The sequence below is a fragment of the Hyperolius riggenbachi genome, chromosome 1 (assembly GCF_040937935.1).
Source record: "Hyperolius riggenbachi isolate aHypRig1 chromosome 1, aHypRig1.pri, whole genome shotgun sequence".
NCBI lineage: Eukaryota > Metazoa > Chordata > Amphibia > Anura > Hyperoliidae > Hyperolius > Hyperolius riggenbachi.
Genome location: NC_090646.1, coordinates 215370515 through 215442603, shown reverse-complemented (window position 1 = coordinate 215442603; position 72089 = coordinate 215370515). Strand labels below are relative to the sequence as shown.

Sequence of the window (72089 nt, the reverse complement as noted above, 5' to 3'; positions counted from 1 at the left end):
AAGCCCATCCGAATTCGTGATCACGACTATTACCTGAATTCAATTACCGATCACGACTCGAATTCGAATCGAATTCTATGGTCATGATCACGGCCGAATCCGAATTTGACCTGGACCCGAATTCAAATGTACTCGAATCGAATTTGGGTACATTCAAGCACGACTGGTGAGAATATGCACTGCACCAGCACCACCATTAAACAGCCAGCAAAGGGGCTGGAGGGTACCACACCCTGAGCACTGAGCATTTTTGAAGCCCAGCCCACCACTGAACACCAATCATGACTGTGGGAAGACTGACTGCACTGTCACTTTGACTTTGAGGGAGTTGCTAGGGTTAATGGCAAAATCAGGGAAACCAGAAAGGCTGGGATCATCTATGAGAGTCCTCAAATGGTGACCAATTAGATCCAAGGGGCTCAATGTGTACAGACAACACTGAAGTGTACTGAAAATTCATGCAGAGGTGAAAGTTTGGCACTAAAGATGCAATTACATCAATGCATAAACTTGTATTCAAGCATGTCAATGCTAAGGTAGCAAAAAAAAGTGGATGATACTTATCCTCCTAGATCAGTTGGTGACAGTGGGCTCCAGGGAGTGCAAGGCCTGAAATGTCTCATATGGCCTCATATGAAACTTAGCTTCCTCTTGAGGCTGGTGTCCACTTTTTTTTTTTTTTTTTTACTACTTTAGCATTGACATGCTATGGGTAATGAGATGGAACTGTATAACACAAACACTGAAACCACGTGGTCTTTACTCTTGCTTGGGGGGGGGGGGGGGGGGGGAGCATGCTTGGAGTGGGGGGGAGCATGTTTGGGGTGGGGAGGGGGCTAACAATGTTTCCTTCAGGCAGCGAAAAGTCCAGAACTGGCCCTGATAAGAATTTCTCCTCCAGTGTTGCAATGCTATCTGCATTCTGCTACACGTGCAGGAAGTCTGCAGTTCTGGGATGTCTGCAGATGGTTCTGTATTTTTACACACAGCATTAAAAATTACAGCTTTTGATGCCTGAAATATATTAATATTTGAGCATCTGGGCTCTTTCAAGACACGCACAGCAGGATACAAACAGAAATGGAAAGCAACACCCCTGATACATGAAATAAATATGGTCACCAATACTCACTCTTCCTGTCTCTTCAAAGTCTTCATACACATTTACTGATTTAACACAAACAAAAAAAATGACAGAGATAATTTTCCCATTTTGTCTTGTGTCTATTTGCTCACTGCACACTTTAATAAGAGTTGCAAATATTTGCAAACATTTGAGCTGACAGCAATGTTGAAAATTTTACAACCTGAACAATGGCTGATTATAGTTTCAGTGAGAAAGAATTGAATCTGCTACAGCATCCATTACCCTGAATATTTACTTGTAATTTACAGTCAATTACACGACTCAAAGGCGCTCAACAATTCTGTGTGCCATAGAGTCAGTGTACATAATTGTGAGCCTGAGAAAGTACTTATGATTCCAAATGAGCTGGTCGGGGTACTCTGTATTCCTTTCTTATGCTGGGAATACATGGTACGTTTTTGAGCCATTAAGATGGCTCGATTGATAATTTCTGATCTCCCGCCCGATCGATTCCGCGCTCGATTTCGCATAGGGAACAATGGGAAAAGATAAGGCAAAAGAATGGAAGATAAGAGAATCGGGCACGAAATCGAGCGGTGAATCGATCAGGCGGCAGAATCGAGCCGCAAAAACGCACCGTGTAGTCCCAGCATTACAGGTTGAAATACTTTATTTTTTTTTAGCCCAGTTAAAGGGTATCTCCAGTCTCAAAAACAGGCAGGTTTTGCTTTCCATGTGACCTTGCTGAATTCCAATGCAGTATTATTACTAAAAATTGTCTTCGATATCCTCAAACTGCTGTATGAGTGTAGTATGTTGTCTGACTCCTTTTACTGCCTTTGAAAAACTCAGGGTTTGAGAGTGCTAACTTCCCCTATTTGTGTTTTTTCTTGTCTAATCACCCTTCTCTGACTTTAATCACCCTTCTCTAGTGTAATGTGTACCTCCCACGCTCACCAATCCACTGGTGCCTCTCCTCTAGAGTCTCAAGTCTTCTCTACATCTCTGCCAGGTACATGTACCACGTGACATTATGACATGTAGGAGAACACACGTGGCACCGAGTCATGGGCCACAGGCGCACCTGGCAACAATAGAGAGAATATTTGGGACACTGGAGAAGGTGTGCCAGCACATAAGGGAGCCTGGGGGGTATACTTTACATTACCGTGGGTACACATTACATGGAGGAGACCTGGTGGTCCAGCACGTGGTGGTGGCGGACCTATCATGGATGATTTCCTGCTGAAATCTACTAAAGAAAGTAGGCCGGCACCATCCAATTGCTCGTTTACAAGTTTATTCATAGACTGCCATAATAATCAAGCGATGTTTCGGAGCAGACACATGCTCCTTTTTTAAGCTATGACAGTCTAATGATACATCACAACAAGACAAGTTTATATAGTACACCAACAATTCAAATGCACCAATGGCAGTTAATGTTACATATGCCAACCGCGGACGTAATGACGCGTATAGTGCGTGCGGATGCGACCAATCGATACGGCTGGAAGGAAACATGTGATCAAGCGTACGTATTGACGCGTATGACGCGGACGAAAGCAGCCAATCAGTGCTAAGAAAAAGGATATAAGAACCCTGGTAATGAGTCCAACCCCCGTGCCCCTGATGAGTCACGAGGGAGTGACGAAATCGATCGGGCGGGAGGTTGGACATACCAGGAAGTGAACGGCCGGTGGAGGCGGTGGTGTCTGCAAGCTGGGTGGAGGGGGAGCTGAAGGACCCAATACAAGCAGTGCCCTGCCAGGCAACGGGGGAGAGCCCGTAAAACTCTATGTGTGCAATACCTTTTGGAGCATGTGAGTGCAATTTTATAATTAAAGTTTTAAGTGTTATACGGAGTTACGCTATGCAGGCTATTTCTTTGAGGTACTATGCATGGATAATGTGGAGAATGATGGTGGTCTAAAAGGACAGCATCAAAGTGGCACCAGGATCCTGAAGTACTGAGGCTCCTGGATTTGTGCATAGTTGGCCAGTCTAGCAGTGGCCAATACATCTGGTGAGTCTGTCTACTGTTGGGTGTCCATGGTGATGGTGGCACAAGAGACCAAGAAACTGCATATGAGGATTCCTAAGTGATTTTTATGTGGACTTTTATATGAATTAGGATGTGCGCTTAAACGATTGTGTACAAGTTTTTTAGGTCCTGCCTGACCTTGTGGTAGCACACTCCGACTAGACTTTTAATTTCGTGTTAGCTATAGGGCTTTCATACATTTTATATAAATGTTACATATGTGCCAATTACCTTCCGCTGTGAACAAGCGGACTTGATGGGGAACTTGTTCAGGCAAGTGGGAACCAATGAGAATGAACAACTCACTGTAACGGTCGGATGACCGTGACGTCACACTGACGCTACTAACTGCCCTAAGATGCAGGGGTAAGGCCGTAAGCACTTGCTTCTAATGTTTAGGGATGGTCGCTGGATTCCGCGGAATTAAGAATTCCGTGATTCTGGCCGGAATTTGGTGATGTCGTTACATTATTATTATTATTATTTCGTATTTATATAGCGCCGACATATTACGCAGCGCTGTACAGTATATACATATCTTGTCACTAACTGTCCCTCAAAGGAGCTCACAATCTAATCCCTACCATTGCCATATGTCTATTATGTAGTGTAAGTACTGTAGTCTAGGGCCAATTTTTTTAGAGGCAGCCAATTAACTTATCTGTATGTTTTTGGAATGTGGGAGGAAACCGGAGTGCCCGGAGGAAACCCACGCAGACACAGAGAGAACATACAAACTCTTTGCAGATAGTGCCCTGGCTGGGATTCGAACCAGGGACCCAGCGCTGCAAGGTGAGAGAGCTAACCACTACGCCACCGTGCTGCCCACAATTCCATTCTACAGTTACTGTTACATTGTGACGGAATGGAATTGCTATATCACTATGGCGGTATTTCCGCGGAAAAATATGAAATTCCGGTGGTATAATGGTTAGGATAGCAGCCTACAGAGCGGTAGGCCTGGGTTCGATTCCTGGCCAATGTATGTGAGTTGGCTTTTGACATCCTACAAATCCCTAAGCAAGCTCATTTTTCTCTTGGATATATCACAATGGTACATGCTAGGCTGGCTTCAGCATGTAGCATTGTAGTGTGTTGTGTTGGTGGTATAATGGTTAGGATAGCAGCCTACAGAGCGGTAGGCCTGAGTTCGATTCCTGACCAATGTATGTGAATTGGCTTTTGACATCCTACAAATCCCTAAGCAAGCTCATTTTTCTCTTGGATATCTCATAATGGTACATGCTAGGCTGGCTTCAACATGTAGTGTTGGTGATGGTATAGTGGTGAGGAGAGCTGCCTACCAAGCACTAGACCTGGGTTCGATTCCTGGCCAATGTATGTAAGCTGGCTTTTGAAATCCTACACTTCCCTGGAAGACAAGACCAGGGAGGAAGGAGAAAAAGGACTAAGGGAAGAGTTAATAGGTTCTATGGGCTATCATTTAGCATAAATAAGGTTCCATTTGCGATTATTTAAATTTTTCCGCCGGAATCCGGAATTCCGCAGAATTTCGCAAAAATCCTGCTGAATTTTCATAGCGACGGAATTAAGCGGTGGCGGAATCCGCAAATTCCGGCGGAACGGAATTTGCTCTTTCCGATCATCCCTTTGTAACGATTGGTGTCAGTACACAGAGAGAATCTGATTATTGATGATCTGCAGAATCATCAACAATACAGATGTATACTTGATTATGGATGATCTGCAGAATCACCAATAATACAAGTATGACTAACCTCTGGACACCTAATGAAGTATAAGTTTTAATTGTAACTGTAGGCTATCTCCCGAGAGTCGGGAGATACGGGCAGCTCGGCCAGGAACCACCTGAGGGGCAGGTGGCCCTGGGCTGTGCAGGGACTATCTCCTTGAGAGAGGAGATAGAGGTAATCTGGCAGCCAGTGATTCCCTGGTAAACTGGAAATCAAACTGTACTGCAGCCAGGGGACTCCAATGGGATAGAGGCCACTGGCTGTGTTGCAGGAAGGACCCTCTGATGAGCAAGAGGTCCTTGCAGCTAACTGACACTTGGTGGAATAGTGTCACGGGTAGTACAGACAGACTGAACACTCGAGGGATGAGTGACAGCCAGAAGGGTCGGGCAGGCAAGGTCGGCAACACCCGAGCAGATGGTCATAACAGATATAAATCACAATCCTAGTCTAGGGTGTGAGGACCTTGGTCTAGACACCCAGGAACTAGTCTAAAGAATAACACAGTATCCTATGCTTGGGTGTGAGGTCCTTGGTCTCCACACTCTGGAACTGGTCTAAAGTATAACACAGTAATGACACAGTAATCCTAAGCTTGGGTGTGAGGTCCTTGGTCACAACACCCTGGAACTGGTCTAAAGTATAACACATTAATGACACAGTAATCCTAAACTTGGGTGTGAGGTCCTTGGTCACAACACCCTGGAACTGGTCTAAAGTATAACACAGTAATGACACAGTAATCCTACTAAGTGTAAATTCCCAGGTCCACCTGGTTCTAACACACTGTAGGATCTGACTGAGGTCTGAGTGCTCACACGTAAGTATTCGCAACGGCAGACAACCAGCAACTGACAAGCAAGATCTATATATACTTGCAGTGCTGTGCAGCTCCGCGCGAGCCACTCAGCCAATCCAGAGTCATGCTGGGATCAGCTAATCGGCCTGATCAGCTGATTCCCCTTCTGCTGGTATAAATGTCCTGTCGCCTGGCGCGCGCACGCGTAGCTCTCCATCTGTGTGAACTAGAAGGTCCAGCCAAGCCAGACGCGTGTCGCTGCGCGGAAACCGCCGGTCTGAACGCGGAGATAGCCGCCCTGTCACTAGACCATGCGGCGGCATCTCCGCTGTTCATTACACCCTTCTAATGTTATCACAAAGATACAGAGAGATATTAAGAATTCACGCCAGGTAATCAATTACAGGTTAATGGGATAAAGCAGACGGATATCTAAGTTCAAGCCAGGTCATACACAGGTAATCAATACAGGTTTGTGGGGTAAGGCAGACGGATTGTCTAAGTTCAAGCCAGGTCATACACAGGTAATCAATACAGGTTTGTGGGGTAAGGCAGACGGATTGTCTAAGTTCAAGCCAGGTCATACACAGGTAATCAATACAGGTAACAATATAACAGTAATACTGCGAAGAGCAATCTCACTGACAGCCTAGTTGCTGATACACACGCTATAACAGGCGTGCAGCCGCGTACCGGAAGTGTTTATATACCCACTGGCCGCGTCACTTCCGGTACGCCTGCCGCTTGGTCGCATAGGGGGGACGCGTACTCTGATGCGTTCATCCCGTGCGCCCCTTGGACCGCACGCGCCTGCTCAGTGCTGTAGGAGGAGACGTCGTGGGACGCAAGCCAGAAGCGCCCAGATCGTCGCAGGCGTGCAGACCAGGTAATATCATTACACTCACCTGCAGTGTCTACCAGTATAACGGAGTCTCCCCACCCAAGAACCAGGACAGCCCCAGTAACAACATCAGAAAAGATGGAACACACACACACGCCACACGGACCTTGTGGGGAACTGAGCTGCGTTACCAAGCAGCGATACATGTCACAAGGGCGTCATCCTGGAAGCGGTGTGGAAGCGGCAGAGATGCGAAGATCCGCTCGCTTCAGGGAGGCAGGGCACAACCTCCAAACAGCACCTTGTGTGGAAGGAGTTTCCACCAATCAGCGGAACGGCCGGACCGAGACGTGGTGACGAGATGCCTGGATACATTGCATCACCGTGGAGATGGATAGGCGCAGATGGTGCGGAGCTGTGTGGAGAAACTCACAGCACTTCCACTTGATGACCCACCCTTTACCCCCCCTTAAGGACCAGCGCTGTTTTTACTGATCTGTGCTGGGTGGGCTCTGCAGCCCCCAGCACAGATCAGGTAGCAGGCAGAGAGATCAGATTGCCCCCCTTTTTTCCCCCCTATGGGGATGATGTGCTGGGGGGGTCTGATCTCTTCTGCCTGCTGGGTGTTGCGGGGGGGCACCTCAAAGCCCCCCTCCGCGGCGAAATTCCCCCCCTCCCTCTCCTACCTGCTGCCCCCCCGGCGATCGAGGCTGCACAGGACGCTATCCGTCCTGTGCAGCCAGTGACAGGACGTCCCCTGTCACATGGAGGCGATCCCCGGCCGCTGATTGGCCGGGGATCGCCGATCTGCCTTACGGCGCTGCTGCGCAGCAGCGCCATACAAATGTAAACAAAGCGGATTATTTCCGCTTGTGTTTACATTTAGCCTGCGAGCCGCCATCGGCGGCCCGCAGGCTATTCACGGAGCCCCCCGCCGTGAATTGACAGGAAGCAGCCGCTCGCGCGAGCGGCTGCTTCCTGATTAATTAGCCTGCAGCTGGCGACGCCGCTGGTCCTGCAGCTGCCACTTTGCCGACGCACGGTATAAGCGTGCGGTCGGCAAGTGGTTAAACAACCAATATGGACAAGCACCACCCAAAAGTAATAATAAATTATTTAATTTGAGAGGAATGTGCTAATTGGGCAATTAGACCATACATATACCACAAGAGATAACTAGAGCACCAAACCACTCCAAAATAGATTCAAAAAATCATACAAAACTTTATTGATAATAGTAAACAATATTAAAAACAATATTAAAAATCACCAAAGGTGATAGCAGCGTTGTAACAAATAATTATCATTATAACATGTAATACAAAAATATTTAAGAACTCACCAAACCTCAGTAAAGTGCTACAAGTATTACAGACTCAATGTACAAAAATACTATGCCAAGAGTAATGCATAACAATAATTAATAAAAATGACAGTGCATAATAATAATTAATCAATTGACAATTGTGCCATAAAGTGCATAATCATTGATAATCCAAAGAATTTCCTAGGACAAATTTCCATAAGGGTGAAGGAAGAACTCCAATAACCATTGTCCAATAGGACAGTATACATATATATATATATATATATATATATATATATACATATATATATATATACATACATACATACATACATACATACATACATACATACATATATATATATATATATATATATATATATATATGTAACAGGCGCCAGAGAAACAGGAGAATTCTCTAGGAATAAATAGAGGGCTGACCAATAGATCACTGAAGGAAAATATACCATGGGCACAAGGTGAATAGATGAAGAGTGAATAGAGTCCAAGACTTACATGAGGATGGCTGAGGGACCGTTACAGCTGCTGCTCGCCTTAATGCATCACGCGGGCACGACCCGCTTCAGAGAGAGGCAAAATACTAGTGGCGTAGGAAACTCACAGCAACAGGATAACTGCTATGCGGAACAGATGGAACCAACGAATTGCAGGATACGAATACCACAATACATTCTATAAACAATATACAGTATGACAACAAGGTATAATTAGAATATAATTAAAGGGCACTATAGCGAAACATGAAAATATTCAGTTAAATGGCTGCAAGTTGTACTCCCGTTTCATACCGCGGGGTTCCATAGTATCAAGTGTATGTATCCAGTGGGTTTCACGGTACAACAGTAGCTTATGACGATCTCCCCCACAAGAGAGTAATTGACGATCCATCACACACCATACAATTATTGATTAAGTTGGTCTAAAATTTCCAACATGTCCAATCTCCAAAAGTCGGGAAAAAAACGGGAAATTCAATTGGATTTATCGATCAAAAACAAACAAAAGCTCTCGATTTTTTGGGACAACCGATCAAAATTATCGAATTGGTGAAAAATCAGATCTTTTAATTGTATGGTGTGTGGCCACCTTTAGAGTTCCTTCCCACTTATCCCTGCAATTGTTCGTATTTGCAGTAGGCCTGAACGATTTTAGGAAAAAATTGAATTGAGCGATTTCTGTCCAAAGTTACGATTTCGATTTGATTCACGATTTCCTTGAAAATCAAGCTTTGTTCCACCCCTTTGTGCCTGTCTGTTCCCCCTCTGTCCCCGTCTCTCATTGTGCCCCCTTTGCCTCTTCATGCCTTCTCTGGGTCTCTCTCTTGCCTCCTTTGTGTCTCTGTGCCCACTCTGTTTCGCTCTGTGCCCCCTCTGTGTCTCCTGTGTCTCTCTCTGTGCCCACGCTGTCTCTCTCTGTGCCTCCTCTGTCCCCCAAGTTGCATCAGTTGTGGACATAGCTTCAAGCACGAGTCCAGCGATGCCATCTATCCACTTTGCCTCCTGCAGGCTCTAATGCACGGCATACTTCCTGTATATCATGTGACATGCAGGAAACCGAAGTTTTGCCAAGCACAAGAGGCGGCAGAGGGCGATAGAGGATGGAAGGTATGTCCAATGCTGTGGGCACTGGGACTTTGGGAAAGTTTGAAGGCGCTTCTTCAAACTTCCTCTTGTGGAAATGACGTGATCGCGATATCGCCGCTTTGACGATTCTGAAATTGTGATCTTGGTGATCGCTTTTTTGTTCCGATTTTAAGCCTAAGTTTCCACTTGTGCGTTTTTCTGTGATTTTTTTGCAAAAAAAATTTGCATTATAAAGCATACAAATGATTGTGACTGGGCTAGTTCCATTGAATGCGATTTTTTTGCAAGCGATGGTATGTAGGGAAATAACAAACTGACAGCCTGCTGCATTTTTTCCCATTGCGATGGAAATTGCAAGTGTTTCGCATATAATGATTCTCAATGGATCCGCACAAGCAATTATTACATGCAAACATTTTCATAAAAATTCTTAAAAAACACTATGTGTGTTTTTCCCTCGAAATATTTGCATACGATTTTCCTTACGAATAAAATAAAGTAGTTGAAATGTAGCTTAATGTGATATTTCGCACTGTAATTTTCCCATGCATACACTGAAATTAAATGACATGAAGCTGTATGTAATTAAATCCACATCTGCATGTGAAATGCGAAACTTTGCATTACCATCAACTTGCACTGTAAACAATTCACGTCCATTGTGGGAAAAAAGCATACAGAACATCTGAATGCGAAAATCCACACAATGCATTCCAAATGCCATGCTATTGATTTGCATCAGACAGAGCCGGGACAAGGTCCTCCAGCACCCAAGGCTGAGACACCAAAGTGCGCCCCTCCATCCCTGCCACCCAGCCATCACACACTGATTGCTATTAGACTAAGAGGCGCCACAGGGCCCACAACCTCCCCAACACCTTAATATCTAGTTATCTGGCTTACAGTCACTGCCATGTATCCTCTTTTCTTATTTCTTTCTGCTTCAAACACAATTAGGAATGACAGCTGAATGAATTCAGCGCCCCCTCCTACACTGCGCCCTGAGGCTGGAGCCTCTCAGCCTATGCCTCGGCCCGGCCCTGGCATCAGATGTGCGGCGAATGCAACTTCACAAAAACGCAATTCACACTCAAATTCTGTTATGTATGAAGGTGCCTTACACAGCTAAGGGAGGGATCACACTTGTGTCAGCAAGATCCACAGAGCCGGCAGTACGCGGGGCCTGGGGGCGAGTGTCATATGTGGGGCCTAGAGGCATAAGTGAAGGCCATGTACTGTACCACCACAGTCACGGCTTGTCCACCTCTAAGGCCCTTTTCCACTGCACAGCTGAATCACAAAATCTTAAGCTGGCCACTAACGGTCCAATTTCTATCGAAAAATCGTTCGAGCGATCAGAAATTCTGATCGGATTGGTTGTAAATAATCTCCATTGGTGGACACAATCGATTATGAACGAGGTGAAAAAAATGTCGCCCGAATGAATTTTCGTCGAACGAAAATTTGGATTTCTTGGTGGTCGTGATAGATGGAAGCAAAGATTGGTTAGTTGATGGTGTAGTGAACGATTTTTCATCCGATCAGAATTTCTGATCGCTCGAACGATTTTTCGCTAGAAATTGGACAGTTAGTGGCCACCTTAAGATCCCTAGTGATTTTAAATCGCTAGGGTTGTTACTTTGTCATAGAAATCATGAGAAGTATTTTCCACTATAGTGATTTGATTTGGAAATCACAACCGCTTTGTGGAACGATTTTTAGAGTGATATGCAATGCAAATGAAAATAGCAATCGCATAACAGAATTAATGAAAAATCGCAATCGCTGCCGTTTGTGATTGTGATTGCTAATGGAAAAGGGCCCTAAAGCAGTATGCCTTATTATTGTTTAAAAACCCTAAGCCAACCAATACAGGAACAATTACAGTACGTAATGTAATCAAACTGTACCTGTCCCTAGCTCCCAGCCAGCCCTCTACCTATCCCTAGCTCCCCATGAAAGCCTAGCACCAATCCCCAGCCAGTCTGAAGCTCCAGCCTGAGCCCCCTCTAGCTTCAGTCCATGCTTGACTGACCTAAATGCCTATGGGGCCCTCAGGCCGAGGCTCTTGCACGTTACCTTAATCTGACATTTGGCAAGATTCATGTCAGTGCAGAAATTAATTACAAAAATGCAAACGGCATAGTACAGTAAAGCATGCTGAAGACGAAAACCTAAGCAATAAAAGGGGGGGGGGGGGGGGCGGTGCAAAATATAAGGTGTGTAAAACAAAATAGGAAAATCGGAGTATTTGTAAATGACACACTGCTCAGAACACAAACAGCTAGACTTCTGTAGACCTTTCCTTCACCACCACCAAAATGAGCATGGTATGGCTAGCATGACATGCGGGGCCCTCTTCATGTGCGGGGCCTGGGGCGATCACCCCACTTGCCACCCCCAAAGGCCGCCTCTGCACAGACAATTCCTGGCAAGCAGTTCTATGCATGATGTGTGCGTTTGTCTTGCGATTGGAACGCACACTTTTTTTTTTTTACAGTAGCAAATAAATTTCATTGATGAATCACGAGTTTTGCAGAAAAGTAGTGCAGGTTGTATCTTTTTTAAAACGCTAATACGGTATCCCAGATGCAGCAGCCTCATAGGAATGCATTACTGGTGTGTTACACGAAACTTTCAACAAGTGTGACCCCTGCCTAACAATAATACAACTAACGCTATCCAGTGGTGATTACTATACCACACATTCCATCACAGAAATAAAATTATACTAAATATTAATCTGCATAGAAATGCTTGTAAAACCACTGTTCAAGTAGTAAGTGCAGTGCTAGCAAACGTTTATGTCATACATATACATATATGCCATACATATACATATAATACAGATGTATATTGTAGTGATAAAAGAAAGGCATACTGCCACGTGCAGCGCCACACTTGGATGTGTCCTGAAGACTTGGAGCTTGACTACCCTACGTACAAATGGGACCCTTTGATGGAAGTTCTAGCAGGGGAGCGCAGCTACTTGACCGAAGTTCGGTGCTTCTTCTACCGGGGAGAGCCATCCTCATCGACCGAGCGCGGAGCTTCGGGAGGGACGCACATGGAGCGGTGAGGGAGGAAGGGGACACCCGCCTAGCCAGCCAGATCAGCCGAATCAACCCTAGCGATCAATGGGGTGACAGATGTCGCAGCCAGATCGCCCTCACATCCGAAACTACAAGCTGAGCTGACTCCTATTTATGTGCCTGGTACTGTTGCAGTAGTCAGCCTAGGGCGACTTAAACTTAATCTCCACAGACACGACTAGAATTTTACCTAACTCGTCTAAAATAGTTTTATTAGAAGTCTGACGAACGGTTTACTATATATTTAGTTTTATCCAACACAAGCAGCAGAATATGCACTTGGAAGGCCACCCCCTGATATGCAAAGTTACCCGTTGCAATTGGCCATGGGACTAGCGACGTAGAGCCGAACTACCCACTGATTGCTTTCCCCATATCTCCGCCTCTTTCTGATTTCTTTGAAGAAATGCAGGCGGGCTACTTTTGGTTTACTGAGCATGCGCGTGTTTAGGCGCTGAGCTCAGTGACGTAGGGCAGCTCAATCAGACATAGCACCGCCCGCTCCTGACAGTTTGGTAGGCGTGCCCGGTGTCTGGGCGCACGCTGGACTAGCGCAACATTATGACGTCAGGTGCGGCAAAAACTTCCTCACGTGGGTCTTGCTCTATGCTTTCGGTGCTGCAGGAAGGAACATAACAAGTAAAGTCAAAATCAAAGAGAAGTCCTGCATAACTGAGGCATAAGACGTTATCATGAGGGAGACCCCGCTGTCCAACTGCGAGAGAGCGTTTCTGCTGCAGGCGATAAGTGAAAGAAAGGTATTGGGTCAGTGCTGCGGGCTTCTGCATATGCATTCCTGGTAGAGATGCTGATCGTGTACTTCATGTGTGTTTCCTGACAGGTAGTAATAGTAGAGCTCTGCATGGATGGCTATCATTCATAAAGCATTTCCGCATGCGGAAATGCTTAATACCGGTGACTTTACCGAACACTCTGCAAACACTCTGCAAAATCCCCATTCATAAAGGCTCTTTCCGCATGAAAAGCTGACAGAGCGATACATTTCCGCCTTGTGCAGAGTTTTTCTAGATTTATCTAGAAAAAGTTACAAACACGTCCATTCATAAAGATTAGAGCAAGCGGTATGCAGAAGGAAAATACCGCTTGCTCCACAGTAGCGATAGGCGGGCGGAATAAGTGTAAATGAATGGGACGGACCTCCCAAGCAGCATCAGACAGAGGAGCGCACGGAGGGAATCGGGCAGCTTTTATCTTTCCGCATGTCTTCCGCCATGCTACCGCCAGCTTCCTCCAGAAAACCTCTGCACTTCTACCGCAACAGGCAACTTCTTTATGAATGACCACCCAGAAGTCTTAAAGAGGATCTGTAACCTCAAAAAATCCCCTGGGGGGTACTCACCTCGGGTGGGGGAAGCCTCCGGATCCTAATGAGGCTTCCCACGCCATCCTCTGTCCCACGGGGGTCTCGCTGCAGCCCTCCGTGCAGCCGTGACGTAATATTTACCTTCCTGGCTCCTGCGCAGGCGCTCTGACTGCTGTCGGCTCCGAACTACACGGAAATACCCGATCGCCGTCGGGTCTGCTCTACTGCGCAGGCGCAAGTTTCCGGCGCCTGCGCAGTAGAGCGGACCCGACTGAGATCGGGTATTTCCGTGTAGTTCGGAGAGGAAAGCAGCCACAGCGCCCCCGCTGGAGCCAGCAAAGGTAAATATTGATTTTACAGTCGGGCCTGTCGCCGGCTGTTCAGAGGGCTGCAGCGAGACCCCCGTGGGATGCAGGACGGCGTGGGAAGCCTCATTAGGATCCGGAGGCTTCCCCCACCCGAGGTGAGTACCCCCCAGGGGATCTTTTTGTGGTTACAGTCTCTTTAAGTACCGGTTGCGGAGAAGAACGGTGTTTTCCCGCACTACCGACTGCACCTTTATGAATGATAGCCAATCTCTTTTCACTCCACATAAAAATCAGTCTTGAGTACAATTTTTGTATGGAACAATAACGTTTCTTCACTCATACTTCTCAATGTACAGTAGTTATGCCAGTCGCGAAAATAGCAATGGGTTAACATATCTGCATGACTTTATTACTCGCTGTGTCCCTACCTAGTGTGAGGTTTCCCCTCACTGATTGACTCTACTACTGGCATAGGAAGGAAGTAAAATCTTAAAGGTCAACTATTGCGAAAAATGTAGGCAGTTAAAATCTGACAGAACCGACAGGTTTTTGGGCAATTCATCTCTTCGTGGGGGTTATCTGAGTTTTCTTCGTCTCCAACCCACACCCAATTTGCCAAAAGATTGTTTCCTTTCAGAAAGGAATTGCTTCAGGAAGAATAAATTCCTACCACACACAGAACATTGAGTTTTTTTTTATTTATTTTTTTTATAGATTCCAGCCTGGAATCTACTGAAAATCAATCAAACTGCAGGAGTGCCCTGTTTGACTCAATGCAATGCTATGGCCTGCTACCCCAGTCCCATCCCCTATTGAAATTGATTTGTCTTCCTGTTTGATCTATACTGTCGTTTGGTGTTTGTTCCTCCCCACCTTTTTTTTTTTTTTTTTTTGTCATAATCGATCTAATTGAATATTTAAAGGAAGTGACTTCCATCCAGTTTGAACAAAGTGAACAAATCTGCTGGGAAATTAAGGGGAAAATTGATGTGTGTATGGGCATCTTAAATTCACACACAAATCTGCACATTTCTGGTCTAGTACTGTCCTGTCAGTTTTGCATCCGGTTTCTATCAGTTTTACCTGACTAGACAAGAAATTTACACCTTTTGTTTGTGAACACATACAAACATACAAAACAAACAGGACTGGACCAGCAATGTATACCTTTTATGTGTGAACACAGCCACAGAAACTTGGTTCACACATAATAATGTCTAGTCCTGTCAGTTTTTGACAGTTGGCATCAGTTTTACATGTGTTTATATGACTTTGTTCACGCATAAATCTGTACATTTCTGGTCCAGTCCTGTCAGTTTTGTATGTTTCTATGGCTGTGTTCACACATAAAAGGTGTACAATTCTGGGCCAGTCAGGTAAAACTGATAGAAAACTGACAGGACAGTACTGGAGCAGACAGGAAATGTGTAGATTTATGTGTTACCCAGGCCTTAGTGAGACAGATACCGCAATCAGTGACTCTGATATTTAAAAATCTTTCCCACACTAATATCTTGTTTTCTGTGTCCGACTGTTATCAACCTAAGTATGCCGCTTAGGACATTTTCTTCAGCCACTGCAAAGCTATACTTCTGCAGAATTGAACACAGCAAATCAGTCTCTAAATATATAGAACATATTCCGAGTCTTGCTTTTTATATCATCTGCATCATTTTAAACTGTAATGTGGCAAGGGCAGCCTGGGCAGGGGTCTCTCCTGTCTCTGGGAAGTTTACATTCACAGTGGTGCATCGCGGCATATCAGGCACTTTGTAACGCGGCTTGCCGCAATGCACCACCTATGCGATGCTCGCAGTTTGGAGGGGGCGTTGTGGTATAATGACGTGCAGTATCATAATGCACTGCATTACTGCAAAACGCGCGCATAAATAGTAGCAGTGAAGCATACTTTTTATTGACGCCATGCTTCACTGTATGAGAAGCGACACATGGATAAGGTGTGGTACAGCTTTCCCAATCTGTTGCGTTCCTGCTTTTACAGGGAATGCAACACAACTTCCACTGTCAACCTAGCCCAGTGATCTGCAAACTTGGCTCTCCAGCTGTTAAGGAACTACAAGTCCCACAATGCATTGTGGGAGTCTGACAGCCACAGTCATGATTCATGAAGGCAAATGCATTGTGGGACTTGTAGTTCCTTAACAGCTGGAGAGCCAAGTTTGCAGATCACTGACCTAGCCTAATTGTTGTAAGGTATGTTATGCTCTCTTTTAGTTATTGTGACATTTATGTTGTATACTACCTTTTTTATATGGAGACAATGGCACTATAAAGTTATAGTAATAGTTAGTTTTAGTTTAAAATAAGGTAACCATTACAGGTTGAAATTTCTCTAAATCCTGACACTGTTTATATCTCTAGCGTCTTGATGGAAGAGAGACATACGACTACAGAAATATTAAAATAACTTTTGGAACGGAATATGGCTGTTGCATCGTTGAGCTTGGAAAAACCAGGTATATAACTACTTTAGTTTTGTTGTTCGGCCTTTTTTTTTTTTTTTTTTTTTTTTGTAGCTTAAACTGTCATAGATGTTTTGTAATAATGTAAAGATGAAAATGCAAAATTGGAAACCTTATTACACTTATTTTCATTGTAGTGCATGGTGTATTAAAAGGCGGGTGCAATGCATTCTGCTGGAAGCAGGGCCGGATTTCTGGCAAGGCCGCATAGGCCATGGCCTAGGGCACCATACGTTTAGGGGCGGCTCAGTGAGTGGCAGTAAAGCTGTTTTATGCAGCCATCACTATCTACAAGGACAGCTTTAACCTTTGAACTCTGTCTTGTACTTGTGCTGTCCCTGCAAGATATGTAAGCTCTATCCTGCAGGTACACATCAGCCTTACTCTCATGGGGACACATTGGATCCGTCATTAATGAGATGGCAAGCATAACATAAAAGTTCAAAACATAACATATAATCTATACGCATATTACTAAAATACCTATTGTCTGTGACACCAATGATGGAAAGTAAGGAGAATTCTTGTTGGGGCACACAGAGCTAACAACCATACAGACGATATAGTTGGCCTTGGACGGTAAAAAGTACAAATCTGGCCCTGGCTGGAAGACAATGTGACGAACATATCTGTAAAGACAAACTAACAAACAGGACAGCATGCATTGATGGATTTTATACCATTGACAATATGATACAAAAGTTCACATTCAAGTGTGCAACGCCACCCATGGTTGCTCCGCCCATTAATTGATTAACCCTTTAGTTCATAGTATTGAACAGCGGTCATATGGCACTCCTCCTCGGCTGCCAACAAACATTAAATCAATGACTGACCGTACATCTGGCACTTCCGATCGAGGACTGCCACAGAATCACCTGTGCATAGAACATATAATTAAAAGACTGATATAACTATCAACCACTATACAACTTTAGAGCATACAAATACATCAACTATACAAGCATTGTATTGCACATGACCCTATAGAAAACATTTGAGGGGCTGTCTCTCATTCATACCCCTAGCTGTAACCACATCCATGTCACGGATCCATCGTGCCTCTTTTTGTTTCAACACCTTCCCAAATTACCACCCCCGTTGGACAACTGTGTATCTGCTCCTAATGTTTTATTTCTGAGCTGTACTACACATACAAATCATTAAATCATATTTTTTTTTTCTGCGGCAGTGTCTCTTTATAACCTATTAAAGCCCCACATATACAGTATAAGTAGATAACTACTAGTTTTACTTACATACCATGTATTGTACTGTTTTTATTTTATATAGTGAATAAAGATAATTCTGTTCCTGGCATTTGCCATTTTGGTTCACTGAGGAGCAGGCATGTGGAAGGGGTGATGACCAGCTTCCTTCTTGTCAGCAATGTACCAAATACAGCCTGGCTGACAGATGAGATTTATTACAGCAGAAACACTGCTGATTTTGGATTTGAGTGCTTGCAATGCAGGGTAAGGTTGCAGGCTGCATAATAAACACTGAGCAGTGGGTAGGTGGAAATTGATTTTGTGGCTGACAATCCCTCTTTAAATAATTTTACACACTCTTATTCACCTGTGTGTACTCAACTGGTGTTACTTTTTCTTTCAGAGTTCTCGGGCAGGTGTCCTGTGAACTAGTTGCCCCCAAAATGAACCGACCTACTGAAGGCCTTATCTTCTTCAACTTGGAACTAACTGCTATGGCCTCTCCATCATTTGAGGCAGGACGGTAGGTTGGTTTGTACCTGTGATTTATTCTGTATGGTGTATAAAACAGAACTTTCCCTTCTTAAAACAGAAGATATTTGTGATTATTCAGGTCGGAGTGAGCATTTGAGGTGTCCTACAATGCATCACTGCTAAATATGCAAATTATCCCTGTGGTGTCACTGATAGCTTAACCAGGGCTGTGGAGTCTGTACAAAAATCCACTGACTCCTCAGTTTAGGATTCCACCGACTCCTCTAATTTGCATATTACAATCTTGTTGATTGAAAGTATGTAACATGAAATTCATCTCTTAACTGCCAACGCTTACGAATTTTAAAAAACAACTGAAGTGAGAAGGATATGCAGACTGCCATATTTATTCCCTTTAGTCATAGACTAAAACTAGTCCTTGGTAGAAGAACTTGTAGAAGGTACAGACAGGAACAAAGAACATCTATCAGGCCCTAGGCAATGCAACTGTGGGTACATGTAAGAATTATGTGCAGGTACTCTGCAGGGGAATGAGGAGATTCTTCCTCTTACACATTCTTCTTCATGTACAATCTGAACCAGGTTTATGGGTGATAGACAACACCTCTGTGTTCAATGTGCACAACATTCTCAGTGGATTCCCTGCAGCTCTGTGGGGAGTGCATATGTAGAGTATAGTACTACTGTGTAATTTAAAGTATACCTGATACAGATGAAATTAAAGTTTTATACATACCTGGGGCTTCCTCCAGCCCCCTTCAGGCTAATCAGTCCCTTGCTGTCCTCCTCCGCTTCCTGGATCTTCTGCTATGAGTCCAGGTACTTGAGCCAGTCTGGCGTAGTGCGCATGCACACACTCCGCCACCGGAAGCGTACTACACCTGCACAGCACTATTGCGCAGGTGCAGAACGCTCCTGGCTGTGGGAGCAGCACGTGGCCCGACTGCGCTGACTAGCTGAATTACTGGTACTCATAGCAGAAGATCCAGATGGTGGAGGAGGACAGCGAGGGACTGAATGGCCTGAATGGGGCTGGAGGAAGCCCAAGTATGTATAAAACTTTTCTTTTCATCCGTCTCAGGTACACTTTAATTCATAGGCCTCAATTCACGGAGCATTATCAAACGTTTGATAATTTACCTCATGGGTAAAATCTAATTTTGAATTCACTAAGGTGTTACAGATTTATCGAATGTTTTATCAATGAAATGATCAATAAATCTATAACACCTTAGTGAATTCAACATTAGATTTTACCCATGAGGAAAATTATCAAACGTTTGATAAACGTTTGATAATGCTCCATGAATTGAGGCCGTAGTCACCAAACCAAATTTTAACTTATCAAATTGTTTGATTTCATGAGCAATACATTTGCATAAACCAGCATCAATGCAGAATTGTTTGCATCTCATTGACCATTTCTATTAGTGACATGTCTACACATCAGGCTTTATTCTTACAGCATAGATGTTATTTAGTGGGACATTGTGTGACACCTCAAATGTTCACTCTAACCTGAATAATTGCAAATACCTTCTGTATAATCACAGGTACCTTCTGAATTCCAAATTAATTGTCCTCCCATGGCTTAAGGCAGCCATACACTGTACAATTATCTTGCCCTATTAGACATTTTACTAAACAAGTTCTAATGGATTGTAAATTAAAGTGGATTTAAGCATTTATTAATTTATTATCCATATTACAATTAATACAAAGGGCTTAACCTCCTTGCCGGTTATCACGAGCTCAGCTCGGGGTAACCTGCTGAGGAGGATTCCTCAGGCCCTGCTGGGCCGATTTGCATTATTTATTTATTTGTTTATTTATTTTTTTATACACGCAGCTAGCACTTTGCTAGCTGCGTGTCACTTACGATCGCCGCCGCTCCGTGCCAATTCGCCGCTACCTGCCGCATCAGAGGGTGCCCCCCCCCCGAGACCCGTGCGCTGCCTGGCCAATCAGTGGCAGGCAGCGCTGAGGGTTGGATCGGGACTCCCTCTGACGTCACGACGTCGGTGACGTCATCGCACCCGTCGCCATGGCGACGGGGGAAGCCCTCATGGAAATCCCGTTCAGAACGGGATTTCCGGATGGGCATATGCGGCGATCGGCGCATATGGGGGGACGCCGCAGGGAGGGGGGAAGCATGTAGCTAGCGCTAGGCTAGCTACATGCTTAAAAAAAAAAAAAAAAAAACCTCTCCCTGCCGTGCGCAGCAAATAATTAGAACGGCAGGGAGGTTAAAGTGTACCTGAGCCAAAGCTCGGGTGCAGAAGTGCATACAGCATTTAAGAAAATGGAAGCCTCTGGATCCTAATGAGCATAGACCCTCCCCTCCAAAGATTACCAACAAGGGTTGTCTGTAATCTCTATTTCAATATATTTTATTGAGAACCAAAAAGGGCATACAGTAAAACTAGACTTTAAGAGGCAATTCGTTTACAGCAATATGTTATGATTGCATTCCAGTATTAAAATCAGTTTTAGGGCAGTAGGTTCCCAAAAATCATTTTCAAAATTATACAGCTTTTAGAAGAACACATGGAATAAATGAAAATGAGAAAATAAAGAAGGTTAGTGCTATAGAATGTAGTAGTAGTAGTAGCAACAAAACAATAGTGAACCATAACGTTGTCTTCAGATGTATCATAGCCACTGGCTAAGCGTTAGGAAATATCTACTTGTCACTGTCAAGACACCCCACTATAGGTCGGAAGGATCAGGTGTCGTTTAGAGATTTGTCTCCGAGTATACCATAATAACACCTTGGAGTCGAAGCCAGTTACCAGGGGAGTCATTGAATTCTAGACCTCTTTTTAAAGAGAGGGTATGGGGCTTCGAAAGAAGTATCAGGACATAATTGTTTTGTATTCGTCTGAGCTTTGAAAGTCGTACCATACCGCCCAAACTTTTGATATTTTATGAGCCTGATCATGGCCAATCATAACAAGCTCTTCCAGGTCTCTTAGTTTATTTATTCTCTGGAACCAAATTTTGAGAGTAGGGGTTGTGGTTGTCCCCCAGAAAAGCGGGATTAAAGATCTGGCTGAGCTTATCATAAATGTCAGAATTGATTTTTATTTTTTTTTGTATGAAAGTGGAGACAGAGTAGAATTGTGAAGCATAAAAGTATCAGGTGAGAAGTTTACAGTTAGGCCAGAGACCTTTTTAGTTAGTTTATGAACTTCCGTCCAAAATGGAGATAGTCTGGAGCAGTTCCATGCAATGTGGGGTAAGTCCCCTGGGGCTTCGCCACATCTCCAACACAATTCAGAGTAATCAGGGTAGAATTTGTGTAGTACAGAAGGAGTTCTATACCATAGTGTCTGAAATTTAAAGTTTTGCTCCTTCGAGCTCGTATTTCTGGCTGATTTGTGAGTGTTGGTGAAGATAGTAGTCCATTGGGTATCAGATAGAGGTGAGAGAAGGAGGCTATCCCTTTTTTCAAAAAAAAAAAAAAGTTGATCTAGGTTTAGCGGTTAGCAGGAGAGGGTATGCCCATGAAAGAATATGTGATTTTGGAGATCTCTCCAGACATCTCTGGTCAAAAGTAATAGGTGTTGTGACTGCTTTTAGGTTTCAATTGTGATGACAATATATAGTGTCGTACTTGGAAGTATGTCCATTTTGGCATGTGAGCATTGGTCTCAGGGTGTTGGATGTCAGCCAGATCTTTAATTCCAGCAGTGTTCACGAAACTTAAGACCCTATGGGTATCTCTCTTGTTCCAAGATAAGAGATATCTGGATGAGTCTCCAGGTCCGTACACACGCCGGACTTTAGGCAACGACGGGTCCGTCGTTGCCTCCCGCTGGGTGGGCGTGCCAGCGACAGTCCGGCGTGTGTACGCTCTGTCATCAGACTGATATGGCTGTTTCTGAGCGATCCGCCCGGCGGATCGCTCAGAAACAGCCGTATCAGTCTGACGACAGAGCGTACACACGCCGGACTGTCGCTGGCACGCCCACCCAGCGGGAGGCAACGACGGACCCGTCGTTGCCTAAAGTCCGGCGTGTGTACGCTGCTTTCCGGTGTAAAATCTGGGTTGCCTATCAGTGAGGACATTGGGCCTGGAGATTGAGAGAGATGGAATTGCACTATGCAATTTTGAAAGGCTTTATGGGTAGCTTTAATTAAGGGATGTTTAATCTCAAGGGAGTCAAAATATTTTTTTTGGGGACCCAAGCCAGGCCAGGTAAAGAGGATTCACAAATGGCCTGTTCTATAGCTGTCCAGTCCTTGCGGGCTACTGGGGATGACCAGTCTATCACTCTGAGTAAGTGTGCCGCGTAATAATATAGTCTAATATTAGGCAAGCCTGCTCCTCCCTTATCGTATGGTAGGGAAAGGATTTCGTCCTTGATTCTTATTTTTTTTATTTGCCCAGATGAATGCATTGATCCGAATCTGCAAGCCTCTGATAAATCTAAGTGGGACCTCAATTGGCACCACCTGTAGAATATATAGAAGTTTGGGCAGGATGGTCATTTTAACAGCGGCCATCCTGCCAAACCAGGAAAGACCCCTCAGAGAGTTCCAGCTCTGTAAGTCGGTTTTTATTTTGCTTTCCAAGGGCAAGTAATTAAGCGAGAAGAGATCTGCTAGGTCAACAGGAATTTTCATTCCCAAATAGGTGATAGCTTTTTGTTCCCAACGGAAGGGGAAGTTAGAGGCGTATGTTTCCATCTCTGATTGCGTTAACCACTTGCCGACCAGGAGTGAGCCAGGGCGATCAGACTACCCCCCCTTTTTTCCCCACTAGGGGGATGTCCTGCTGGGGGGGTCTGATCGCCGCCGGCTGCAGTTGCTTAGCGGGGGGGGCTCTTCAAAGCCCCCCTCCGCAGCGTTCTCCGCCTTCTCTCCCGCTCCCTCCCTCTCCCTCCCCCTGTGAGCTGCGCAGGACGGATTTCCGTCCTGCGCATTGAAGTATAGGCTTCAGCCTATCATATGCTGGCGATCCCCGGCCAATCAGAGGCCGGGGATCGCCGATCTGCCTTACGGCGCTGCTGCGCAGCAGCGCCGTATGATGTAAACAGCGGGGATTTCTTCCCCGCCTGTTTACATTTTGCCGGCGAGCCGCGATCGGCGGCTCTCCGGCTGTTCACGGAGACTCCCTCCGTGAACTGACATGGAAGGGCCGCTCGATCGAGCGGCCGTTTCCATGGTAACCCGCAGACGACCAGTTTACGCCAATCGGCGTTAGCTGGTCGTCAAGAGGTTAAAGGGAAGGTCCAAGCAAAATAAAAAAGAGTTTCACTTACCTGGGGCTTCTACCAGCCCCATGCAGCCATCCTGTGCCCTTGTAGTCACTCACTGCTGCTCCAGTCCTCTACTGGCAGCATGCCGACCTCGGAGGTCGGCGGGCCGCATTGCGTACATTTTTACGCATTCCAGCTAGTGCAGGAACATTAACACATACATTTTTACGCGTTAGTGGATCAATGCGTAAAAATGTACGCATTAAGCCACGAACGCGTAAAAATGTATGTGTTAATGTTTCTACATTGGCGTGAATGCGTAAAAATGTACGTAATACGGCCCGCCGACCTCCGAGGTCGGCATGCTGCCGGTGGGGGACTGGAGCAACAGTGAGTGACTACGAGGGCACAGGATGGCTGCATGGGGCTGGTAGAAGCCCCAGGTAAGTGAAACTCATTTTTTTATTTTGCTTGGACCTTCCCTTTAAGGTGATTCCTAGGGCCCAATATTTCCCATAGTTAATTTTTAAATTGGAGATCACGCCAAAATCTTGAAGCGCCTTGATCAGGACCGGAAGGGTGTGCTGAGGGTCAGTCAAGAAGAATAACATGTCATCCGCAAAAGCGGCTACTTTGAAATTTCTCTTGTCAATTTCTATTCCTTTAATGTCTTTATTATTACGAACATAAATCAAAAGGGTTCTAAAGTAAGGACGTAGATCAGGGGGGATTGGGGGCATCTCTGCCTTGTGCCGTTAGTTATGTTAATGTGGTCGGATAAAATTCCATTGGTTTTGACAGATGCAGAGGGATTGGAGTATAAGATATTGATCCAGGCACGGAAGGCAGGCCCAAAGCCTAAGGATGTCAACATCTCTCTCATGTATTGCCAATCAACTCTGTCAAAAGCCTTCTCGGCGTCCGTGGAGAGGAAAAATCCTCCTCTCACAGGCCGCCGAGAAAGCCACTCGTGGACCCCCAATGCTTTTGTGGTATTGTCTCTGCCCTCCCTGCCTGGCACAAATCCCACCTGGTCTGGATGAATTATAGTGGGAAGAAGTGGCGAGATTCTGTTGGCCAGAATTTTTGCGAAAATTTTAGCGTCATTATTTAGGAGCGAAATGGGGTGATAACTCGCACATGAAGTTGGGTCCTTCCCTTCTTTATGTATAACAGTAATATGTGCTTCTAGAAACTGTTTAGAAGGGATAGAACCCGCTGAGATTCCATTAACGGCTTTTACAAAGTAAGGGGCTAACTCTTTGGCAAACGTTTTGTAATAAGCTGAGATTAAGCCGTCCGGGCCAGGGCTCTTACCTGCTTTAAGGTGTTTAACTGTAGTAAGAAATTCTGCAGTGCTAATAGGTAATTCTAACTCTTCTATGGTCGATTTGTCTAAGTGTTTAGGTCCCCAAAGTTTTAGATAGTTTTGAATTTTGTTCTTTCTGACTATCAGCTCTTGAGGAGTCGTCTGTCTCGACTGCAAATTATAAAGATCTAAGTAGTATTGACGAAAAGCTTCCGCTATCTCCTGACGTGTGTTGCAGCACTCCCTTCTGGTCCTTGATGGCAGTTATTTGTTGTCTAGCTTTCCTTTTCTTTAGTCTTTTAGCCAGTTGGGTGCCTATTCTGTTGCTCCATTCGTAAAAGAAAGCCTCTGAGTATAAGAGTATGCTTTTTGCTTTTCTATCGAAGAGGGTTTTTAGTTCCAATCTGAGGGAGGATAACTCTTCCAGACTTTTTGAGTCTAGTGTCTTTTTGTGGGTGTGTTCTAAGCTTGCAATTTTCTGTATTATAGTGTCGACCCGAAAAAGGTGTTCTCTTTTTTTTCCTCGCCCCGATTTTGATTAGCTCCCCTCTTATTACAGACTTATGGGCCTCCCATGTAGTCAGGGGTGTGACATCATCATTCAAGTTTAAGCTAAAGTAGTCTTTCAGTGATTTTTTTTTTTTGTTTGTTTTTTTGTTTTTTTTTTAATCAAAACTATAGTTTTCTGGTCTTGCATCAGTTCCAGGTTTAATCTCCAGCTAAACTGTTTGACTCTATGCGTGGGGAAAGAGACAATAAAATGTACCATAGCATGGTCTGAGAAGCCCATTGTTCCAATTCCAACGCTTCTTACATAGTGCAAGTCTGCCTGTGTAATCAGCAAGTGATCTATGCGTGAGTATTTTTTATGAGGATTAGAGTAGTATGTATAGTCTTTGCCTTTAGGGTTAAAAATCCTCCACGCATCTAATAAGTTTAAGCCCTTAAACAGATTTTTCATTTTTATTTTTTAAGGCATTGGAGCGGAATCATGGACTTCCCGTCAGATGTATCAAGTGCAGGATTGAGAGGGACATTACTATCTCCTCCCCAAATAATCATTCCTTTAGCAAAAGTCAAGAGTTGTGATACAACACTAGTTAAAAAAGTTGCCTGCTTCACGTTGGGAGTATAAACTGCTACAAGAGTAACTTCTCTATTCTCAATCTTACCCAATAAAAAGATGAAACGCCCCTCTGGGTCTATCTGTGATTTGGTGATGTCAATTTCACAGTGTTTGTGGATAAGGATAGAGACCCCTTTAACCTTTCCCGATGGTGCAACAGCGTGGTAGCTCCTAGTGTAATGTTTATCTCTTAAGCGGGGTATACGCTCTCTAGCAAAATGGGTCTCCTGCAGCATTGCAATATGTACTTTTTCTTTTTGCAGTATTTGTAAAAGGGCTGTTCTTCGTTCAGGGGTGTTCAGGCCCTTAACATTATATGAAGCTACTTTCCAGGAGCTAACAGGCTGCATTTTTCTGGCAAGTCAGAGTTGAGGACTCGTCCCAAAATGAGCATACGAAGGGTCTATCCCTCTGGTTTATCTCGACTACTGTATAAATGAAGAGTATACGTAGAGAGAACCAAATAAGTAGGGTGTTTGAAGTGACAAACATTGAGCAATTTGCTCGAGAAGCCAGTTAGTAAATGCAATACGGCATATGGAAGTATCTACTATGTAGAGTGCTTAAGGAGGTACCATAGTTTAGGTCAGCAATTATTATATAATCACTGGGTGGGAGAGGGGATAAAAGGGCTAACTAGAAGAAAAACTGAACAAGGTGAGTAAGCTCAATAGCCTCAACCCCTCCTTCACCCCAGCCTCAAAACTAGACTTATTGCTCATTTAAAGATCTAAACACTAAAATAATCTGGTAGAATCTTTCAGGAAACCCCCCCTCACCACCTCTGTCCCGCTGGTATAGCAGAGCATGTGTCTAAATGTTAGATTGAACCAGTAAATATATATAGAATATATGTATTCCTACATGTTTCACAAATAATAAACAGTAGAGGTTTTAAGAAATACTGTGATAACTAGAAATCAAAAAAATCTTGAACATATGCATAACAACAGTTAGCATAACAATCTCAAACCTGTTCCATAAGGAGAAAGCAAAAGGGTTAATGGCATATAATTATTAAAACATATAGAATTATCGTTTGCATCTTAATACAAGCTGACCAGTGTAACAGTCCAAAAACTGGCTTGGAGTAGTCAATGCCCTTTGGAGCAGTATGATAAGATAACTCCTTAGTAGAACTAAAGGGGGAGAAAGAGGGAAAAAAGGAGGAGAGGGGAAAAACAAACCACCAGCTCATCAGCCATAAATGGAGTACCGTAGATGCAACGTAAGCCAGCACTTTTAAATCGGGTCAGTCACCTGGAACTTGCTCCAAACATTCATCGTTCAATCAGGTTGGAGTGGTGATCTCCGGCTCTAGCGGTAGCTCCTCAAGCTTGATAGTGTCGTCTTGTTGAGCTTCGTTTGGAAGATCTGTTTGTGTATCTGATGCGGAGCTGTGCCGCTGTCTGCGGCCTGCACCGTAGAATTTAGAGCCCCTGCGTGTCATCCTGCGAGTGTCTCCAATGTTAAAAGATCTGTTTGAAGGGCCTATTCCCTGGGAGGGCGATAGGTCTTTTTCTTCGGGAAACCATTCGGGTAGGTGAACTTTCGGCAGGCCCAACATTTTGCAAAAGTGTGGTGTGGCAGCTGGAACACGAAGCAGCGCGTTTATCGATCCTTTTGTGGCGTGTAGGCAGAAGGGAAATCTCCATTGATAAGTAATGCCTCTCTCTCTGAGCATTTGCAGCAATGGTTTCAATGCTCTTCTGTTTTGGAGAGTGATGGCAGAGAGATCTTGGAACAGTTTTATATCTGCATCATTGAACTTGATTATCTATTGCTCTCTTGCCTTTTTCATAACTTCCTCCTTGAGAGAGAAGCTAGCGAAGCAACAAATTACGTCTCTCGGCGGATCATCATCGTTGCGCCTGGGTCTTAAGGCTCTGTGCGCTCTTTCTAGATCTATCTGCGTGTCTTTAGGCCTTTCCAGCAGCTCATTAAAGATGGCGGTGATCGCCGGTTTAATCTGGTCGTTTGGAATAGATTCAGGCAGGCCCCTCACTCTACTATTTCGTCTGCCTTTATTGTCAAGGTCCTCCAGCCATTGCTGGAGGTCTAACAGTCTGGAGTCTCGATATGCTGCATGGCTTTGTATGTCACTAACATGCTTTTTAGTGTCCTGCCCTTCTTGTTCTACAGTCAGCAGGCGTTTGTTAATCTGTGTGACATCCTCTTTCAGCTCTGCGATGGCTGCAGTGAAGGTTTCTTTGATATCAGCAGCAATTGCCTTCATGATTTCAGTTGTGGGCATAGTGTTTAGACGATCCAGAACCCCCTTATCGGAGTGGCTGTATGAGTCCCTTGACTCGTTCTGCTGTGCTGCGTTAAGCTTAGGAGGGGCCGACGCCATGCTGCTGTTAACAGGCCCAAACTGTCCGGACTTCTGCTGGCGGAAAATCTCCAGAATAGATTTAGAAGCCGGCGTATCTACGGTCCCGGTGTTCTTAGGATTCGTCTGGGACTTCTTAGGTGCTTTATTAGTGCTCATATTAGCCGAAGCGGGTCTATGGCGGGGCTCGTCTCTTACGCGGCCATCTTCCAGCAGCGCCAAACCACCGGGTTGTCTGTAATCTCATCTTCTACAACCCCTCTTAACCCCCCCCCGCTACTCTTCAAGTACAAGCGTGACCATACCGTGCCTGTACAGAAATCTGGAGCTGCACAATCGGCTCCATGCTACTGTGCAGGCATGGCCATGCTTGCTCAGCCACAGCCGCGTCGCACTCATGTCAGAAGAGCACGGCCCTGACCAGCTGGAGGGTGTACGAGAAGTAGTGGGGGACCAGATATCAAGTGAAGCCCTATTAGGATTCAGAGGCTTCTCTCTCTCCTTAGGTAAGTATGTTTCTGAACCCAGGCATTGGCTCGTGTTCTCTTAATAATCGATTATATGAATCTTTATCAAGTATAGGTTAGATTAGGTAGGTGCCCCCCAAGTATAGGTTAGATTAGGTAGGTGCCCCCCAAGTATAGGTTAGATTAGGTAGCTGCCCCCCCCCCCCAGTATAGGTTAGATTAGGTAGCTTCCCCCCTCCCCCCCAGTATAGGTTAGATTAGGTAGCTGCCCCCCCTCCCAGTATAGGTTAGATTAGGTAGCTGCCCCCCCCCCCAGTGTAGGTTAGATTAGGTAGCTGCCCCCCCGTGTAGGTTAGATTAGGTAGCTGCCCCCCCCCAGTATAGGTCAGATTAGGTAGCTGCCCCCCCCCCCCCAGTATAGGTTAGATTAGGTAGCTGCCCCCCCCCCCCCCGTAAAGGTTAGATTAGGTAGCTGCCAACCCCCCCCCCCAGTATAGGTTAGGTAGGTCCCCCCCCCCCCCCATAATGGAGGGGGCAGCCGCGACTTCTCCCTCCCTTCCTCTCCCCGGGCCTCCCTCCGTGCTTCCCCCCCCCCCCCCCTTTTCAGATGCAGAGTGATTGCAGCAGGGAAGCGCTGTAAATAGCTACTCACCTCTATGGTTCCAATCACCGATCACTCACTAGCCGCCGGTCTCCTGCTCTGCATAGACGTGTATACACGCTGCTTCCTGCTAAACATTGGCAATCCTCCTTTGATTGTACCTGCCTGTGAGTGGCCAGCTTAACCCTCTGGGGACTGGCTGCCTAACCCCCCCCCCCCCCCCTTAAGGACCAGGCCATTTTACATGCAGAGGGGGGGGGGGTGAGGCAGCCTGATCCCCAGTATAGTTAGCCAGGCATGGTGTACCCAATGGATCCAGTTGCCCCTCCCATATTGCGAGCAGCCTTTACTCACTTAACAGGGTCCAGCGATGAGCATCTTTGGCCGGCTTCCCTGCTCGCACTGCTGCTAAGTTCCGGGTCATGTCTTGATGACATCATCAAGCCGGGACCCAACACTTAAAAAAAACCTGTACTGAAAAAAGTTCCCCTGGGGGTACTCACCTCAGTAGGGAGAAGCCTCTGGACCCTATCGAGGCTCCAAACCCCCCCCCTCCCCCCGTCCTCCTGTTCAATATTTACCTTTCCAGGCTCTAGTGGGGGCGCTGTTGCATCTCTTCTGACGGAGACTTGCGCCTGGGCAGTAGAGCAGCCCGGCGGAGATCGGCTATTTTCGCCTATCTCTGTGGGAAGAGTGGATACTGCACCTACGCTGGAGCCCGAGAGGTAAATATTTACATCGCCGCTGCTCCGGGAGTATTTTCGCCGCCGCCGCGGGACCGAGGAGGACGGGGGAAGCCTCAATAGGATCCGTAGGCTTCCCCCACCCAAGGTGAGTACCCCCCAGTACGTCAGGAAGGTGAGTGGATAATTTTCTTCACCTACTACCGCCGCTGCTCTAATAGTGATCACTATGATCAGCCGACGATCATAGTGATCAGGAGCCAATCGTGATGGCTCCTGATCACTGATGGGAGAGGTCAGCTGTCATATGACAGCTTAATCCCCCCTCTCAGCTGCGCATGATCGCGTCTGGAGCGGAAGCAGAAGGTAGCATAAATCCTACGCCGCATCAGACGCCCACAAGCGCGGCGTAGGATTTACTATCAGCGTTCTCCGGGAGGTTAAAGCAGAGCTAATACACCTAGTTTTACAAAAACTGTAAAGCTCTGCTGTGACAATCATTCTGCACTGTCACCCAGGAATCTAGCATGTGTACAGTTGCCTCACATCATTTAGTAATCTACTACAGTAAATAATTGGTTGCATTGTCCCCATGCATTTTTCCCCATGCCACTGTTCACTTGTTCACTTGTTCTCTGCATGATGTGCCCTCTCAATTAAACAGTACATGCTGCTTGGCTATGTCTGAACCCCTTGTCTGTACATTAATCAGACTTTGAAATGTTGATATAACTATCTAAGCACAATTGTTAAGTATTAATTGAGCATGTGTATGAGCCCAGGGGCCTCACAGTTCGCTTAATTTGGCTAGGGGAAGAAGACAGTAAAACCCCATGTACACAATACGATTCTTTGTGCAAGTCGATTACGATTCTATTTACGATCCGATTAAATCCAACATGTCCAATCGGGATTCGATTTGCCGTTGTTTTGCAATGGCAAATCGAATCCCGATTGGACATGTCGGATTGAATCGGATCATAAATAGAATCATAATCGAATCACACAAAGAATCGTATCGTGTAGATTGGGCTTAAAGAGAATCTGTATTGTTAAAATCGCACAAAAGTAAACATACCAGTGCGTTAGGGGACATCTCCTATTACCCTCTGTCACAATTTCGCCGCTCCTCGCCGCATTAAAAGTGGTTAAAAACAGTTTTAAAAAGTTTGTTTATAAACAAACAAAATGGCCACCAAAACAGGAAGTAGATTGATGTACAGTATGTCCACACATAGAAAATACATCCATACACAAGCAGGCTGTATACAGCCATCCTTTTGAATCTCAAGAGATCATTTGTGTGTTTTTTTTCCCCCTGCAGCTATCTTCCACTGAAGTGTCAGGCTATTTCTTCCTGCAGAGTGCAGACAGCTCTGCCTGTATGTAATTCCTCAGTATGTGAAAGCCCAGCCAGCTCAGAGGAGGATTTATCCAGCTTGTAAAAGATAATAGAACAGAGAGAAGCTGCACTAATCTAAATATCACACAGGCAGTGTGCAGAGAGGGGCCTGGATGGGGGAGTTCATAGCAGAACCACAACACTGAAGAACTTGGCAGCCTTCCAGACACAGGCCTGACAAGTCTGACAAGAGAGAGATAAGTTGATTTATTACAGAGATGGTGATAGTAGAACGTGCTGCAGTAAGCCAGAACACATTAGAATAGCTTTTGGAACTTGTAGGATGATAAAAAACAGGATGCAATTTTTGTTACGGAGTCTCTTTAAAGAGAATCTGTACTCTAATATTCTTACACTAAAAAGTATACCATTCTATTCCTTATTTTCTCCTGTGCCCCTCTGTGCTGTTTCTGCCACTCTCTGCTGCAATCCTGGCTTGTAATTAACAGTTTTAGGCACTGTTTACAAACAAACTAACCAGCTTGTGATAGGCTCACATAAACAGTGTGTGAGTCATACAGAGTGTGCAGGGGGCCTGCAGAGGGTGTGTATCGCTTCTATCCAATCTCAAGCAGCCCTGCACATTCCACACATTCAAGCCTTAGCCCGACAGACACGACAGAGGAAAGAAAATAAGATTTATTACAGACAGTGCAATTAGGAAAGGCTGCAGTAAGCCAGAGCACATTAGAAAAGGTTTAGGAACTTATAGGATAGAACTAAGGCTGAAAAATTTGTTAGAGTCTATTTAAGGCTGTGTCAAAAGCAGCTTTGTTGTTCATTTTTTTATCCTTCAAAGAATAGGTACATTTTATGCTGTATAACTGTATAGAGTTAAAATAATAATTTAAATGATTTGTATGATTTAGGTCATCTGAACTTGTTGTAAAGCTCAACAGACTGCTGGAACGTTGTCTTCGAAACTCCAAATGTATTGACACCGAGTCACTTTGTGTTCAAGCAGGAGAGAAGGTAGGTGCTTTGCTGTTATCTGTACAATTGTAACTACAGTAGGGACTCACTCGTATGGGGGCTTGCCCATCATTTACTGCCACAGTGTTATAAGCACTTCAAAACAGCCAGCGTTTAAATGGGAGTTTTTTTTTTGTTTTTTGTGCTTATATGGAGAATTTTGGAAGCTAGTATTTTGGCTACCGTTTATAAACTTCTTGGCATCACAGTTAGAATTATTTGCATTTTATTTCTCATTGTATGCATCTTGGAAACATGCACCAACTCAGAATTATTTGCATCTCAATGACAGTTGCTAATCACAGTGCCTACTAGATGGCAAAAAAAATCCAAGATCTTTTAACCAAGCATCTGTCATCCTTGACTTGCTGTATACCACTGTTGTCTAGGAGTGTGCAAATGGATTGTCGTCAAAATGATCACCTTTGTAAACTGACTTTAGCATTGCAATAGGTTTCCATAGATCAGTGCTGTCCAACTGGTGGGCCAGATGTAGCCCACGGGCCGCACTCGTTTTGTGTAAGTCCATCTCCTCTGGCAAGTCCACCTCTTGTCTGTGCGTTGATGCTCCACCCCCTATAGCCTAAATGGTGAGGCTGGAAGCAGAAGAGACCCTCCGTGCCAAAGAATGGAGGGCTGCTGAATGTTAATAAATGTGCTTACATCAACATGAGCTTCCAATATGCATCTCATTGATTGGAATGTAATTATAATTATTTATAAAAGCAATTCCTTGTTTTAAAACAAAAAACAAAAACACCTGCGGTATCTGTGTGTACAGCACAATCTTCAGTGTTGCAATGTTCAAACAGCTGTGTTTCACTTACAAAGTCAAACATCCTGTTTTATAAATTAGATGGTCAGAGCTTTCCAGTTAGCCTGAAGTTTTTACAAATAAGGCTGGGTTTCCACTAGCCTTCTGCACTTCCTCTTCTGCAAGTACGCAACCGGATCCCAAAGCCGTGCCATGCATGGCTATGGAATTTCGCTGCCACTCACATCAAAACTGATAGCAACGTCAGCCAAGTCGCTATTTTAAGCAATTTAGCCGGCGGCACCATTATCCTCTATGGCAGAGTTTTCCCACGTGCTTTGCCAGCGGGGAAACTGCGGATTCAGCCCGAATTCCGCGCTAGTGGAAACGGGCCCTTACTGTCATAAGCAAGTTATATTTATCTTACCCATTGTTTTATAAAATTGTGTGATCTGCTAATGACTGGTACCCTTTGCATAAAACTGTTTTTATAACTAGGCCTTAGTGCTGAAAAATTCTGGAAATTTTAAAATGATGGGGAAAGTGAACATTTGCGTGTATATCTGTATATGAAGAGACTTTGTGCTTTTTTTATTTTTTTTTATTTTTTCTTCTTCTCTTCCACCTCATGTAGGTATGGCAGATTCGGGTTGACCTGCACTTGCTAAATCACGAAGGTAACATAATTGATGCAACAAGCATAGCAGCTATTGCAGCACTTTGTCACTTCAGAAGACCTGATGTATCTGTCCAAGGAGAAGAGGTCACTGTGGTGAGTTGGTGCAGTTATAACCTAAAAGTATAACACATGCAAGGAATTGCATGTGATAGAAGTATCAGCATGATTCAGCTGAATTGCTGGTGGTTCTTTCTCAGATTGTTTTCATCTTGGAATAGGAGCTGCACGGATCGTTTAGAAACAGCCTTATCAGTCTGCCTGACAGACTGTACACACGCTGTACTGTCGCTGGAACGCCCGCCCAGCGGGAGGGTCTGACGGACCCGTCCCAGGAAATCAAGCGTGTGTACGAGGCTTTTGGCTTGCAGTGTGAAAAAAAACAGATCTAAAGAAGCTGCATTCAGGCTGAATTCACAGTGGGATGTTGCGCAGCTACGTTATAAAATCTTATAACGCAGCTTACCGCATTGCAATGCTAATCCTATGGGGCGTTCACAGTGCAACGTTAGCATTGCTTTGTAATGTGTAGCGTCATGGTAACTCACTGCTTGCAGTGAGTTTCCTCTAAATGCACACGTTACCAGGTACAGGAAAGCATACCGTATTTTTCGCCGTATAAGACGCACTTTTTCTTCCCCAAAATGTTGGGGGAAAAGTGGGTGCGTCTTATGCGGCGAAGGTACGGATTTCGGGATGCAGAGGTGCGCAGGGAAGCACTATATACATTACCTGCTCCTGCTGCCACGCTCCTGGCTCCAATCCTGGCTCCCCGATCCTCTTCTTCCATCTACCGCTGCCCGCTGCTGCCCCCGCCGAACATCGCTGGCCGGTCTTAATTAGCCGCAGGGATACGCTATCAGCACACCACGTGCCGGGGTCACGCATGCCGCCGAACGCTGGCCGGTCCTAATTAGCCGCGCAGGGATACACTATCAGCACACCACGTGCGCCGGGGTCACGCATACGCATGTGTGACCCGGCGCACGCTGATAGCGTATCCCTGCGCGGATAACTAGGACCGGCCAGCGTTGTTCGGCGGCATGCGTGACCCCGGCACGTGGTGTGCTGATAGCGTATCCATGCGGCTAAGACCGGCCAGCGATGTTCGGCGGGGGCAGCAGCGGGCAGCGGTAGATGGAAGAAGAGGATCGGGGAGCCAGGAGCGCGGCGGCAGGAGCAGGTAATGTATGTGTACTCACACTACCTGCACAGGGGGACACTGGCACTGGAGGACACACGGACAACGGGGCCACAGGCACAGGGGACGCTACCACAGGGGACACTGCTACAACAGGGGGACACTGCCACAACAGGGGGACACTGCCACAACAGGGGGACACTGCCACAACAGGGGGACACTGCCACAATAGGGGGACACTGGCACAATAGGGGGACACTGCCACAATAGGGGACACTGCCACAACAGGGGGACACTGCCACAACAGGGGGACACTGCCACAACAGGGGGACACTGCCACAACAGGGGGACACTGCCACAACAGGGGGACACTGCCACAACAGGGGGACGGGGGACACTGGCACAGGGGACACTGCAGGCAGAACAGGGGGACACTGCAGGCAGAACAGGGGGACACTGCAGGCAGAACAGGGGGACACTGCAGGCAGAACAGGGGGACACTGCAGGCAGAACAGGGGGACACTGCAGGCAGAACAGGGGGACACTGCAGGCAGAACAGGGGGACACTGCAGGCAGAACAGGGGGACACTGCAGGCAGAACAGGGGGACACAGCAGGCACAGGGGGACACAGCACAGGGGGACACAGCAGGCACAGGGGGACACAGCACATAACACTGTCCCCATATGTGGTGTAATAGTATGTAATGTAACTGGAAAGGGGGAGGTAAAAAGTCCTTAAGACACCCCTGCATCATAGACACACCTAGGTTTAGTTTTTTCTTTTTTCCCTGATTTTTGCCCTCTAAATCTGGGTGCGTCTTATATGCCGGAGCGTCTTATACGGCGAAAAATACGGTACTTTTCGTTGCCTGTATGCTTTACTGTATCAACTTTATACAACGGTAACCGTGTTAATGTGCGTTACAATTTTTTTATTTCCTGCGTTGTGACTTTGTCGCATTACAATGCAGCCTGAGACCTTTTTTCAGTAGCTAATGAAATAGTGGCTTGAAAACCTTTATGCTTTGCCAATGTGTTCTATGTCCATTCTACTGCTTGTTAAATTAGGTAGGCTAATTTAGAAGTGTGTAAATGTTTGCAAGTGCCTGTGTCTCTTTCAAAACCCTCAACTAGGCGAGTGGCAGCAACTTGGGCTTATAGTGCTATTTAGCTACCTGGTCGAACTTGAGTACATTCATTAACCACTTAACATCTCAGTCGTTTTCAGCTTATGCATCCGAGCAATGTTCACCTCCCATTCATTAGCCTATAACTTTATCACTACTAATCACAATGAACTGATCTATATCTTGTTTTTTCCACCACCAATTAGGCTTTCTTTGGGGGGTACATTTTGCTAAGAGCCAATTTACTGTAAATGCATTTTAACAGGAAGAATAAGAAAAAAAATGAAAAAATTCATTATTTGTCAGTTTTTGGCCATTATAGTTTTAAAATAATACATGCCTCCATAATTAAAACCCACGTATTGTTATTGCCCATTTGTCACGGTTATTTCACCATTTAAATTATGTCCCTATCACAATGTATCGCGACAATATTTTATTTGGAAATAAAAGAGCATTTTTTCCGTTTTGCATACATCACTATTTACAAGCTTATAAAAAAAAAATAAAGAGAAATATTTCATCTTTACATAGATATTTAAAAAGTTTAGACCCTTAGGTAAATATTTATGTTTTTTTTTTTTTTTATAGTAATGTTTTTTTTTGTTTTTTTTTATTAAACATTTTATGTGGGCATTTTTGGGAGGGTGGGATATAAAAGTGTTTTATTTGGGGAAATATTGGTGTTGTGTAATGTTTTTGGGTATTTGCTTGTAGTTTTACTTTTTGGCCACAAGATGGCAATCTCGATTTTTTTTACATGACGTCACTCTAAGCGTACAATGTACGCTTAGAGGGACACAGCTTCAGAAAGAGCGAAGCTTCCGAGAGAAGCTGTCGCTTTTTCAGCGGGGGAGAGGAATCAATGATCGGGCTCCCCAGCCCGATACATTGATTCCGTGGCTACCGACTCCGCGGCCGGGAGTGCGCGTGCACGCGCGCGATCGGCCGCGGGAGCGCGCGGGAGCGCGCCTGTCCTCCTTGACGTTTTTATACGTCAAGAAGGACAAAGTGGTTAAACACTACTTCAGCAGTGATACTTCCCTAAGGTTTAAAGATTGAATAAAAAAAACATAGGATTAACAGGAGCCCAGTCTGGTGTAGTATGTTGAGTCAGTTTCCACTATAAACAAATACACAGCGATTAAATAATACTCATAAAGGTGGGTTCCTATTGAGGCAACCACTAGTATAAGCACGTGGGGAAGTAGCACTCAAAGCGCACGGTGGCGTAGTGGTTAGCGATCTCGCCTTGCAACGCTGGGTCCCCGGTTTGAATCACACCAAGGTAAACATCTGCAAGGAGTTTGTATGTTCTCCCCGTGTCTGCATGGGTTTCCTCCGGGTACTCCAGTTTCCTCCCACATCCCAAAACCATACAGATAAGTTAATTGTCTTCCCCCTAAAATTGGCCCTAGACTACGATACATACACTACACAATATATACATAGGACTATAGTAGGGATTAGATTGTGAGCCCCTCAGAGGGACAGTTAAGTGACAAGACCATTTACTCTGCACAGCGATGCGGAAGATGTTGGCGCTATATAAATACTAAATAGCTTCTTGCTACAACAAATTTTGGACGTTTTACTGACCTGATGAAGCAGCTGTTGACCATGAAACGTGTTGCCAAATTTTGTACTGCATGAAAGTCTGAATCTTGTGATCAGTCAATTTTTTTTAAGGTAAGTCAGATCTTACCAATTCTATCACTAATAATCACGTTTAGATTTCCTCCTGCAATCTAGACCTTTTTGTTTTTTGGACACCTTGGTTTCTTATTTTACACACCCTAAAGTTTGACATTCTTTAGTTTTATTGTCTTGCAACATGCGTATGTCCTGGAGGATTACTGGGGAACACTAATAACCTAGAAATGTCCTTCCTCCTTTTATTTTTTTTTTTTTTTTTTTTTTTTTTTTTTTTTTTTTTTGTCTCTCCAGTAGTCTTTCAACAGAGGAGTACAGTTATCTTGTTTGTTGATTTTTGTTTGGGGAGGAGCATAGTCTTGTAGTAATATAGTGATAGTACTGGAAAAAAAGCCCCCTCATCCCTAAGGGCCCTTTCACCGTGTTGGGTCGCATTTCGTTGGCCTTTCCTACCCCACCTTGTTGCAATGTTGTTGCAATGTCTTTTAAAGCCAGAGGAACATGACACCCTTCATACGAGGGAAGTGCTCCAGGTGATGCAGAAGTTGCCCTGCATTACCGTGTGCTTCAAGCAATTATAGCCCATAATAAAGTGCAAATTAAAAAAAAAATGGGTTTGCGGTTCGCAGATGCTCAGATGGCGTTCTTCCTGTCCAGCATTAAGCTGGTCATACACTGGCCCGATTTACAGCCGTTTCGACAGCAGATTCGATCACTGGGATCGAATCTGCTGCCAATCGTTCGCGCTACACGCCGAATTTCGATCCATTTCGCCCGATCCCGTCGATCGTGCCGTGCGGAAAATAACCGTCGATCGCCCGCGGGTAAAGAGCGCATCGCTAGCGGCGTTCGAGTGCCCGACGACCGACGCAATAGAGCCGCATACATTACCTGCTCCGCCTGCGCGACTGCCCCCGCTCGTTTCCGCTCTTCTTCTCCGCTCTGGTCTCCGGCATGCCTTCACTTATTCCTGCCCGGCAGGAAGTTTAAACAGTAGAGGGCGCTCTACTGTTTAAACTTCCTGCCGGGCAGGAAGAAGTGAAGCATGCTGGAGGCGGAGACGGAGAAGAAGAGCGGAGAGAGACCCGGGAGTCGCGCCAGCGGAGCAGGTAATGTATGCGGGCGGGGGGAGCGGCGGCAGCAGCACCACCACCACAACAGATTGTGAACGGTTTCAGGCTGAAATCGGTTCACAATCTGTTTGCAGTAAAGGTAGCCATACGATCCCTCTCTGATCAGATTCGATCAGATAGGGATCTGTCTGTTGGTCGAATCTGATGGCAAATCGACCAGTGTATGGCCACCTTTAGACATGTGACTGAAGGGTGTGGTTTTTTTGAAGACAGGAGTCCTCCAATTTCACTGTTGATGCAGTGTTTCGCATATACTAAAGTGTGTGTAATGATGATTTTGTTTTGTTTGTTCTTTTTGAAATGCGCAAATCTCACCACAACAATGGAAATGTATGCTAAAACATCAGGGCTGTAATGCTGATTTGCTACATACCTGGCAAGCTTGATGACTGGCATATGACTTGGTCATTTTGCCATGTCTGACTGCTAGTTGCTCACATTCTTTGCATGTGTAAGTCGGCATAAAGCAAACCTGAAGAAGAAATGAACTAAGATAATTGTATGTGTGGTGCAACTGGAACATTGGTAACACAGAACTCATATTTTTATTTTCAGTTTGAGGGCTTTATTTTGAAGAAAGCATTTTAAACAGCAACCACATGACCTTTGCAAAAACAGACGTCATCATGACCCTTTGAGCTTTCTAGCACTAAAACATCAGCTTAAACATGAGGAAAGCACTGTTAAAGCTGAGCAGTTTCAGCATAGTAGATTGTTTCTCCTGGTCTATTCATTGGGCTCTGCTCATACTTGCCCATAATTCTTGAGAAAGCAGCTGCAAAGTTTCATGTAACCTACATTTCAAAGAGATATTTTAAGGCACTTGGTAAAATAACAATAATTTTAAATGTTTAAAGTATTGGCTAATGGTCTGTTAAAGGACATCCTAGGTGAAAAATTAAATGATGAAATAAACAATTGTATCTACCCTCCTAAATATTAATTTTCTAGTTATCACACAGTTTTATTTTATATTTAAATCTAATGTTAAAGTTTTTATTGTCTCATGGCCTCTTCTTAATGACACATTTATTGAAGTATGCCAGAGCTAACATCTATGAACTATTGGCCCTTTCTATCTCTTTCCTGCTTTTTGGAAAGCCATTTTCTGCCAGGAAATTGTTTTTTAGCTGTAATTACTTATCAGTGAGGGTCACGCTATAGTCTGACCCAGTCCCGACCCAGACAGAAACTGTTACTTGCATACCTGATTTTTAACTCTTTCAGGCAGAGAAAGTAAAAAGGAACATAGCCTAGTTATTATTTGTGTGCTTGGCACTGTACATCTACATGTCTATCTCACCATGTTACATCACTTCGGGGGTCCTTTAAGTACATGTTTGAATTGCTTCCTAGAGTACTGCCCACATTGGCTTTGTTGTTTTATCTTTCCAGGGGTTTCTTTAGTAGTAACAAAAATCTGTTTTCTTTAATTTTATTTCTTAGTATTCTCTGGAAGAGCGGGAGCCTGTTCCTCTGAGCATCCATCACATGCCCATTTGTGTCAGCTTTGCCTTTTTCCAACAGGGGTAAGAAATCGTAAGAATAGAATAGTGGAAGCAGAAATATGTTTTTTTGTGTTTTTTTTGTTATCCAGAATTGTGGTGTGTGTGTTGTGTGTTTTTTGTTTTTGTTTTTTTTTTTTGTTTTTTTTTGTTTTTTTCCCTTTGGAATTATAGCAGAGTAGCAAAAATATGCACAGTGAGGTACATGCCATCTGTCATGTGCTTTGTAGACGTGAGGTGATACGTTGGTGAGAAGATAAGATTCTAGGGACAGGCAGAATTTATTGACAAAAATCACAATTCTTGCTTAACCACTTCCCTACCACGCTATTTTGTGCTGATCGGTGCTGCGTGGGCTCTCCAGCCCGCAGCACCGATCAGCTAGCAGCCAGGCCGATCAGACTTCCCCCCTTTTTTCCCCACTAGGGGGATGTCCTGCTGGGGGGGTCTGATCGCCGCCGGCTGCTTGCGCTTGCGGGGGGGGGCTCTTCAAAGCCCCCCTCCGCAGCGCTTCCTGGCCTCCTTCCCCTTCCCTCCCTCTCCCTCCCCCTGTGAGCGGCGCAGGACGGATTTCCGTCCTGCGCCTGATGGGATAGGCTTTAGCCTATCAGATGCCGGTGATCCCCGGCCAATCAGAGGCCGGGGATCACCGATCTCTACGGCGCTGCTGCGCAGCAGCGCCGTATACATGTAAACACCGGGGAAGGTCTTCCCCGTGTGTTTACATTTACCCTGCGAGCCGCCGATCGTCTCGCAGGGTGTTCACGGAGACACCCTCCGTGAGCTGACATGGAACTTCAGGATTCAGGGGCGTGTATATACGCTCCGAGAATCCGGAAGTGGTTAAAGAAAACCTGTAACAAAAAACCTCCCCTGGGGGATACTCTGGTGGGGGAAGCCTCCGGATCCTATTGAGGCTTCCCCGTCGTCCTTGGTCCCACGGCGGCGGCGATAAAGCTCCCCGAACAGTAGGGATGTAAATACTTACCTTCCCGGCTCCAGCGCAGGAGCAGTATCGGCTCTCCTCTCGGAGATAGGCGGAAATAGTAGAGCGGACCCGACAGAGATTGGCTATTTTCGCCTAACTCTGTGTGGAGAGCCACAACATCGCCCCCGCTGGAGCCAGGAAAGGTAAATAAATCGGTGCTTATCAGCGCTTGTCGGGGGAGGATTCCGGGACACTTCGGGGGAGCCAGCGCTGGACTGCCTGCAACTACAGGGGAGGGGGAAGCCTCATTGGGGCCGAGGCTCCCCCCCCCCCCCCCCTCCCAAGGTGAGTACCCCCCAGGGGAACTTTTTGTTACAGGTTCTCTTTAAGCGCTCACACCAATGTGTGCCTAGGGGTTAATTAGAAAAGCATCTAACACCCTTTCCAATCACAGTCAGATCCCTCAGAAATTGGCTAGAAGACACACATAAACAGGCCCAATCAGTAATTGTCAAATCCACAATCCCATTAATAGAATCCCAGGTGCACATCATTTTATACAGTCCTTCAAAAAGATGACTGGTTTGCTTATGTTTCTTTGGCTGAGTATCGCCTTCAGTATTCACAGTTCTTATTAACCACTTGCCGACCGCACGCTTATACCGTGCGTCGGCAAAGTGGCAGCTGCAGGACCAGCGACGCAGTACTGCGTCGCCAGCTGTAGGCTGATTAATCAGGAAGCAGCCGCTCGCGCGAGCGGCTGCTTCCTGTCAAATCACGGCGTGGGGCTCCGTGAATAGCCTGCGGGACGCCGATGGCGGCTCGCAGGCTAAATGTAAACACAAGCGGAAATAATCCGCTTTGTTTACATTTGTACGGCGCAGCAGCGCCGTAAGGCAGATCGGCGATCCCCGGCCAATCAGCGGCCGGGGATCGCCGCCATGTGACAGGGGACGTCCTGTCACTGGCTGCACAGGACGGATAGCGTCCTGTGCAGCCCGGATCACCGGGGAGGGGACAGGTAGGAGAGGGAGGGGGGAATTTCGCCGCGGAGGGGGCTTTGAGGTGCCCCCCCCCCCGCCAGCCACACGCAGGCAGAAGAGATCAGACCCCCCCCTGCACATCATCCCCATAGGGGGGAAAAAAGGGGGGCAATCTGATCTCTCTGCCTGCACCCTGATCTGTGCTGGGGGCTGTAGAGCCCACCCAGCACAGATCACTAATAACCACGCTGGTCCTTAAAGTGACACTGAAGCGAAAAAAAATGTATGATATTATGATCTTTATGTGTAGTACAGCTAAGAAATAAAACATTAAGATCAGATACATCAGTCTAATTGTTTCCAGTACAGGAAGAGGTAAGAAACTCCAGTTGTTATCTCTATGCAAAAAAGCCATTAAGCTCTACGACTTTCAAAGTCGTGGAGAGGGCTGTTATCTGACTTTTATTATCTCAACTGTAAGCAAACAAATGTCTTTTTCTCTGCCAGAGGAGAGGTCATTAGTTCACAGACTGCTCTGAAAGAATCATTTTGAATGCAGAGTGTTGTGTAATCTGCACATATTAGAGAATGATGCAATGTTAGAAAAACACTATATACCTGAAAATAAAAATATGAGAATATTTTCTTTGCAGCTAATCTTCTAGTAATTATTCATAGTACACAACCAATTCATTATATCATATATATTTTTTTCGCTTCAGTGTCTCTTTAAGGGGGGGTAAAGGGTGGGTCATCAAGTGGTTAAACATTCTCAGCGCTCAACAGCCACAAATGAGACAAAGCCTCCACCATCACCAGGAGGAGCCAGAAGTAACTAGGAGTGGTCGAATGGCGAGGGGAGTGTGGAATGCCCCGCATGTGTAATCTGGCTGCTGTAAGGGGTAGCCCATCTGACTCTGAGTCATGCACCATAAGGGTGATGGTGGAGGCTTTGTCTCATTTGTGGCTGCTGAGTGCTGAGGATGTTTAATAAGAAAGGCAGAATTTGTTTAGTATAAGTGAACCAAGAACAATTCAACTGGCAGGAACCTGTTAAGAACACAGAGGTTGGCACAGAAGTAGCCGCGTAAGCTGCAGCATGTGAATCACATTCTTTAGACTACTTCTGTCAAAATAGCATTTGTGCTGCTGAATGAAGACTTCTTAAACTGTCTAGGGTTTGATCTAGGCAGCTATTATCTGGCCTTCCTTGGCTTCCGTCAGGCCATGGGCATCCTCGTTGTCCTCCCGGGCCGTTTCAATTCTCTGCTGGCCGTCGTAATAGATCCTCCTCTTGCCTCCAGTGGAACTGTACATGTGCAGGCCGGTCGCGCGTGCCTGCGTCGTAGTACGCTACAGGGTGGCCCTGAACCCAGCAACAGATCCTGTCATGACAGTGCATCTATCCTATTGGATGCAGTATAAACCAACCCATCCTTCCTGTGTATAGACGCTGATCGTAAAATGTGAGGCTGCTTGGCAGGCATGCAAAATATGAATTGGATTTAAATGCTTTTTAGAGAAAGAGCTGCTCAATCTAATAATCAAATTCCCATAGAGCTAAAAATGATGCATAATATAATGCCACACCACAGATTGAATCAGGGCTGAAGACAGAGTGGAAGGTGGATTTGTAAATGGGGGGCGCAACAATAAAGTGTATATAACACATGTATTATAAATATAGAAAACTTTGAATCTAGCATATTTCATAATACAGCACATATATAAAAGCAGAGTACAGCTCCTCTGAACAACCACCTAATAATCAGCAGCCTAATCCTCACAGCCAATAAATTAATCCACTACCACAGGCCTAAAAGGGGTATTAAGGCACTGACCCTGGTTGGAGTAAAAGGACCTGAGGCCTATAAAGGCCCATACACACGTCGGATTTTAGCGAACGACCCGTCGTTTGAACGTTCCGTCGTTCGGACATTTTCGCGTCAAATCCGACGTGTGTACAGACTATCGTTCGGGTGATAAGACTGGTTACCAGCGATCCGCCCGGCGGATCGTTGGTAACCAGTCTTATCACCCGAACGATAGTCTGTACACACGTCGGATTTGACGCGAAAACGTCCGAACGACGGAACGTTCAAACGACGGGTCGTTCGCTAAAATCCGACGTGTGTATGGGCCTTTAGGCTACGTTTCTAGTGTACAGTGACCTTTTCTCATCCCAAAAAATCGTGCACAAATTTTCTGATTGGCAAAAACAATCACATGTAACTTTCTGCACATTTTTATGCAAATTTTCCCATTAGTCAAATTTACATAATCTGCTTAGTCATGCTGTCATTTTCTGCCGATTTTGTGCAAATAACGCTAAAATTTGCGTTGCTATCCAATGCCATTTAAAAGCATTATGCGCGAATCGTGGACGATACGTGCAAAATATCCAAGATAATAAAGCACCAGCATATAAGCAGCGCTGGACAATAAATATATACAATGATAAACAGATGACAGACACAACGTTATACAACATAGAACAAAGTTAAACAAGGCAAATTGTACAAAATACATGATCATGTGATATGGGCTGGTTACGTAGGCCCTGTAATACAAGTACAGGCTGTCATAGGAAAGGGGCATACAATCCTGTAGATTACACTAGGGACCCTGCCATAGGATTACAATCTAAAGGGGTGGGGTGGAAACACTTGGTGGGGCTGTGAAATAAATATTTAGTAGAGTGTTGCTGTGTGGTAGGGGTGGGTAGGCCATCTTAAAGGGAACCTAAACTGAGAGGGATACGGATGTTTCCTTTAAACAATACCAGTTGCTTGGCAGTCCTGTTGATCTCATTGGCTGCAGTAGTGGCTGAATCACACTTCTGAAACAAGCATGCAGCTAATCCAGTCTGACTTCAGTCAGAGCACCTGATCTGCATGCTTGTTGAGGGGCTGTGGCTAAAAGTATTAGAGACACAGGATCAGTGGGAGAGTTGGGCAACTGGTATTATTTTAAAAGGAAAAATACATACCCTTATCAGTTTAGGTTCCCTTTAAAGAGGTGGGTTTTGGGGGCTTGTTGGAATGTGTTGAAGGAGGGAGCAAGTCTGATGGGCGGTGGAAGGGTGTTCCAGAGGGTGGAGGCGGCTCTTGAGAAATCTTGAAGGCGGGCATGGGAGTTGGAAATGCGTGGGGTGGTGAGGCGAAGGTCGTTGGAGGATCGGAGGGGGCGACCTGGTGTATACCTGTGAACAAGGTAGGGCAGGTTTTGTGCACAGATTTATACGCCAGGCATAGAATCTTGAAACTTATCCTGAAACGGATAGGGAGCCAGTGCAGGGATTTACAGAGGGGAGATGTGGATGCGGTGCGAAGAATGGATGAGTCTTGTAGACGCGTTCATAACTGAATGGGGGCAATGCGTTTTAAGGGGAGGCCAGAAAGGAGGGAGATGAGGGCATGAATGAGCAACTTGGTTGTGTCCAGGGTTAAGAAGGGGCAAATCTTGGAGATCTTACGGAGGTATTATATGTGTTTTTGTGGTGGTAAATATTTTTTTTCTCTTATTTTTCAACACAGGACATATTTATTGGTTGATCCCAGTGAACGTGAGGAACGGGTCATGGATGGACTCTTGGTGATTGCAATGAACAAACACAGGGAGATTTGTACTATCCAGTCAAGTGGAGGAATCATGCTGCTGAAAGAACAGGTGACACACAATACCCTCATGACCTCACAGCTTTCACTAGGCTGCTTGGTTCAAGTAGCAATTACTCTTCAAGAAATGAAAACCAAGTTTCAGACTACCCATAGACTTTGCCAGGTTCTACCATGTGATTGCCATACACAAGTTAGGCTCCCTTCGCACTGCATCAATTGTGTTGCATGTCAACTCACTGCCCATGCAATCCTATGGGGCTGTTCACAGTAGTACGTTGTAACTTATCACAGGAGAATGATTGACGCAAATGCATTTCACTAGGAATCGGGAAAACTCATCTCTAATGCCTTAACATTAATTTTTGTTAAAAACTAGTTCAGCTTTTTCAATGTAAAATTGTATTATAAATCAGTGCAATATTTACACATTCTACTGTGAACCTTAAAATCTGTGAGAAATACTTCCTAAATGCCATACTGTTGTGTTTTTATACAACAGTATGGCATTTTAGAAGTATTTCTCACAGATTTTAAGGTTCACAGTAGAATGTGTAAATATAGCACTGATTTATAATACAATTTTACATTGAAAAAGCTGAACTAGTTTTTAACACCTCTTTGTAAATAGCGAAGTGCATAAATGTTGTGACTTAAGAATTAACTTCAAGGTAATCGTCAATGTTTGCTAAAGAGCTTTACCATAATATAAGGCCTGGTTCACACTACAATGCAAACACAGCGGATGCGGAAACTGTGCATTAAGCACATCCGGGGGTTGCGTTCTGTAAAACACAGCGGTTTTTATTGTAGTGTGAACAGGCCCTAATATGGCCTTAGGTGCAGAGGGACTTTGTTGGCAAATGATTCTCGGGTATTAGAGCATATTGCACGCGTTGCTGTCCGTGTTTGGCAATGCATTTGGGAGGCAGAAACACGCGACATTAGAAGTGCATAGACTGCAATGTCTGATGTTCACACTGCATGCGTTCCGGACCAGTGCGGTCCACAAACGCATGCTGTACGCATTTTTTAACAAAACGCGTGGCTGACCCATTCACTTTCAGTGAATGGGATCAGCCACGCAATGCATACAAACGCAGATGGCGTGCGTTCGTACGTGTTGCGTTCCGATCGCACGGCCATCCGCGTTTGATGTGAACGTGGCCTTAGGTGCAGAGGGGCCTTGTTGGAAAATGATTCTCAGGTATTAGAGCACAAATTGTTTGCTTCCATGCTGGCTGGTGTAGAAAGAGTGGGGCGGTAAACCTTGAAGGGGTGAACTGGCTGTGTACAGTTGCTTTAATGCCATTTTTGTTCAAGGCTTTTGTGAGCTTGTTTCAATTGCATACCACCCTGTCTGCGCCTTGGAGCAATGCAGGATGAGACATACATTTTCATGTTTATAGTGTTGACTTTTTAAAGCATATCTGTCAGGCAAAGTGATAAAGCTTTGCCAAACACTTTGCCTCTCTTTATTCTAAAATACTGTTGGCATTAAACAGTTCTGTAAGTGTGACATGCATTGTATGGTTGCCATAGGTTCTGAGGTGCAGTAAAATAGCTGGTGTGAAGGTGGCTGAGATTACTGAACTGATCCAGAAAGCCCTAGAGAATGACAGAAAAGCCAGGTGAGTGAAGGTGTGTGTTTGTGGTAATGCTCAGTGTAAAGGAGTAGCATGTCATCTTCTATCTCTCTCTTTTTAGGAAGGAAGGAGGCAAGTTTGGCTTTGCAGAGTCCCTTCCAGATCAGAAAATAACTGCTCTTAAGTTTGAAAAAATCCCCGTAGACACATCCAGTGTCGGAGGTAAAGCTGAGGAAATCATTGCCAAGTCAGAAGTTCCATCGGATGAGTATCCTTCTGTCAGATGTGTAGGTGTGGCTAAACTCGCACAGCTATAAAAATGTCTGTGTACCTCAAGCAAATGTGAACATTTGTCTGGACTGTAGTCCAAGACCTCTGAAATGCCTGTCCAAATTCATGTACAGCAGTGATATTAGTAATACTGCAGCAGCAGTGACTCTGGCTGTAATCCACACAACTACCATATGAAATAATGGCTGCTGAATATAGTTCCTGTTATTGCTTCACCAACAGCAGACTGCAGGGGGTGCAATCGAGAAGAAAGTGGTGGAGTTTCCACTGATCAAACAAACCCTATACTAAAAAATTTCTTTGAATTTTTGAGACAGCAAAACTGAATGAATCATCAGGTAGTACCACCCACTGAAGCCATACAGTAAGACTGCAAATGAGCTAACGGTCATGGGAAATCAGCAGAATACAGGTGGATTCTGTAGCAATGGCTATAGTGGTTTCACTGACACTGCTACAGACTGTCCATTGAGGTAATGTAGAAGGTGGATGAATATGCATAGACAACTCTTGTATGACAGAGTGCTATCTGCTGCATGGCAGTTCATTCCAAGAATGCATTGCTTCATGCATTTTGTAGTACAGTGTTACCCCATTCATTGTGATTAAATGGGATCAGCCCTCAATGGAGGATGAATGTGCATTGACAACTCTGTATGACAGAGTGCTATGTGCTGTAGTGGTGCTGGGATACCTCTTTTTGATATCCGGGGAGATCCGGATAGCAAAAAATCTGGATAAATCCAGATATCTGGATTCGACCGGTAGTAAATTCGAGTCTATCCAGATATCCAAACCCATTATCCGGCAAGTCCGAAATCCGGACTGAAATCCGGAAGTGGCCTTTAAATTGCTTCCAAAACGTCTTTTATAGTAAATGATGCATGAAGCATGATGTTTGTTTAAAGAAATTGTTTGTTTATGTGGGGAGGTATAATACAAAAGAAGAAAAGTTAGTAGTACAGTAATCTAATCCCTAATAACCTACAAGCTATACTGTAGCTAAGGCTGGCAGCAGGCCTAGCCTGTGCACACAGCAGGCCCTAGCCTAGCAGCTACAGCACTAAGTCTGACTGTCACACTGACTAAAATCAAAATACAAGCTAGCTAACTAAAAAACAATAAAATACTGGTGTAGTACATGTGTTTAGGAGCAAAAACGCTTGGTTTAACACAGTCATACAGCACTTGCTTAGCCAACAGCACTGGAGAGGTCTCTCAGTGAGCAGTCACAAGCAAGGATGAGATTATCATTATGGCGCCCGCCTTATATACAGGAGGAGCTGGCCAGGGTTCCCCTCTGTGATTGGTTGCTAGGGCTTCGGCTGGGAGCCCTCTGATTGGCTCAGTGACGTCATGGACATCATCTCCGTGGTTACGTTATCTGGATCACGTACTCGAACTAGGTATCTGGACGGATTTCTGGATACCTAATACGTATACGGATTCGCTCGGATAGTGCATTCCAGATTTATCCAGCTATCTGGAATCCGTATCAGAGTTCGGATACCAGAAAAACGTTCTGATATCTGGATAGTTCGGATATCTGGAATCTGGATGAGCATCCCTGATGTGCTGCATGGCAGTTCATTCCTAGGATGCATTGCTGCATGCATTTTGTACTACAGTGTTACCCCATTCATTGTGATTGAATGGGATCAGCCGTGCAGCAGAGAGCAAACTGCACGGAAGTGTGGGCAAGCCCTAAGTTTCTTCTATAGTGCTGGGTGGTATGAGCATCTGGCATAAGTTGCTCACGGAGTGGAATGAGGGCTTTTAAATGTACACTTTGAATAGCTAAGACCACATTGCAGCTGTGCAGGGAAGATGAGGGATTCTCCCTGATGGAGTCATTGTAATTTGAGATGACAAAAAAAGTAGAGCTTCCTTGGGGACCTGATGAGGTTTAAATTATATAAATGAGGCTAGAATTCTGATTGTTAGATCTGGGTAGCTAGTCCAGCTTTCTTCACACCTGTCTTGATAAATCCGCACCACTTCCTCTTAAGGCCTCTTTCACAGTGGAACATTGCGTTTGATGCGACGTTAAAGTCGCACAACGTGCCCCTAACACAGCGCATGTAGGTCATGAAATTGAACGTTCTTTTGCACTGCGTTGTCTCTTGGTGCGCCGTTTTCGTTGCATACTGATGGAACGAAAATGGCGCATGTGTCACATTTAAAAAAACAAAACCAAAAACATTACTGGGCATGTGCAACACACAACGCAGCAAATTTATTGCTAAACGCACAGCATGCAGCACTTGCTAAATATTGCTACACACAACGCAACGTGTGCACTGTGAATGTCGCAAAGACTTTGTATTGCTGTGCGTTAGTCTGCGTTATAATTTTTTATAACGTGCGACTTTAATGTCCCACTGTGAAAGAGACCTAAATATTTATCTAGTTGTACCTTTAAAGGATACCTGATGTGACATGAAGAGATAGACATGTGTATGTACAGTGCCTAGCACACAAATAACTAGGCTGTGTTCCTTTTTTTTTTTTTTTTTTTTTCTTTCATTGCTTGAAATAAAGTGTACAAGAGCTCAGACAAAGAAAAAGATTTGTACATACCTGGGGCTCCCTCCAGCCCCATCCGCTTGTATCGCTCCCACGCCGCCGTCCTCCAATTTCTGCAGCTCCAGTACCGGGTTCCTGCACTTCCGTCAGTCTGTCGTAAGAGAATGTGCCCTCTATGTATCTCTCCAGCAGCTGCTGGAGAGATGCGCAAACAGCGCACTTCTCCTGCGTAGACTGGCTCCGACTGACGGAAGTGCGGGGACCTGGTACCAGAGCTGCAGACATTGGAGGACAGCGGCGTGTGAGCGATACAAGCGGATGGGGCTGGAGGGAGCCCCAGGTATGTATAAAAAAAAATGTTTTCTTTGTCTGAGCTCTGGTTTCCTTTAAACATCAGGTATGTAAGTAGCAGTTCCTGTCTGAATCAGGACTGGGTCAGACTACAGTGTGACCCTCACTGATAAGAGAGATAAAAAGGGTCAATAGTTCATATATTTTTAGCTCTGGCATACTTCAATGAATGTGTAATTGAGCAAAAACGTAAAGTAGATTTAAATATAAAATAAAACTGTGGAATATCTTTAAAAGTCATTTTTAGGAGGAGGATAGATACAATTGTTTTCATTAGTTTATTTTCACCTCGGGTGTCCCTTAAACAGTAAATGGTTACATGATTCTTCCATAACATACGATCATAAGCTTGGCAGAGCCAGTTGTCTGGGCTGCTGGAACTGCTCAGATTGGAGAGGGTACTGGAAATGCATGGGGAGAATTGGAGGACTCAGAAGATGATGAAGATTGTGAAGAAGCTGCCTCTGTGCCAGAAGATCAGACAGTTGCTGCAGGAACCACAAAGAAAGCTTTGAAAGGTAAGCTTAAAGAGAACCTGAGGCGGTTTGCTACTTACAAAAAAAAAAAAAGATACTTGCTTACAAAGAAGGAAGCCTCTGGATCCTTCAGTCTTCCCACGTCCTTGCCCAGCGCGGGACCCATTTGAAGTTTCCGCCATTGATCCTCTTCATGTACGAGCATGTTGCATCTGTGCAAGCAGGGCTGTGTCTGCACACTAAGCCAAAGCAACTTTAGCTTTATGTGCAAGCACAATATGGCCACGCTCATGCATGAAGAGGAATGCAGCTATGTAACATATTATGTATTTATATAGCGCTGACATCTTCCGTAGTGCTGTACAGAGTATATTGTCTTGTCAATTAACTGTCCCTTAGAGGGGCTCACAATCTAATGCCAACCAGTCATATGTCTATGTATGTATTGTGTAGTGTATGTATCATAGGCCTCAATTCACTAAGCTTATCTCCTGTCTTTAATAACGTTTCTAGAGTTATCACCATGGTGATAAGGCATGTAGTATTCAGGAAACATTTTACCTCAGGCAAACCTAAAGTTAACTCTTCTGTCTTTAAGTTAAGGTGAGATCTCGAAAGTTAACTCTTCAATCCTTAAAATAACTCCAGAATTTTGAAAATAACTACAGAGGAGGTAACTTAAAGGGACTCCGAGCGCTGAATAAAAACTAAATTGGTACTCGCCTGGGGCTTTCTGCAGTCCACCGTAGGTCGGGAGGTCCCACGGCGTCCATCTGACTCTTGTCCCAGGGCCTAGTCAGAAATGGCTGCCCGGCGGCTCTCGGCCACACTTGGCCCAAGTGTCGGGCTCCTTCTTCCTCATATGTCACATCTGATGTCACCATGCCGGCCGCCTCGTGTCATCACGGCGGCCAGTGTGACAGTATGGCGCATGCGCAGGTTAATTGCGCATGCGCCATGGGTCCGATCCCAGAGCGTGCTATCCTAGCTACAATGGATGTTGAATTCCTTTATACAAACATTCCACATGAGGACGGTATTGCAGCTTGCCAACATTTCCTTATCAGGTATATACTAACTATTTTTCATTTGGGAATGATGTATATCTACAGACAATGGGAAGTGCTATGGGAAAGATGTCACCCCAGTATGCTAATTTATTTATGGCCAGATTGGATGAAAACTTCCTTTCAATTTGTGAAATTAAAACATGGGCTTGCTTCAGATTTAGACTATATCCTATTAACCTCCCTGGCGTTCTATTAAGATCGCCAGAGCGGCTGCAGGAGGGTTTTTTTTAAATAAAAAAAAAAAAAAACTATTTCATGCAGCCAACTGAAAGTTGGCTGCATGAAAGTCCACTAGAGGGCGCTCCGTATGCGCACTTCTGATCGCCTCCGGCGATCAGAAGTAACAAGGAAGGCCGCAATGAGCGGCCTTCTTTGTTTCGCTTTCCTCGTCGCCATTGCGACGAGCGGAGTGATGTCATGGACGTCGGCCGCCTCCGATCCAGCCCTTAGCGCTGGCCGGAACTATTTGTTCCGGCTGGGCTTGGGCGGCTGGGGGGACCCTCTTTCGCCGCTGCACGCGGCGGATCGCCGCTGCACGCGGCGCACACGCGGCTGGCAAAGTGCCAGCTGCGTGTGCTCCTTTTTTATTTGATAGAAATCGGCCCAGCGGGGCCTGAGAAATCCTCCTGCGCAGGTTACCCCGAGCTGAGCTCGGGATAACCGGCAAGGAGGTTAATCTGGACAGCATCACAGGAAGAATTAATCAGATTCCACAAAAACTTCTCAGAGTACCACAAGAATATCAAGTTTAAACGCTCAGCTTTTCAACCTCCCATGTCAGTTTCCTGGATACCACAATTTTATATACAAGATAGAATTTTACAAACATCCATATACCGTAAACCAACTGACCGGCATATTTACCTAAATTGAAAGAGTTTCCACCCAGAACACACCAAAAAAATCTATTGTTTACAGCCAGGCTCTGAGGTATAACCGAATATATTCTAATTCAGAGGACAGAGGTAGACAACTTATGTCACTACGTAGATCAGGGATATCATCCACAAATCGTTGATGATCAAATACACTGAGCAACTTAAAAATCAAGAGAGGAGCTGTTGAAGTACACCCCGAAGACTGAAAACAACAGAATCCCAATTGCGGTCACCTACAACCCAATATTAAAGACACTGAGGAAGATATTGAAAGCTCTACAAACGATACTCCACAAAGACAAACGCCCGAAGGAAGTTGTTCCTGATTTACCACTGCTTGCTTTCAGACAACCTCCTAATTTGAGACAAATGATTATCAGAAGTGCATTATCTACACCAGAAACTCCAGGCACATTACCCTGCAATATCACAAGGTGTGAGACCTGCCCTTATCTTGGGCACAAGCCAAATACAAATACCAAACTCACAGAAATATCATTAAATACAAGACCAATTTTCCTGCGAGTCATCCAATGCTGTATACATGATACTCTGCATAAAATGCCCCTCAAGAGGAATCTATATAGGAGAAACGGGACAAAAACTGCGCACAAGAATGAACCATCACCACTTTAAAATCGATGAGGATAATATGGACACGCCAGTGGGCCAACACTTCTGTGAACCAGGACACAGCATGCAAGATCTAAAAGTACTTGTTCTTAAGTGCAACTTCAAAAATGAACAAGCAAGAAAGATTTCTGAGTACAAATTTATAAAAATGTTCAAGACATTAACAGAAGGTTTAAATTGTGGAACAGGATTCATGACTCCTTATTCAACATAATTGACTTGGCTTCATGATCTATAGAAACCTGCTGGATTTTATGTATGGTTGCACTAACTCACTGGCTCCAGCCTGCTGATCACCTGACACCTAACCGATAAACAGTAACCAGCACAACTGTCATCTTCGTGTTTACGATTTACCTTCATCAGTGTTTTACTTCAGCTAACATCTGGAAATATGCCTGAAGAAGGGGACTAGATCCCAGAAAGCTTGCATAATTTAACTCTGTTAGCCAATAACCACCTTAGCGGTATGGACGAGCTCAGCTCGTCCATTACCGCCAGAGGGTGCCGCTCAGGCCCTGCTGGGCCGATTTTCATGAAATAAAGAGCAGCACACGCAGCCGGCACTTTGCCAGCCGCGTGTGCTGCCCGATCGCCGCCGCTCTGTGGCGAAAGAGGGTCCCCCCAGCCGCCTGAGCCCTGCGCAGCCGGAACAAATAGTTCCGGCCAGCGCTAAGTGCTGGATCGGAGGCGGAGGACGTCGGCTGACGTCCATCACGTCACTCCGCTCGTCGCCATGGCGACAGGAGAAACCAAACACGGAAGGCTGCTCATTGCGGCCTTCCGTGTTATTTTTGGCCGCCGGAGGCGATCAGAAGAACGCCTCCGGAGCGCCATCTAGTGGGCTTTCATGCAGCCAACTTTCAGTTGGCTGCATGAAATAGTTTTTTTTTTATTTAAAAAAAACCCTCATGCAGCCGCCCTGGCGATCTTAATAGAACGCCAGGGTGGTTAAAAGGTATTTTTTTTACAAAACTGTTTTTTTTCTACCTATATAATAGTGTAAAATACAATTTGGTTTGTAAATATGCTATAAAAAAAGAAAAGGGGGGGGGGGGGGGGGGGGGTGGGGGGGGGGCAGAGATGGTAAAGTGTTTCGACTTATGGGCCGATTCAGGGCTATTCCAGTGAGCAGGCCGTTATGAACTGCCAGTGTGAACTTCTTGGGTAAGACTGGTGTGGCGAGTCAGGCCGAAGTGGCTTTGGAAATTTTGGGCGCAGCCTGCACCGCCATAGGCTGTAATGTGAATTATGGCTATAGCGGTGCTCAGTCAGTAATTTGGGTACCGTCAAAAGCCGTCCAAATTGCAATAAAAATAGTGTACTTCAGAGGCCGAATTAAGTTCCAATTACTACATCCCCCCCCCCCCCCCCCAGTGTCAATGCCAGCCTGGAGGGGAGTAGTAATTAATGCCACCTGGACTTTTGCAGGTACAGGGTGAGACTTTTTCTGGTTTTATGCTGAACCCAAATTTCCCAATGCCTTAATTACATGTATGGGTAGGGGGGGGGGGAGGACTCGACCCAGAATCATCTGTCTAGCTTGTGCACAAGACCTAAGTTACAGCATTCATTTTCTGTTGTTCAATGTTTATTCTATATTTTCCCAGAACGTCTCAGGACAGCAACCCTGAGACTTGTCTCCCTCCATGACCCACTGGATAGGAAGCTAGATAAGAATTTGCATAACAGATTAGATAGGGATTAGACAGGTATATATAACATAGTTCCCTCTTACCCCATCAGTTGTTATTCTGTCCAGCAGGATGCTAGGTGTGGGGTATGGCTGGCCACCCATGCTAGTTGCAGGAGCCGCGGCTGTGGTGATCCTCTTGGTCTGCGCAGGCTAGTTGTCCTAGCGCGGGATCACGCTGCCCGCTATAGCCTTCCCCAGGATGCGAAAGATCGGCGGATTCCGGAAGTCCCGCCTGCGGATCACGTGATCGGCACCTCACACGACCAGAAGCCGGAAGCAGGAAGTCTCCTGGCCCGGCGTGCGCTCCAGAGCGGCGTTTTTGCACAGACTTCGCTGTGCAGCTGAATAGAGTCTGGCGTGATCCTCCGGAGGGACACAGACACTGGTAGGCTGTTTATGGGGGATGATTTTTTTTATTCAGTGGGTGGGCCAGTAAAGGTATTTTGAAGCTATTTAAGCTGTACTTAGTCACTCGATGGTGTTTGTGACTATGGAGGCTGCATCTGGATCTTCCTCCCAGGGCTCTGTGGAGTCAAGCTCCGTACCCTCTCTGGTATGCATAATTGTGGTTCTATGATTCATATTGGCTAATTGAGGGTTATCAGGCTGATTTGGGTTTTTTGTCTTTGTGTTTATTTTTTAGCCTAAACCTCGGAAAACGGATGAAAAATCAGAGGCTAAGGCTGATAAAGCAGAACTCCCTAACAAGCCTGATAAGACTGACAGTGATAAATCTAAAGGCTCCGAAGTTAAATCATCTCACAAGCCTTCTAAGAAATGTGCAGTTTGCAAGGGTCATTTGTCTTCATCCTCATCTAAACCGTTATGTCAGTCTTGTACAGATAAGGTTGTCAGAGAAGAATCTCCTATGTTTAAAGATTTAAAAGGATGGATTAGAGCAGAAATCTCCTCAGCAGTTGAAACTATGAAAAGCTCAGCCGCTTCTCCACTGAGGTCAGATTTGGCGGTACTACCTGGGCCCTCGGGCTCTGTTGCTATGAAAAAGCCGGATCAGGCTCCTGAGGGTAGTCCTACAAAAAAGAGGAAGTTAGAGGTTGTTGTTTCAGAAGAATCAGAAAGATCTGAGGGAGAAATAGAAATTTCCTCTTTTGATGAAATGCCTTCTGAGACGGATAAGATGGAGGAAAAGAGTACTAAATGCCATAAGTTTGCTTTCTCCACTGACTTTATGAAAGAACTGTTAGAGGCCATGCACACCGCAATGGGAATTACTACAGAAAAGAAAACATTAACACCCCTAGATCAAATGTATGAAACTTTATCTGAACCTCAAGTGTCCTTTATACCTGTGCATAGTAGTCTTAAGGACATCATTAAGAGAGAATGGGACAATCCTGAGAAGAGAGCCTTTTGGCCAAAGTCTTTGGCCAAAAGATACCCATATAGCGCAGAAGATCAAAAGTTTTGGGGAACCTCACCTAAACTTGACCCTTCACTATCCAGTGTCCAGAAGGTCGGATCTGCAATTTGATGATTTTGGTTGCCTGAAAGATCCAATTGACAGGAAAATGGATAACATCTTGAGAAGGGCATGGGAAGCAGCTTCTTTAAACTTCAAGCCTTCGGTAGCATCTACTGCAGTGGCTAGATCCCTAAAGTTATGGATAATGGAAGTACAATCACAGATAGCGTCAGGCATACCTAGAGATGAAATATTGAATGCCTTTCCTAAAATTCTACATGCTACTATTTATCTGGCGGATGTTGCAGATGACTCGGTACGTCTAACAGCTAGAACAACAGCTCTAGTGAATTCTGCTAGAAATGGAGTATGGGTAAAGATCTGGCAAGGAGATACCTCTTCCAAGTCTAAACTATGTGGTATTCCATGTGAAGGCAATCTCTTGTTTGGAACAAGGCTGGAAGAAAGTTTGGAAAGAGTTGCAGATAAAAAGAAAAATTTTCCAATTAAGCGGAGAAATTTTCGTTTCAATCGTTCCTTTCGTCCTTCAGGAAAACAAGAAACAGAAAATAGAAGTATCCAGAAGAAAAAGTGGGTGCCAAATAAAGCACAGCGACCAAGAGGAAATCCTTCTTACGCCAATCCAAACCCTCCATCAAAACAATGACGCCAGGATCCCGGTGGGCGGCAGACTAGTCCATTACTTCGAAAGATGGCAGGAGACATTCCAGAACAATTGGTTGTTAAACATAATCTTACAGGGATACAAAATAGAGTTTATCAGGCGCCCACCGACACAGTTCTTTGACTCCCTCTCCAAACAGTCCAGACCAGGCACAGGCACTACTAAACGAAGTAAACTCTCTGCTAGAAAAAAGTGTCATCAGACAAGTCCCAAGATGCCAGGAATGTCTAGGATTTTACTCTCCAGTGTTCCTAATAAAAAAGCCTCAGGGGAACTACAGGTTTATCCTGAATCTGAAAAGATTAAACGGGTCAGTCCGTTAAAGGAAATTCCGAATGGACAACATTCGCTCAGTGTTAAATCTGCTGCAAGAAGGCTGTGTGTTAACCTCTCTAGATCTCAAAGACGCTTACCTGCATCTGCCGATTCACCTAGAATCACAGCAATTCCTGAGGTTCGCAGTGGTTCTACATGGAGAGGTAAGACATTTTCAATTTAATGCCCTCCCCTTTGGTTTATCGTCAGCCCCATGGCTGTTTACCAAGGTTATGGCGGAAGTTTTAGCTGTCCTGAGATTACTCTATACAGATTATGGCCTACCTGGACGATTTACTTATTTGGGGTCCTTCGGTCCACTCAGTAAGACTCCAAACGGAGTTCACGCTTGATTTTCTTCAGTCCCTTGGGTGGGTGATTAATTGGGAGAAATCTTCTTTACAACCTCAACAGAATATGGAGTTCCTTGGTTTTGAGATTTGTACTGGCAATAAAAGACTTGTTTTGCCTCCCAGAAAATCCACTGTTTTACTGAATTCTGTTCTTTCTTTTCAGAGCATGAAGATCATTTCTCTAAGAAAGGCTATGGCATTACTGGGATTGTTAACTGCATCATTCCCTCCAGTACAGTGGGGTCAACTTCATTCGAGAGTACTTCAAACCTGGATTTTATCCAAATGGGACAAGCGGCTGTCTTCCCTAGACAAGAAGTTTCAGATCCCTTAGAGTGTCAAGCACTCTCTTCTTTGGTGGCTGGAGGCAAGTCACCTCTCCAGGGGAAATCTTTGGGACTTTCCAACCCAGACTGTAATAACAACAGACGCAAGCTCCTGGGGTTTAGGAGCGCATCTAAATACTCTTCTTGCACAAGGTCAATGGTCTGCACGTCTTCACAAACTATCTTCAAACAGCAGGGAGTTGCAAGCTGTATGGGAAGCACTTCAGGCATTCCAGACTCAGGTTCACCAATCCCATGTGACTATTCGTACGGACAACAGTACAGTAGTGGCTCACCTGAACCGCCAGGGGGGCACAAGGAGCAGTGTTTTAAGGTCCCAAGCATCAAGAATTCTTCATTGGGCAGAAAAGAATCTGCTTTCCTTAAAAGCAGTACATCTGAAAGGGACTCTCAACTATCTAGCAGATTATTTAAGCAGACGGAACCTCTCTCAGGACAAATGGAGTCTGAACGATCGAATATTTCAGGAAATATCGGATCTCTGGGGTGCCCCGCAGGTAGATCTGTTTGCGAGACGAATCAATGCGAAGTGCCCTCTATTTTGTTCCCTGTGCCCACAAGACAATCCATGGGAAGTGGATGCATTCTCAATCAGCTGGAGTCAGCACAAGATGTATGCCTTTCCCCCTCTACATCTCATCTCGAAGGTTTTGAACAAGATATGTCGAGACCAAGCACAAGTCATTCTGATTGTTCCTTTCTGGCCCAAGAGACCTTGGTTTGCTCTACTTCAGCGCTTAGCTTCAGATCATCTGATCCTTCCATGTCCTCTGGATCTACTGAGCCAGGGCCCAGCATATTATCCCAATCTGACTCTTCTTCGGCTTTCGGCATGGAGCCTAAATGGAGGATATTAAAGGGCAAAGGTTTCTCTAATAGATTATCAGAAACACTTATTCAGAGTAGGAAAAAGATTACACGCCAGATATATCATAAGGCTTGGAAAACATATCTCTCCTGGTGTGTGAAGAATGATATGAATACATCACACTCAAATTCGATGCTGGAATTTCTACAATGTGGATTTCAAAAAGGTCTTAGCATCAGCACGTTAAAAGTACAAGTATCGGCTCTAAGTGTTTACCTAGACAGAAGATTAGCAGAAGAAGAGTATGTGATCAGATTTTTTTAGGGCAACAAAGAGACTTCGACCAGTTATCCAGTCAAAGATCCCATCATGGGACCTAAACACGGTGTTGCAAGCTCTATGTGAATCACCTTTTGAGCCTATTTCTGATATATCTGATAAGCTGTTGACATTAAAGACTGCCTTTTTGTTAGCAATAACAACTGCCAGAAGGATAGGAGAACTACGAGCCCTTTCGATAAATGAACCTTATTGTGTGATCAGATAAGACAGGATTACGCTACGGCTCGATATATCCTTTCTTCCAAATTTCACAGATCCCAGGAGATTTTTTTTACCATCTTTTTGTAACAATCCCTCCAATCAAAAAGAGGATAAATTGCATTGTTTAGATGTTAGAAGATGTGTGATCGAATATCTTCAGCGGTCCAAGTCATGGAGAAAATCTAATGCTTTACTGGTACTGTTTGCAGGGAAATTCAGTGGCAAGCAAGCGTCTAGGCCAACAATTGCCAGATGGATTAAACAGGCAATTGCTTTATCCTACTTTCATCAGGGGAAGCAGCTTGTATCTACAATCAAAGCACATTCGACGAGCGCTGTCTCTACTTCTTGGGCAGAGAGGGCAGGAGCTACTATCGAGCAAATATGTAAGGCAGCCACCTGGTCAAATCACAATACATTTGTCAAACATTATAAACTGGATGAATTGTCAAATTCTGATTTATGTTTTGGCAGGAAAGTGTTGCAAGCTGTAGTCCCCCCCCCCCCCCCCCCCCCCCCCCCAAATTGATCTTGTATATCATCTCAGGGTTGCTGTCCTGAGACGTTCTGGGAAAGACAAAAATTACTTACGGTAATGTCTTTTCCAGAAGTCGAAAGGACAGCACCCTTGCTACCCACCCGGATGTTTGTCTTATTAAAATTTATTTTGAAGCATCATTCTGTGTGGAGTCTTTTTTTTTTTTTTTTTTTTTTTTTTTTTAACTGATGGGGTAAGAGGGAACTATGTTATATATACCTGTCTAATCCCTATCTAATCTGTTATGCAAATTCTTATCTAGCTTCCTGTCCAGTGGGTCATGGAAGGAGACAAGTCTCAAGGTTGCTGTCCTTTTGACTTCTGGAAAAGACATTACCGTAAGTAATTTTTGTCTTTCTTGTGTGTTGCAGAGGATGCTATTATGGTGTCTGATAGTGAAGAGGAGGAGGTGATTGTATTGCATCCCGAGACAAAATCTAAGCCCAGGTAACCTTCTTCTAAAAATGAAGTACCTGTGATATTAGGCCAACTTCTAAACATGCAGTTTTCAGAAAAAAAAGTTGAATTCCCCAAAACACATCAGATTCTCAAATAGATTAGCAAAGCTCTATCCTTCAAAATTATATGTAATATAAAATGTGACTGGTTTCAGTCAGTGAGTGATGTTGCATTATGTGTGTACACAAATACATACATAGTTGTGCTCGTAATTTATAATAGTATTCTGAAGACCATATACTGTACCTTACTTTAAAAAAATGCAGATTGGCTCCTGATCAAGTTATCACTATGATCACTAAAGTAAAGCAGAGGAGGAGGAGGGACTAGCTCTCACATCTCCTTGTTCCCCCAATGATAGTCACTCCACTCCCCAGCAGCGCATCTAGCCTTGCACTGCCTTTAGTATTTAGTAAGGCTGATGTTGTCAAACCTGGACCCTAAACTTGTGGCAGTGTGAGGTTGGATGCGGTGCAGAGGGAAGTTGTTTGCTGCTGGAACTAGGGAAGGTGAGTAAATAACCACCATGCTACTTGCTGCCAATCCATGCATATGGAAGGGCCATTAGACCACCAGGGAAGCTATAGGGGTCCACTAAATCATAAGGCAAGCATATTGGGGGGGGGGGGGGGCATGCACTACACGGGACTCATATTGGGGGCCACCAGGGAAGCCTATAGAGGACCGCTAATCCACCTGGAAAGCTGTAGGGAACCAAACTATGGGAGGGGGACTACACTACCAGGGAATATGTATTGGGGCCACTAAACCACTAGGGAAGCATATGGGGGTTCATTGGACCACCATAGAAACTTATGAAGGACCAGTAGACTGCCAGGAAAGCATATGGGGATCACTAGTCCACAAAGTGAATGTATGTATGGGCGGGGGGGGGCAACTATATCACTAAGGAAGCCTATAAGGTACCACTAGACCACCAGGGAAATGTAGGGCAAGACTAAAGTAACAGGGTAATCGGTATAAGGGATCGGGAAATGTAATGGGGAAACCATAGTAATGGAGCTGTAGTGAAAATTATAACTTTTACAAAATTTGTTTCCATAGTAAATAAAAAAAAAAAAAAAATTCCAGAAACCACAACATAAGCCCCATATGAACACCTTTCAGAAAAGGTTGACAAATTGTGTAAGACAAAACTGACTAGTTTATGGTGACCTTCCAATGTATGCTTTTTGTTCCTAGTGTACCAGAAGTTTCCACCAAGGAGAAAAAATTCAACAAGAAGTCCAAAAGTAAGAAGAAATAAGCTCATTAATGTCCAGGCATCAACAGCTCCAGCTGGATGGATGTATATCATGAGACAAGCCTGGAGAGTGGACATGCACAGTTTTGCATATGACTGGATCAGATTCTTTGGTGTGGTCAGTTAATGTGACCAGATCAGTCTAGCATAAGCATCCAGAAGTCAGTTGGATTCCAAGACTTTGTAGGACATGGAGGTTGGCATCTTTACTGGTCTGGACAAAGTGGCTTGCCAGAGAATTTCTGATTTTTAGAATTTATATGGAATTGCTGTATACAGTCATGACTGTATTGCTGAACTAACAAAAGGCTACTAAGTTTTGGAAAATGATTATGGCTGAAAGTGGTGTGCTGCACAAAAGGAAACAATAAATAAGAAAGAAATGCTATAGTTTGACAGATAATGGCAAAACAGTGATATGTGTGGCTACGCTAAACAAGTTTGACAATCCAAACAGCCAACAAAAGGTGCCCCCTTTAGAAAAAAAAGTTAAAGTAATCTTCGCTTGGGAGGGTGCATTTTATGGTAATTCTAACTAATAACTCATTTTACTACATGGTGGAAACAATTACCGTATTTCCCGCAGTATAAGACACACTTTTTCTCCCCAATCAATGGGGAGAAAAGGTCCCTGTGTAGGAGGAGACATAGGAGGACACAATTTAGGGAAGAACATGAACACACCAGGTTATAGTTTTTGTTTTTCCTGTGGTTTTTGCCCTATAAACCTGGGTGTGTCTTTTTATATTCTGGAGAGTTTTTTATACAATTGGTTGCAGGACCGGCCATTACATTTTTATTCAGCGCCTCTGTTTTCTAAGCTGCAGTTGTGGTTTGTGTGCTGTTTCCAGCATTTGACCCTATTGCAAGCAGAACACTGCCATTCCAGCGCAGGAGACTTGGGCGCAGCAGTGAGTAACTTCAGTGCTGTCAGAAGACTGAGCTGAAGTTACTTATAAAACACTATAATTCGAGGCCGAATTAGTTCATTCCCCACCATCCATGGCGGCCGGGAAGGGGGGGGGGGGGGGAGGAGGAATAGTATTTAAAAACAATGGTAATTTGTGCAGGAGCAGGATAAGCCATACAGGCTGTATCCTGCACCCAAGTCTCCTGTGCCGATTCCTCTCGTACTCATTGCAAGCTGCATACAAACATTCGGGGGAAAAAAGTCTGTGTGATTGTTAGGTCTGCGGATGCAGATTTAATCCCCCATTTACCAACAGTTTGATCAAATGTATGATTTAGTTCTCTATGTACATAAAAAAAAAAAAAATATTTGTTTCAGGTTATCTTCTTTTTCATCCTGAAGGGGAAAAAAAGTTGAGTTCAGTAGGGATTGGGGAAGGGAATGGGACATGATTCCTTGGATAACAAGGTTGGGGGTGAGGCTGTACAGATCTTTCACTAGTCAGCAGGCTAGCAATGCCTCCTGTCACTGTGGAGGGTAGTGGTGTGCATTCTGTCTTAATGCAAATTGTATGCAGCTTGGGCCAGTCAAAATTTACAGGAAGTTGATTTGATGGCCCGACTTATACTTCTGTTAGGTTCACACTGGTTTTCTGTAAAACAGGATTGCAGCGCAACACAGAAGAAAAAAAGTTGCATCGTGTTAATGTGTGATGCATGTGAAGTGTACAGTTCATGAAAAGTAAGCATCACTGACACTGTACCCACACCAGTGGATCAGTCTCTTTGCACTGCAAATGTGAACATGTCAGTAAAGTATAATTGCAGCACGTTAGCAATGGCACTATATTGTATGATGCAGCAAACCATCTGCAGTGTCCCAGTGTCTTTTCTGCAGAGAAAAACTGAGATCCAATGTCAATGGATTAGTTCACACAACACCTGTTGTGTACATCACATATTCAATGGGTCCTCTTCTCCTGTAAAGTTATAATTGCCAGCCCGTTCTTCTTGTGAATCAGTCCTGGGGCTCTAGGTTTGCCAAACTTCTGTCAGCATGTGTTTTGCTATTAATTACATTAGTTGCTGTGAAAAAAGGTGTGGTTTCCCACATACATACACACATGTTGTACAGAAAGCTGATGGACAAGTGTGCCCTCAGACATACAGTATTGGGTTATATTGTTAACCACTTAAGGGCCGGGCTGTTTCTCTCTGATCTGTGCTGCGTGGGCTCTCCAGCCTGCAGCACAGATCGTGTGCATGGCAGGGCGATCAGACTTCCATACCCCCCGCCACCTTTTTTTTTCCCACTAGGGGGATGACCTGCTGGGGGGGGGCCTGATTGCGTCCTGTGCCGCCTCTGATAGGCTTCAGCCTATCACACGGCGGCAATCTCCGGCCAATCAGACCAGGAATCGCCGATCTCCTTTACGGCGCTGCTGCGCAGCAGTGCCGTATTAATGTAAACAGCGGGGATTTCTTCCCTGCGTGTTTACATTTTACCTGCGAGCCGCGATCGGAGGCTCGCAGGCAGTTCACAGAGACACCCTCCGTGAACTGACAGTTCGAGCGCCGTTTCCATGTAAAACCACAAACGACCAGCCGCCTATTGGCATTAGCTGGTCGTTAAAGTGAATGTTTACCTATTTAAAAAATCAAAAAGTCAGATACTCACCTAAGGAGAGGGAAGGCTCGGTCCTAATGAGCCTTCCCTCTCCTCGCCCGGTCCCGCGCAGGATCCCCCGTGGCAGTATTCGACCAGGTCGGTCAAATACTGCCACTTCCGCATGCCGAAGGGAGGTTTCGGGAGCACTCGGGCTCCCGAAGACGGGCCGCTCCATACTATGCATGCACGAGCGCTCTCTATGGCGCACTCGCGCGTGCGTAGTATGGAACGGCCCATCTTCGGAAGCCCGAGTGCTCCCGAAGCCCTCCGAAGTCCCTGCGGCGGCGGATGCGAACGGGGGAGCCAGCGCAGCACCGGGAGAGGAGAGGGAAGGCTCATTAGGACCGAGCCTTCCCTCTCATTAGGTGAGTATCTGACTTTTTGGTTTTTAAATCGGTAACCACTGGCTTTAAGTGGTTAAAAATGAAAAATTCTTGGCCTACAGCTCAAACAGCCTTAACACCATCTGGGAACCCTCCCCTCTGTCTTAGAAATTTTAAAGATGTTGAAAAGTTAGTGAAATTTTATTCTGGCAGAATAAGGGACCACTATTATGAAAGGTTGTAACATTTATGATCTGGTTATAGTAAACTCAGTTCTCAGTAAATGCACCTGTATAAATATACCCAATTCTGATATAGTAAACTACTTTTCCTGGTCCCTTGGAGTTTATTATAAAGGGATTCTACTGTAACATGTATATTTGTTGCAGAGTAAAGGAAATGTGATAAAAATCATGCGTCACCTTTATATACATGTCACCTTTACATATTACATTTTTTTTATGCATCCATATTGTGCCTCGCTATGAAAGATGTAAAAGAAAAATCTTGCTGTACAAACAGTTGATACCTCAACAGTGCTGAAAAATCTTAAACCTGCATTTTCTGTGTGGTAGCTGAGGAATATATTTTTTCACACCGACATGGAAAAACAAATCACAGCTTTATTTGTGGATATGGAAATTTGCACATTGACCTGTGTGATTGTGATGCTGAACACTTTTCTTACTTGGAATAATCTTAATCAAGGTTAGTTTAACTTGGTCACCCCCAGAGTCCATCTCAAAACCTTTGGAGACAGAAACTTGACATCCTTCCCCCACACTTTAACTCCCTGCCACACCCAATCAGAACATCTCCATTCTTGGAAGTATTTAAGTCCAAACTGAAAACCCACCTGTTCATACAGGGAGTGCAGAATTATTAGGCAAATGAGTATTTTGACCACATCATCCTCTTTATGTATGTTGTCTTACCCCAAGCTGTATAGGCTCGAAAGCCTACTACCAATTAAGCATATTAGGTGATGTGCATCTCTGTAATGAGAAGGGGTGTGGTCTAATGACAACACCCTATATCAGGTGTGCATAATTATTAGGCAACTTCCTTTCCTTTGGCAAAATGGGTCAAAAGAAGGACTTGACAGGCTCAGAAAAGTCAAAAATAGTGAGATATCTTGCAGAGGGATGCAGCACTCTTAAAATTGCAAAGCTTCTGAAGCATGATCATCGAACAATCAAGCATTTCATTCAAAATAGTCAACAGGGTCGCAAGAAGCGTGTGGAAAAACCAAGGCGCAAAATAACTGCTCATGAACTGAGAAAAGTCAAGCGTGCAGCTGCCAAGATGCCACTTGCCACCAGTTTGGCCATATTTCAGAGCTGCAACATCACTAGAGTGCCCAAAAGCACAAGGTGTGCAATACTCAGAGACATGGCCAAGGTAAGAAAGACGACCACCACTGAACAAGACACACAAGCTGAAACGTCAAGACTGGGTAAAAAGAAATATCTCAAGACTGATTTTTCTAAGGTTTTATGGACTGATGAAATGAGAGCGAGTCTTGATGGGCCAGATGGATGGGCCCGTGGCTGGATTGGTAAAGGGCAGAGATCTCCAGTCTGACTCAGATGCCAGAGAGGTGGAGCACTGGTTTGGGCTGATATCATCAAAGATGAGCTTGTGGGGCCTTTTCGGGTTGAGGATGGAGTCAAGCTCAACTCCCAGTCCTACTGCCAGTTTCTGGAAGACACCTTCTTCAAGCAGTGGTACAGGAAGAAGTCTGCATCCTTCAAGAAAAACATGATTTTCATGCAGGACAATGGTCCATCACACGCGTCCAAGTACTCCACAGCGTGGCTGGCAAGAAAGGGTATAAAAGAACAAAAACTAATGACATGGCCTCCTTGTTCACCAGATCTGAACCCCATTGAGAACCTGTGGTCCATCATAAAATGTGAGATTTACAAGGAGGGAAAACAGTACACCTCTCTGAACAGTGTCTGGAAGGCTGTGGTTGCTGCTGCACGCAATGTTGATGGTGAACAGATCAAAACACTGACAGAATCTATGGATGGTAGGCTTTTGAGTGTCCTTGCAAAGAAAGGTGGCTATATTGGTCACGGATTTGTTTTTGTTTTGTTTTTGAATGTCAGAAATGTATATTTGTGAATGTTGAGATGTTAAATTGGTTTCACTGGTAAAAATAAATAATTGAAATGGGTATATATTTGTTTTTTGTTAAGTTGCCTAATAATTATGCACAGTAATAGTCACCTGCACACACAGATATTCCCCTAAAATAGCTAAAACTAAAAACTACTTTCAAAAATATTCAGCTTTGATATTAATGAGTTTTTTGGGTTCATTGAGAACATGGTTGTTGTTCAATAATAAGATTATTCCTCAAAAATACAACTTGCCTAATAATTCTGCTCTCCCTGTAAATGCCAGACTAAACACCTGACTGCTTCCTCTGTAAAGGCCCGTGCACACGCCTGACTGCAGGCAACGATGGGTCCATTGTCACCTCCCGCTGGGCGGCGTTCCAGCGACAGTCCGGCGTGTGTACAGTCTGTCTCTGAGCGATCTGCCCGGCGGATTGCTCAGAAACAGCCTTATCAGTCTGCTGACAAACTGTACACATGCCGGACTGTGCTGATAACCTGCCCAGCGGGAGGTGACGACTGACCCCTGGTTGCCTGCAGTCAGGCGTGTGTATGGGCCTTAACAGTCCATCCTGCATTGATCTGAGATATCTATGCGCTTTGAGTCCTATGGGAGAAAAGCACTTTACATGTTATTGTATAGCTCACACTCTAAACGCAAATCACAATTTTAATTTAACAGAATAAGTATCACATTACAATCGCCCTCAAAGCACTACATGCAGCATATTTGCGATGTGTGCAAATGCAGTAAGAGTGATTCCATAAGAATATATTAGCAACAGTGCTTTGCTGATTACTGATGATCAAGTGTGAAGCAGCCCTTATGCTGGGCATACGCGGCTCGATTAATAATATCCGACGTGTCAATCACCACGGGGATAGATTCCGCACTCGATACCCGTGGCCGGACAATAGCGCCGAATCGAGCGGGAGATAAGAAGCGCTGGCGGGGACGAGTGGGAATCGATCTGGGTGCATGAGTGGGGATACGGTGGAGCGGGATCGACCCGTGTATGCCCAGCATTACATTTTTACCTGTTTTACTTTTGAACATCTCCCCACCTTCTGTTTGGATAGGAAGTGAGGGATATTCACAGCCTTCATGTAGCACAGTATTAAGGTTACAGGTTTCCAGAAAGTGCCTTTAAAGCGGAACTGTAGATAGAAAATAAACACATTGTTTCACTTACCTGGGGCTTCCCCAAGCCCCCAGCAGCTGTCCTGTCCTGCACGAGCCTCCGTTCCCCCTGTCGAGCCCAGCGCAGCCCTGCCAAGCGTATCCTTTCTTCGCATTCCCCTCTGCAATAGCAGGGAACGCGAAGAAAGGCTATGCGTGGCCAGAGCCGCGCAGTGGCCTGGCGGCGAAGCTGAAAGTAGCTAGGGGCGGGAGAACGGAGGCTTGTCGAGAAGCAGGACAGGACAGCTGCTGGGGGCTTGGGGAAGCTCCAGGTAAGTGAAACAATGTGTTTTTCTATCTACTGTTCTGCTTTAACTGCATTTCAGTAAAGGTATCCTCCGGCCTGATCACTCCCATGCCGACCTGACTGCCTATTCACCCGCTACTGGCCCCAGAAAATCAGTTGACGCATGCGTAGTACAGTCCGGCCAGGCGTATTCCCGGCACAGAGCACAGCCTAGCCGCGCATGCGCAGTTGGCCCTGGATTGGAGGACTTTCTGGGGCTGAATGGGAAGTCAGAAGAGGACGCTGTGGGAGTGATCAGGCCAGAGGAAGCCCCAGGTGTGTATATTTTATTCATGTGGCCTCATCTCAGGGTCACTTTGTTGCCCATACAGCAGACAATGTATGGGCAGATCAACCAAGAGATCTCTGATTGGAGAAAGAGCTGTTGCCTGCACCATACACCACAGGCTGATTCCTGATCAATTCATGCTGAAATCTATACATAATCAGGCTTGTGACGCTACCTTGACAGCCCAACACTGTTCCCCTAATTTGCAACCACATTGTGTGTGTATATATAGACAGAGGATGGCACCTGGAGCTAGCAGCTTACAGGAAATGTATAGTGCACTGGGCGCATTGACCGTCAGGGGTTTAGTTGCTTAGCTCAATTACTGCCACACACCTGACCAACCACAATGGCCCAACTTCTTGCAACATGTCTGAAAGATTCATACAACCAATTTCAGCCAGAAATTGTTTGCATTGTCAAATCAGGCATGCACTTGGTGGCACTGATTTTCATCCAATGATGGAATCAGATGGTCACTCGGCTGCCAAGTCACATGGTGTATGGCTATCTTTACATGAGTACTAGTCAAAAGGATAAGGAAATCAAGCAATACACTCCTACTGGAGATTTGTACTAGATTCCCAGACTGATCAATTCATCAATAAGTAGTTTATTGCTCTTAGGGCTGGTTTACATAGCAACTGCACTCAGTTTGCAGATCAGCAAAGCGCTAAAGCAGTGTTACCCTACGAGTGTTCTCACTGCAGTGTTTAGATTTTGACAACATTGAAAAAACATGCTGCATGTACAATTTTTAAATAAAAATGTTTTATCGCAGTTTGCAAATTCTTTTAAAGCGCAACTGTAGCAAGAGGTATGTGAAGGCTGCTATATTTCCTTTTAAACAATACCAGTTGCCTGGCTATCCTGCTGGTCCGCTACCTCATACTTTAAAGCCTCATCTACACAACCAATTTCAGACTCTATTTACGATCCGATTAAATCCGACATGTCCGATCGGGATTCAATTCGCCATTGTTTTGCAATGGCAAATTGAATCCCGATCGGACATGTCAGATTTAATCTGATTGTAAATAGAATCGTAATCAAATCGCGCAAAGAATCGTATAGTGTAGATTGGGTTTTAGCCATACACCCTGAACAAGCATGCAGCATATCAGACGTTTAAAATTGTCAGATCTAACAAGATTAGCCGCATGCTTGTTTCAGGTGTGATTCACACGCTGCTGCTGCTGCTGCTAATAGATCAGCAGGGCTGCCAGGCAACTGGTATTTAACCACTTCCGACCGCCGTACATACAATTGGCGGCCGGGAAGTGGACGCCGCAAGGACCGCCGTATTGACAATTGGCGGCGGTCCTTGTATGGGCATGGGCGGAGCGATCGCGTCATCCGTGACGCGATCCTCCGCCTGGCGCCGCTCACCCGCCGCAACATCCCGCCGGCCATACGGAAGCGCCGGCGGGATGTTAACCCGACGATCGCCGCATACAAAGTGTATAATACACTTTGTAATGTTTACAAAGTGTATTACACAGGCTGCCTCCTGCCCTGGTGGTCCCAATGTCCGAGGGACCACCAGGGCAGGCTGCAGCCACCCTAGTCTGCACCAAGCACACTGATTTCCCCCCCCCCCGCCCCAGATCGCCCATAGCACCCATCAGACCCCCCCCCCCCTGCCCACCCTCCAGACCCCTGTTTGCACCCAATCACCCCCCTAATCACCCATCTATCACTCCCTGTCACTGTCAACGCTATTTTTTTTTTTTATTCCCCCCCCCCCTGCCCCCCGCTCCCTCCTGATCACCCCCACCCCTCAGATTCTCCCCAGACCCCCCCCCCCCATGTACTGTATGCATCTATCCCCCCTGATCACCTGTCAATCACCTGTCCATCACCCGTCAATCACCCCCTGTCACTGCCACCCATCAATCAGCCCCTAACCTGCCCCTTGCGGGCAATCTGATCACCCCCCACACCAATAGATCGCCCGCAGATCCGACATCAGATCACCTCCAAATCCATTGTTTACATCTATTCTCTCCTCTAAACACCCACTAATTACCCATCAATCACCCCCTATCACCACCTGTCACTTTTACCTATCAGATCAGACCCTAATCTGCCCCTTGCGGGCACCCAATCACCCGCCCACACGCTCAGATTGCCCTCTGACCCCCCCTTATCAATTCACCAGTGCATTAATTACATCTGTTCTTCCCTGTAATAACCCACTGATCACCTGTCAATCACCTGCCAATCACCTATCACCCATCAATCACCCCCTGTCACTGCCACCCAACAATCAGCCCCTAACCTGCCCCTTGCGGGCAAACTGATCACCCACCCACACCAATAGATCGCCCGCAGATCCGACATCAGATCACCACCCAAGCGCAGTGTTTCCATCTATTCTCTCCTCTAAACACCCACTAATTACCCATCAATCACCACCTATCACCACCTGTCACTGTTACCCATCAGATCAGACCCTAATCTGCCCCTTGCGGGCACCCAATCGCCCGCCTACACGCTCAGATTGCCCTCAGACCCCCCCTTATCAATTCGCCAGTGAAATATTTACATCTGTTCTCCCCTGTAATAACCCACTGATTACCTGTCAATCACCTATCAATCACCCATCAATCACCCCCGTCACTCATCAATCACCCCGTCACTGCCGCCCATCAATCAGCCCCTAACCTGCCCCTTGCGGGCAATCTGATCACCCACCCACACCAATAGATCGCCCGCAGATCCGACGTCCGATCACCTCCCAAGTGCAGTGTTTACATCTGTTCTCTACCCTAAACACCCACTAATTACCCATCAATCACCCCCTGTCACTGCTACCTATCAGATTAGACCCCTATCTGCCCCTAGGGCACTCAATCACCCGCCCACACCCTCAGAATGCCCTCAGACCCCAGCCCTGATCACCTCGCCAGTGCATTGCTTGCATCTATTCCTCCTCTAATCACACCTTGAGACACCCATCAATCACCTCCTGTCACCCCCTAGCACACCTACCCATCAGATCAGGCCCCAATTTGCCCCGTGTGGGCTCCTGATCACTCGGCCAAACCCTCAGATCCCCCTCAGACCCCCTTCCAATCACCTCCCAAGTGCATTGATTGCATCTATTTTCCCCTCTAACCACCCCCTGAGACACCCATCA

The 72089-nt window shown here is 45.2% G+C and overlaps 1 protein-coding gene across 1 annotated transcript; it reads left to right on the top strand.

Moving 5' to 3' along the window:
* The first annotated feature begins 13012 nt into the window (after positions 1 to 13012).
* On the top strand, positions 13013 to 62553 carry EXOSC9 (exosome component 9). Its single transcript, XM_068280377.1, has 12 exons — positions 13013 to 13246; positions 16503 to 16597; positions 18218 to 18337; positions 32303 to 32405; positions 33794 to 33931; positions 40337 to 40419; positions 45843 to 45975; positions 47466 to 47554; positions 47631 to 47777; positions 51026 to 51195; positions 60814 to 60889; positions 62105 to 62553. Exons 1-12 carry the CDS (start codon positions 13181 to 13183, stop codon positions 62166 to 62168), a joined length of 1284 nt encoding a protein of 427 aa, XP_068136478.1. The 5' UTR covers positions 13013 to 13180; the 3' UTR covers positions 62169 to 62553.
* Positions 62554 to 72089: the final 9536 nt, after the last annotated feature.

Coding starts and splice junctions, on each gene's coding strand:
- EXOSC9 (XM_068280377.1), top strand. CDS start 13,181: ATGAGGGAGACCCCGCTGTCCAACTGCGAGAGAGCGTTTCTGCTGCAG. Junction 47,555..47,630: donor GAGAATGACAGAAAAGCCAG/GTGAGTGAAGGT, acceptor CTCTCTTTTTAG/GAAGGAAGGAGGCAAGTTTG. Junction 60,890..62,104: donor GAGACAAAATCTAAGCCCAG/GTAACCTTCTTC, acceptor TTTTGTTCCTAG/TGTACCAGAAGTTTCCACCA.